Source organism: Cnephaeus nilssonii (genome assembly GCF_951640355.1).
Source record: "Cnephaeus nilssonii genome assembly, chromosome: 1".
In the NCBI taxonomy this organism is placed as follows: domain Eukaryota; kingdom Metazoa; phylum Chordata; class Mammalia; order Chiroptera; family Vespertilionidae; genus Cnephaeus; species Cnephaeus nilssonii.
Window position 1 is genome coordinate 84,296,887 of NC_137072.1, and position 72,089 is coordinate 84,368,975.

General features: G+C 39.7%; 3 protein-coding genes across 4 annotated transcripts in view; all 3 read right to left on the reverse strand.

Annotated features, from left to right (window-relative positions):
- Positions 1 to 3,528: 3,528 nt before the first annotated feature.
- On the reverse strand, positions 3,529 to 9,061 carry ARL9 (ARF like GTPase 9). Of its 2 annotated transcripts, XM_079774728.1 has the most exons (3): positions 8,923 to 9,061; positions 5,623 to 5,798; positions 3,529 to 3,758 (listed from the first exon to the last, which is right to left on the reverse strand). In XM_079774728.1, exons 1-3 carry the CDS (start codon positions 8,936 to 8,938, stop codon positions 3,579 to 3,581), a joined length of 372 nt encoding a protein of 123 aa, XP_079630854.1. In that variant the 5' UTR covers positions 8,939 to 9,061; the 3' UTR covers positions 3,529 to 3,578. The 2 variants fall into 2 exon arrangements, with proteins under 2 accessions (XP_079630854.1, XP_079630855.1); XM_079774729.1 differs by lacking the exon at positions 5,623 to 5,798.
- Positions 9,062 to 15,053: 5,992 nt separating this feature from the next.
- SRP72 (signal recognition particle 72) lies at positions 15,054 to 48,427 on the reverse strand. Its single transcript, XM_079774616.1, has 19 exons — positions 48,298 to 48,427; positions 45,944 to 46,064; positions 43,671 to 43,794; positions 42,219 to 42,362; positions 42,028 to 42,139; positions 38,356 to 38,387; positions 37,219 to 37,343; positions 37,074 to 37,131; positions 33,952 to 34,083; positions 33,004 to 33,132; positions 32,183 to 32,255; positions 30,548 to 30,612; positions 28,812 to 28,907; positions 26,829 to 26,932; positions 26,618 to 26,695; positions 24,953 to 25,090; positions 21,373 to 21,410; positions 18,994 to 19,153; positions 15,054 to 17,455 (listed from the first exon to the last, which is right to left on the reverse strand). The coding sequence occupies exons 1-19, from the start codon at positions 48,413 to 48,415 to the stop codon at positions 17,278 to 17,280; spliced, it is 2,025 nt and encodes a 674-aa protein (XP_079630742.1). The 5' UTR covers positions 48,416 to 48,427; the 3' UTR covers positions 15,054 to 17,277.
- An 11,208-nt stretch (positions 48,428 to 59,635) lies between these two features.
- The window catches only part of PAICS (phosphoribosylaminoimidazole carboxylase and phosphoribosylaminoimidazolesuccinocarboxamide synthase), a 19,949-nt gene continuing 7,495 nt past the window's right edge, over positions 59,636 to 72,089 (reverse strand). Inside the window, exons 3-9 of the mRNA XM_079774649.1 lie at positions 68,938 to 69,116; positions 67,689 to 67,868; positions 67,473 to 67,586; positions 66,277 to 66,360; positions 64,502 to 64,682; positions 62,570 to 62,728; positions 59,636 to 60,676 (exon numbers count right to left, since the gene is read on the reverse strand). Of these exons, the coding sequence (XP_079630775.1) occupies positions 60,510 to 60,676; positions 62,570 to 62,728; positions 64,502 to 64,682; positions 66,277 to 66,360; positions 67,473 to 67,586; positions 67,689 to 67,868; positions 68,938 to 69,116 (1,064 nt within the window). The 3' untranslated portion in view covers positions 59,636 to 60,509. The remainder of the gene's footprint in view (positions 60,677 to 62,569; positions 62,729 to 64,501; positions 64,683 to 66,276; positions 66,361 to 67,472; positions 67,587 to 67,688; positions 67,869 to 68,937; positions 69,117 to 72,089) is intronic.

Consider the following 72,089-nt stretch of genomic DNA (forward strand, 5'->3'; position numbering starts at 1 on the left):
GAAATTCCAAGCTTTGCACCATAAGGGGCCCCGTGGGTGATCTAGTCCTTGCCTCTCTCTCTCTCTCCAGTCTACTGTGGGCTGCTCTGCCCTTACTGGCTACATTCCAGCCTCCCTGTTCCTCTCTAACATGTCAAGCAATTTCCCATTTCAGCTTCTTCCTACACCTGGACCTTCACATTTGCCCAGTGCTGAATCCATAGAGAGAGTGGTGGCCTGGACTGTCAATCTCAGCATCCCCTCCGTGTCCTGGCAAAATGACCACAGGGGTTGGTTCGGGGATGAATATTTGACTCTGGCAGAGCCAATCAGTGCCCCTCCCTGAGATCTGCTGGATGGCTGCTTTAGGAGAGGGTCCATCTTATTCCGGGATCAGGAGCTATACTAGTATACGAATGTTGTAGGCGAATGTTCCTCGCCCAGGGAATCTGGAGAATGAAGCCAAGTAGAGATTAGCAGTGCCAAGTGATGGAGAGAATTTGGTTAACTTTGAATCTCTGAATCCACCCAGGGCCAAGTTTCCCAGTATGATGAGACTCCCAGATCCCCTTTTCTTGACATACATCAATGATTCTGTCTCATCATTGATGTTTCTATCTCTCTCTCCCTCTCCCTTTCTCTCTGAAATAAAAATATATTTAAAAAATAAAATAAAATAAAAATAAGTCCTGCTTGAAGGACTTCCCTTTACATTTCTTTTTTTTTTTTTGGGGGGGGGGGGGCAAGGGAGGGTTGGCATGTGCCCTGACATGGAATTCAACCAGCAACCTTTCAGTGCATGGATAATGCCCAACCAACTGAGGCACACCAGCCAGCTGCTTACTTTTTCTCATTGCACTACCCCAATATTTCTTTCCTTACCATGTCAAACTCATATACTTAAAGGAGAGACACCTGGATTTTTACTTAAAAAGAGAAAAATTTATTAAAATGTCAATAAAGGAGAAACCAAGATGGCGGCATAGGAACCACTGCTGCCTCGCACAACCACTTCAAAACTACAACTAAAAGACAAAACGGACACCATCCAGAACCACGGGAAGGCTGGCTGAGTGGAAATTCTACAACTAGAAGGAAAGAGAAAAGCACACTGAGACTCAGAGGAGGTGCAGAAGTAAAGTGCAGAGGTATGGAGGCACGTGCGCAAAAAAAAACTGGCAACTGAGGATGCGGTTGTCTTTTTCAATCAGGAGGGAGACACAAGCTCCTGACTGCTCTGAACTTCACTTCCCGGTGAGACTCAGGCCACCCAGACTCATACGGGGAAAAACTGGACTGTCTGGCTTCAGGCAGAACTCGAGGGCGGCTTTCTCTCAGAGGTGCTTTCAGCAATTACTGAGGGACACTGAGACCCAGGGGCCTCTTAAGGGCAGGGCTGAAAATCAGCCATAGCTGTTTGCTCTGCCCTGTTGTTTCCCTGAGACCCCGCCCCACCCAAGCTGTGCATAGAGGCTTTTGCATATGAATGGTATGGCCCTTTGCAATCTAAAATTACCTAACAATCTGCAGCTGGGTCAGAGCACCAGAACTTCCAAAAGAAATCCCAAGGCCCCACAGCAGCTTGCATTGCTTCACAGTTGGGCCTCATCTGGGCACCTCCAAACGCCAAACAAAGAAGAGGAATCTGCAGATCTCTCCATAGCTTCTGCTGGGTGGCCTCAGGCAGAGGCTAAATTTGTACCTCCTTGGAGATCCAAGAGCCAGTGTACCCAGTGGTCAGAGTTGGACCATACAGATTACAATTCCTCAGATCCATAGGGACACACTCAAGGGGCAGACTCAGTGAGCACCAAAGCACCACTGAAGCAAGTCTTGCTCCATAAGGGTGTCTGCAGCACAGAAGTTCGCCCATCGTAGACACAGATGATCCTCACAGCCAATTGACCTGGAGGTCAATTCCTCCCAGTGATACCAACAACAATCAAGGTTTAACTACAACAAGACTGTGCACACAACCCACAAAGGGGTGCACCAAGAGTGTCCACCTCAGGTAATTGGGGAGGCTGAGCCACTGGGCCCTATAGGACACCTAGCACACAAAGCCACTCTATCAACACAGGGAAGCAGCCAAAATGTGGAGACAAAGAAACAGGTCATAAATGATAGAAATGGAGGAAAGCAAACTACTGAATATAGAGTTCAAAACCACAGTTATAAGGTTTTTCAAGAATCTTCTAGAAAAGCCAATAAATTTAGTGAGACCCTCGAGGATATGAAAAAGGACCAACTAGAAATTAAACATACACTGACTGAAATAAAGACTAATATACAGAGATCCAACAGCAGACTAGAGGATCCCAAGAATCAAGTCAAAGATTTGAAATACAAAGAAGCAAAAAACACCAAAACGGAAAAGAAAAAAGAAAAAAGAATCCAAAAATATAAAGATAGTGTAAGGAGCCTCTGGGACAACTTCAAGCGTACCAACATTCGAATTATGGGGGTGCCAGAAGAAGAGAGAGAGCAAGATACTGAAAACCTATTTAAAGAAATAATGACTGAAAACTTTCCCCACCTGGTAAAGGAAATAGACTTACAACTCCAGGAAGCACAGAGAACCCCAAACAAAAGGAATCCAAAGAGGACCACACCAAGACACATCATAATTTAAATGCCAAGAGCAAAAGACAAAGTGAGAATATTAAAAGCAGCAAGAGAAAAACAGTTACCTACAAGGGAGTACCCATACGATTGTCAGCTGATTTCTCAACAGAAACTATGCAGGCCAGAAGGGAGTGGCAAGAAATATTCAAAGTGATGAATAGCAAGAACCTACAACCAAGATTACTCTACCCAGCAAAGCTATCATTCAGAATTGAAGGTCAGATAAAGAGCTTCACAGATAAGAAAAAGCTAAAGGAGTTCATCACCGCCAAATCAGTATTATATGAAATGCTGAAAAGTATTCTTTAAGAAGAGGAAGAAGAAAAAGGTAAAGATAAAAACTATGAACAACAAATACATATTTATCAACAGTGAATCTAAAAATCAAGTGAATAAAAAACCTGATGAACAGAATAAACTGGTGAATATAATAAAATCAGGGGCATAGAAAGGGAGTGGACTGACAATTCTTGGGGAAAAAGGGGTGTGGGGGGTACGGGAAGAAACTGGATAAAATTGTACACCTATGGATGAGGACAGTGGGGGTGGGGTAAGGGAAGAGGGTGGGGTGGGAACCGGGTGGAGGGGAGCTATGGGGGGAAAAAAGAGGAACAACTGTAATAATCCAAACAATAAAGATTTATTAAGAAAATAAAAATAATAAAATGTCAATATAAATCTCATGTCATTGAAAAACTACAAATGGGATATGTATTTGATAATGTTCATTTTAATTTTGTTGCTTAAAACTCCAAATTCCCCCAAATACATTGTGCTACTAATACTTTTAAGTTCAAAATCGAAATAAAGAGATGCTTTTAATCAATTAACATTATCTTTGTATATATGCCATGCATTGAGAAAATAGGAAATGGCTTATTTTTTATTTAAAAGTGGAAACCTTTGGCTTCAAGCCTGCCATGCAACACTCCCTGGTGACTTCTAGGACGTGAGCCACTGTGGGCCTCGCCTAGTCACTGCATATGTGCAGCCAGGTGTGCAATCAGGTCTTTGGCATCTTGCATGGTGGACGGTATCTCTGAGCCATTCTCAGTCACTTGGGTCCCAAACAAGAACATCGTCCTGTCATTTCCCACGTCAGATAATGCCAAAGCTTCATGGATGTCTGTAATGTGATAGGCTGTTTTAAGATCCTTCAAGAATGAAAGAAAGAAATGAAAAAATTTTGGTTATTTTCCATTTATTGCTCTCAATCACCCCACATTCATTTTAATATGGAGGATATTGTGACCCCATTATTATGACCCTATTGGTTGTTGAATATAAATATTTTCATAGAATTAAACCCATATTTATGAATTATCATCAAAAATATATTTTTAGAATAAAGTTAAACCAATATAACACCTTAATCAATTTTCTAAACAGTACAATCTGCTTCTAACTTTTTCTATTTTCCCAGAATTATATTTAATAGGATCAATTATTTTAAATTTAAAGAGATATTTCATTCATTAACTGTTTTTTGTCCATATCACGTTTTATTTTTTTATTTTTAAAAAATATATTTTATTTTTTACAGAGAGGAAGGGAGAGGAATAGAGAGTTAGAAACATCAATGAGAGAGAAACATCAATCAGCTGCCTCCTACATACTCCCTACTGGGGATGTACCCTGCAACCAAGGTACATGCCCTTGACCAGAATCGAGCCCAGGACCCTTCAGTCCACAGACCGACGCTCTATCCACTGAGCCAAATTGGTTAGGGCCATATCACGTTTTATTAATTATAGCACTTGCCGTTGTGAGTTTTCTTTTGTGACTATTATTTCTACTCAACCAAAAAAATTGGATCAAATTTTGCAGGGTGAAGGGAGACAGAGAAAGGAGCAGGGAGGGAATGGATTTAGAAAATGAAGTGATAGGAGAAGGAGGCCGAGAGAAGAGGACAGGTGGAAAGAAAGAGGATAAGATGGAAAGATGGGGAAGGCTTAAAGGAGGGAAACCCACAGGGAGAGGCATAAAGAGAAGAGATTAAAATGAGACAGAAAGCCAATACTTCTGCTGCATGGCATGGTCAAAACCTTCTTTAAAATCAAGACAAGACACTAGGTTAAAAGTTGCATTTGTAACTGGCTTTTGTTGTTTCATAGTGTTCTCCCTAAGGTTTAGGGGATCATTTAAAAATGTCTGGGAATGATTCAAAAGTGCGTTTTGGTGTGTTTTTTCTTGTACCAATATGAACCTATCAGATTCCATTACTGGGAATCCACGATGTGCTGTCTTTGGTATCTGGCTGGAGTTGATTACCTCTCTGGATATCGGTTGTCCCAACAGATTGCCTGTCTGACTCCTGAATTCATTTAGTCTTAGGGCCTGCAGTGACTTTTACAACAGTGTTAATGGATCCAGTGACATGTGAATGATGCCTCAAGTTAAGAAATTCACTGGTGGAATTGGAGAGGAAATAAATAGAAGGATGGTGTTGGATGGAAAGAGGGGCTCCTTGTAATGGTAAAAGCCCATCAGGGATAATTCTGATATGAACATGGGTGTGCAAAGATCTGTTTGAGTCCCTGCTTTCAATTTTTTTCATTTGCTGGATCATATGGGAATTATACATTTAATTTTTTCAGGAACCTGCCATACAATTTTCCACCAACAATACACAACATTCCATTTCCCCATGGATGCTTAATAATTTTAATGTATGTGTATGAAATAAATTCAGATCTAATTGATCTAAATTTCTTTTTACATGGTAGACACAAATATTTTGTTGAAATCAACCATCAGCAAATGTTTATTGAATTAAATTTAACACATATTTGTTAGATTCTACTATGCCAAGGCAGTATACAAAGTATTATAAGGGGCACAAAGATGAATACCAGTCTCTACATTCAAGGTGTTTATAATCCAGTAGACCTAGTAAGTATAAATTGAGCTGACTGTACAGCATATTGTTTAATATTTACTCGTTAAAAGTAGATATTTCTATTTCTTGTGTTAATGATAAAACTATTGAGTACAAATTATATGTGCACGATTTTTTACCTGTTTGTTTGCGAACACAACCAGAGGGATGATAGGGTTTATTTTAATTAGCCGATGGAGGCATTTCTTGGCTTCAGGTAACCTGTTGTGATCTGCTGAGTCCACCACAAAGATCAGCAGCATTCCCCTGGACACGTACATTTCCCAATAGGAGCGGAAAGGCTCACTACCACCAACTACAAAGAAGAGTAGGGAAAGAAGACACACAGAAAAAGTCACAGCCACGTTCGCCGAGGCGGGTAGGAAAGGCACGGTCAGATAACTTCTGAACACTGTGCAGGGGTCCTAATGCCACTGGGTTAGAGTGTACCACTTGAGAACCACCAGAGAGACATCACTGGGGAAGGAGTGGGTGGAGATTTTACCTCCACAAGTGACTTAGTCGTTCTGGAACATTTCAGCAGGAAATACTAAATACTACAGTGGATGCCTCCTGCTGCTATACATAGCAGCCACGGCAGTCCCTGCATGTCCATCAGTTATAGCTAAAAAAAATGGGAATAGGTACTAAAATAATTCAGGATGGTGGATTAAAACACATTTCTCTAGCCGAAACCGGTTTGACTCAATGGATAGAGCATTGGTCTGCGTACTGAAGGGTCCCAGGTTCGATTCCGGTCAAGGGCATGTATATTGGCTTGGCTGCGGGCACATCCTTGGTAGGGGGTGTGCAGGAGGCAGCTGGTCGATGATTCTCTCTCGTTGATGTTTCTAGCTCTCTATCCCTCTCCCTTCCTCTCTCTGTAAAAAATCAATAAAATATATTTTAAAAAAAACACACACAAAAAAACCCACATTTCTCTAAAATAATTTTTAGATGGACTGAATGCATTGGGTAGCCTCACCTGCACAATGTTTTCCTTTGTCAAAATCCCAGAACTAATTTCTCTTCTTGATTTTGCACTGAGAGTTAATATAATCCTGTGGGCATTCACTAACACTTGCCTCAGGAAAAAAAGTGCCTTTGGATTATTTCATTCTACCAACTCTTCTCAGAAGAAACTTTTTGGTTAATGACAATATTATATACACAATGAATTTAGTTTTTATTTTTCTCCTAGGACAGAGATTGGCAAACTATGGCCACAGTCTAAATCTGGCCCACTGTCTATTTTTGTACAGCCCACAAAGAAAGAATGGATTTTATAGTTTTATTTTTTTAATTTTAAAATATATTTTTATTAATTTCAGAGAGGAAGGGAGAGGGAGAGAGAGATAGAAACATCAATGATGAGAGAGAATCATTGATCGGATGCCTTCGGCACACCCACACTGGGGATCAAGCCTGCAACCCAGGCATGTACCCTGACGGGGAATCGAACTGCCACTTCCTGGTTCATAGGTTGACGCTCAACCACTGAGCCATGCCGGCTGGGCAATTTTACAGTTTTAAACATTTGAGAGAAAAAGAAAGAATACTATTTCACGACATATGGACATTATACCACATTTACATTTCAGTGTCTACAAATATAGCTTTTTTAGAACAGACATGTGGATTTGATTCCACATTGTCTGTGGCTGCTTTCCCACTAGAACCTCAGAGTTGAGTAGTGGCCACAGAGACCAGGTGGCCCACAAGGCCTAAACTATTCACTATTCAGCCTTTTATAGAAAAAGTTTGCAGACCACTGTTTTAGGAATCAATAAAAACATTTACCATACTAATGGGAAAGGGTCTTTATATTCCATTTTTTTCCTTTGTATTGAGTCAGTCTTTGAAGTATTTTGTGGTTTTAATATTTAAAGGATGTTGTATAATTTTCTAAGTTGTTCATAGGATTTAAATGTATTAGTTTAAACAAGAATGAATATTTGTGTTCATTTTTCCCCCCCAATACCTGACATTTTACCTATGTAGGGATTTTTATTTCCGTTATTAACTTCTAACTTAACTGCAGCGCAGAGAACATGCTTTGTATGATGCCTGTTCTTTGTTAAGACTTGCTGTACAGCCCAGTGAGTGGTCAATTTTGATAAAAGTTCCATGAGCATTTGAGAATGTGTATTTTAGCCTTTGTATGTAAGTAAAATAGACTAATTAGACAATTTTATATTGTCCAATAGATCGAACTTGTTGATCAAGTTCAAAGTTTGTGCATCTTTGCAGATTTTTCTCTCCTTAATCCTATGAAAAATTGACAAATACGTTCAAATCCCTCACTCCAATTATAGACCTGTCCATTGCTCCCCCTAGTTGGGTTCTTCCTTCCCTTCTTTATTCCTTCCTTCCTCCTTCCTTTTCATTTTTTATATTTTGAAACTATTTTTTTTAGCTATTTATTTGGTCAAAATAATTATTTCTTCTATAGCTTTGGGCAAGTTGAAACCTCTATTCCGAATACCATGCTTTTTTCTTAAAGATTTGCTTACAGGTTTATCGATTTCTCTGCTCATTTTCTCTTTGTATCTGGGTGATAGCAAAATAAAAAAGGTAACTGCAGTCATCTAAGTAGGAGATAATAGAGGTTCCAACTCAAATAAGGGTAGTGGGAAAGGCTGTAACTGATGAATGTGAGATTTGTTGTAAAGGTAGAAAAATTCAGTGTTTTACTGGAGGTGGGGTACAGAAGGAGCAAACAAGGGTGACTCCGGGTTTTCTGTCTTGAGCAACTTGATGGGTCCTGACCAGTGGATTATAAGGAAAGGAACAGATATGGAGATAACTCAAGCATTTTGTTTTGACGTTAGGTTTGAGAGGGCAATGAGACAGCCAGGTGAAATGTCAGGTGACATTTGAAGATGTTTGGGGTGGATAGATAAATCTGGGAGTCATCAGCATATAAATGGTACTTAATGCCAAGAGGATGGATGAAATCAACCAAGGAAAGGATGTAAAGAGAAGAGCACCTGATGAAACTTTGGGGAACAGCAGTATTTAGAGCGGTGGGGACTCCAGAATTACTATAGAGTAGGGGCTTCTGGGCTGCCATCTGTATACAAGAAGAGGTTTGGGGTTTGTCTGGAGTTGGGGTTGTAGAGAAGGAAGCACACTGTATTTACTTAGATTGCATGTTTACTTGGGGTATAAAGGGAGGAGGGAGGCTGCTATTGAAGGGGTATAAAGCCTTCCTCTCAACTGCCCTTGATCACCACCACTGTAAAAAGGAGGTAATAAAAAGAGCAGAAAGTGATTTCCCCTCATAGTGCACTCTAGTATTAAACTACAAATGCTTTCTAAATCTCTAGGAAAATCTGGCCCAGTATTACTTTTCACAAGGACCCAATGTTGATAATATTATATCCTGCTTACGGTATAACGAAGGAGCTATCCTGTAACTAATGAGAAAGAGGGCTTACTCTCCAGGAACTCCATCTGGCTGTGTTCAGTGCTGATGCACACTTCATGGAAACCTTGGGTGGGTGCCTCGCTGTGCTGGACTCTGTTTAAAGCTAGAGAGTAGAGAACACTGGTCTTTCCTGCTCCATCGAGGCCCAACACTAGGATATGATTATTTTTCTCCTGTGAAACAAAGGATAAATCAATAAACCTATGCTATCAGGGCCTTGTTTTCCTGGTCCCTGGCAGTGTGCCTGCCTGTAGTAGGACCCAGTAATACTTGTGGGATTGTAAACCAGAATGAAACTTAACAAAATATTTAATAACTGTACCAGTTTATATGTTATAATTAACCATTAGTTATGTGGTGTTAATTGCACATTCCCTCTCCATTCTCCAACTCCTGGCCAATCTATCAAATACATACTGTATACACTGAGTGGCCAGATTATTATGACCACCCCATCAGTATGTCGTTGGGCCACCTTTCGCCTTCAATACTGCGGCGATTCTTCTTGGCATTGACTCCACAAGATGTTGAAAGGTGATGCGAGGAATCTGACACCATGCCTGATGAATAGCACTGTGCAGTTCTGTGAGACCTGATGACTCTTTTAACTTCGTCCCACAAATGCTCAGTTGGATTGAGATCTGGTGATTGTGGGGGCCACCTAAGCAAGGTAAAGTCTCCCTCATGTTCTTGAAACCACTCCTGCACAATACGAGCACCGTGGCATGGCGCATTGTCTTGTTGGAAGAAGCCATCTCCATTGGGATACGCCATCAACATGATAGGATGAACTTGATCAGCAACGATACTTAGGTATGCTGTGCTATTCAGACGTTGTTCCACACGAATTAAAGGGCCCAAATCATGCCAGGAAAACATGCCACAAACCATAACACTGCCCCCACCAGCTTGAAGGGTTGTACTCATGCATGTGGGGTGCATGCTTTCATGCTGTTTCTGCCAAATTCTCACTCTGCCATCTGCATGATGCAACTGGAAACGTGATTCATCGGACCACATGACTTTTTTCCAAAGCTCGACTGTCCAATCCTTGTGTGCGAATTGGAGACATTTTATCTTGGTAACTGCAGACAGCAAAGGTGTTCGAACAGGCCTTCGGTTTCCATATCTCATACGATGCAGTGTACGGCTAATTTGCCGACAAACGTCAGGTGGTCATAACAATCTGGCCACTCAGTGTATATATAGTATTGCTGTTTGGGATATTGGTACCTCCATGGTGCCTCCAGTATTGACTGTGCCACCCAGCATATAAGCATCTAAGGTCTCATTGATCTGTCTTGTCCTTCCAATTGGATCATTAGATTAAAAGCTCTTAAGGCAAGGTTCCCCTCTAATACTTTTAAATATAAGCATCATGATTAAATGAAAAGGCTAGGATTATAGAAGTTGCTAAATCAGTTCCATTGACAAATGAGCATATATTTTAGAGCCTGATGTTAAAACCTCTTGAAATAGATGTTAACTTTAGAAACATTCCATCAACATACCAGCCTTAGAAATTTTTATGACAAATGATTGAGGGACAACAAGGGCAAGCTGGTATGAAGAAAGAAATAGAAAGGTCAGAGTGCTCAGAAAGGTGACTTTTAGGGTACACATTTCAATGTAAATAGTAATAAATGAGCAACAATTCAGCCAGACTGTTCACAGAAAATTAATTCTATTTCCCAAACAGCCTACTAAAGAAGTTTCTCATGCACAAAAAATAAACAAAAACCCCACCAGTAAATGTCTTCAATGCCACTGTTTTAAAAATAACAATAATCTTATACATTGAACACTAAATGTTGACATTAGATTTAGACTAAATTTCAAGTTAAAAAAAAAAAAAAGATCCCCAACAGCACTAGAATGTCTATCCCACCTCTTTTATTTTATTTTTTAATAAGATTCATGCGCAAGTAAGATGTTTTAAGGTCTGGTCTAATACAGACTTGTGTAGAAAGCATGCTTTGTGAAGACTATCTACCGAATAACAGAATTTGAAAAGGTGCATGTTTGTTTTTAGAGTAAATTCTTGATGGTTTTAAAACAAATGGTATTTCCATAGATGTTTCCTCTCTCCATCCCGATCTCCTTCCCCATTCCCTCCCATCTACATCTATTTTTTTAAATATATTTCTTTATTGATTTCAGAGAGGAAGGGAGGGAGAGAGAGAGAGATAGAAACATCAATGATAAAACAGAATCATTGATTGGCTGCCTCCCGCATGCCCCCCACTGGGGATCAAGCCCACAACCCAGGCATGTGCCCTTGGCCTGAATCGAACCTGGGACCCTTCAGTCCACAGGCCAATGCTCTATCCATTGAGCCAAACCGGCTAGGGCTACATCTATTTTTTTTTTATTGATTTCAGAGAGGAAGGGATAGGGAGATAGAAACATCAATGATGAAAATCATTGATTGGCTGTTTCCTGCCCACCCCCTACTGGGGATCCAGCTCAATGGTGACTTTCTGATTCATAGGTCCATGCTCAACCACTGAACCACACTGGCTGGGCTGCATCTAAAAGTTATAATGTCATTCTGGGAGTGACTGGTAATGAAGAGTGACTTGATGTACAAAGGAGACTTGATTGGATGGTTTAAAACTGCATCATTTAAAGCAATGGTGGCACCAAGAAATGGCTACAGGGTGTGGCTTGTGTCCCCCTCATTATCTCCACAATGGCTCTCTCAGAATACCTCAATATTTAATCAAATCTGAGATAAAATTTTTTCACATTTTAATATCTTTAAATGAGGACTTTATAATCCATGGTATGTCTTACTTTGGTTGGAAACATTTGTCTTTCTTTCTTAGTGGTACCTAAAATAATGGCCTCTTAGAGCCTGTGAAAAACCGTGAGAAAAAAGAGTTCCCTACTCCCTTTCCGACCACATCGCTGGCCCTGAGTTCATTCACCCTATCTAGAAATTCAGCAGGCACTTAGGCTTTACATTTTGCTTACTTTTCAGTCTAAACCACATGCTTCATTATGTTTATAATCTAAGGAACTCTGGGATTATTGTAAAGCAATAGTTCAGACACAAAAATGTGATTCTGGCCCTGGCTGGTTTGGCTCAGTGGATAGAGCGTCAGCCTGCGGACTGAAGGGTCCCAGGTTCGATTCCAGTGGGGGACATGTGCCTTGGTTGCCAGCACGTCCCCAGTGGGGGGTGTGCAGGAGGCAGCTGATCGATGTTTCTAACTCTCTATCCCTCTTCCTTCCTCTTTGTGAAAAATCAATAAAATATTTTTTTTTTAAAAAATGTGATTCCGAACACCTGTTTCTTGTCAGAAGTTATTCCTTTAATTACAGATGGATCTATGCAGTCTGTGTTTTACCAAAGATCAAATCTATATGAATAATTACACTGTTTAGAACTGGAAGCAGCTCTGAGTCCAGGAGCTCAGGAGCACAGAGCTCACTAAGCTGACCCAAATGATGTCTGGCTTTTCTTTCCTCTCCCCACCCCACCCCCAATCTTAAAACTGTGGTAAAATGCACATAACAAAATGCATCATCTTAACCAGCTCTAAGCGTACAGTTAAGTGCAGCCATCACCACCATCCATCTCCAGAACTCTTTTCATTTCGTGAAACAAACTCTGTTCTCATTAAATACTAACTCCCCGTTCTGCCTCCCGCAGGAGCCGGCAACCACCATTCTATTGTCTCTATGGTTTTAGGTCCCTCCTAAAAGTGAAATCATAGGTATTTATCTTTTAGCTTCTGAGATTTCTCAGTTACACCTTTGTGACCATCCCTTCTGGACGTCCGAAAACAATGGAAGCAGTAACCACAAGGCCCACGGAAAATGTCCAAACAATTCAAAAACCCGGCCGGCACGAACCAGGAACCCCGCACCTTCCGCCGAAGAACTTACTCCACGGCAAGGACTGGGAGAGAGCGAGCTCGCGTGCAGCGAGCGTTCAGGGCGGGGTTTCTGTGTTGGGGTTTCTGTGCTGGGGCGGGGGGTGGGGGGTCTGTGACCGGGTTCTGAGCAGCGGAAGAGGTGGGGCCGCAGAAGGACCTTTCCCTGCGCCTCCTCTTCTGTTGAGACGCAGGTCGGGGTGAGGGTGAGGGTGAGGGTGAGGGCGGGCAGAGGGAAGGGGCAGGAGGAGCTTGGCCCAGGTACCAAGCCCCGAAGCAGACCCAGTCCCCTCCCGCCCGGGGCGGGGCCTGGGACGTAACAGAGCTGGCGCTCCGGCCGAACAGCGGCCTCGGGGAGAGGGGCCGCGGCCTCGGTCTCTTACCGGCGGCTCCAGCAGGGGCTTTCCTAAGACTCTGTGGTCGTCCTCTTTTCCCTTACATGGTTCCTTCTCTTTCTCTATCTCCCTCTCTTTTTTCTTTTCCTCCTCTTTACTTCTACTTTTCTCCTCCTTCCCCTTTCCCTTCTCCTTTTCTTTGTCCTTAGTTTTCTCCTTCTCCGCCTCCTTCCTTTTCTCCTTTTCCTCCTTTCCTTTCTCCGGCTCCTTTCCCTTCTCTTTCTTCTTCACCTTCCCCCTCTCCATCGTCACAGGCCCCGTGTCCTTCCCTCCTGCGCGCCCGCACGCCGGAGCAGCGGTCCCGAGTCCCGGCAGGTGTGGCCCTTGTGGGGGCGGGGACGGGGGCGCAGGCAGAGTCGTAGACGCACGTAGATCCACGTGGCGCAGACCGCACCGCACTCACTGCGGCGTGCGGGCTGCCACCCACCCGGCATCTGGTACAGCGCTCCTCTCCCGGGGCTGCGTGCTGCAGATTCGCCAAACCTGAGGGCGGAAGGCGAAGGAGCTAGAGGGTCAGTACAGACAAAGGGATCCTGAAAGCCCTGCGTGGCAGGTTGGCGACGCAGGAAAAGGCGTCTCCAGGTGCCACTTCCTCGGGAGGGGCACTAGGGCGCGATTCCCTTGAGCTAGGCAGCGTGTCTCAAAAAGGCCTTTCCCACGCGGCCCGGATTGGAGCGTCTCACCTCTCCCGAGTCATCCCCACGCCCACCCAGCTCGCGGGTCTCGCATCAGAAGGACCCCCAGGGGTCCGAGTGCTGAGGGTCCCCAGAGGATTCCCCGCCTATCGCCTATCCCGTTAGTAAGCGCAAGCCTGGAACGTGAAGTCAGGTATCTCCCCGCCCTCCAGCCTGTGCCACCTTAACCAGCAGTATCTAGACATTGTCCAGGATGCTCAGGGGGAAACAGGAACGTGAATGGTCCCGATTTCAAATTCTCGTATTTCGCTTTTTAAAATTCTTGATCAAATTAAGTTCGCTTTTTAAAATTCTTGATCAAATTAAGTCTGCCAGGACCATAGCTACTAGGAATGCAGGGTATTAAAAAGAACAACTAGCCCTAGCCGGTTTTGCTCAGTGGATAGTGTGTCAGCCTGCTGATTAAAGAGTCCCAGGTTCGATTCTGGCCAAGGGCACATGCCCCAGTTTTGGGTCCAATCCCCACCCCCCAGCCCAGGGGGCATAAAGGAGGCAGCTAATCAATGATTCTCATTATTAATGTTTCTATCTCTCTCCCTTCCTCTCTGGAAAAAATAAAAAAATAAAAATAAATAAAGAAAAATCATCTTTTTGCTCCAAATGATCTAATATGCAACAAATTAGGAAATCCACAGGGCTTTTCAAAGGTTGTGTATTGTTTCTTAACTGAGTATATGGATGTTCTTTTATTTTGTTAAATTGGACCCTAGTATATTTCACAAACAAAATTATCTTACACAATAAACTGACTTTTCTTCATCAGATCTATGTTTCAATTAGGCTTGTAAGGAACAATGAATGAATGACAGGATCCAGAAGGCGTTAGTGATGTAAATGTGTTTAAGGTTAGCAGTGTCCAAGTAGTCTTGAAAATGCTGTGCTTAATAACTTAATAAAATGTTTGCTCCTCAATTTATTTATATACACTTATCAACATGATGGATTTTCAGTGAAAACTGGCGTCTCTCAACCCCATTAGATTCGTTTTGTGGCTTTACAGGAAGGGGTCGGAGAGAATTTTATTTTATTTTATATTTTTACTAGAGGCCCGATGCATGAAATTCGTGCAAGGACCTTGGCCCTGGCCCCGCCCACAGCCAGAGGCCTCTGCCACCTCTGCCACAGCCCCCGCCCGCTGCAGCTTTGTCCAGAAGGAAGGACATCTGGAAGGACGTCCAGTCTAATTAGCATATTATGCTTTTATTATTATAGACTGATTTCAAAGAGGAAGGGAGAGGGAGAGAGAGATTGAAACATCAATGATGAGAATCACTGATCACCCACAACCCAGGCATGTGCCCTTGACCAGAATTGAACCCAGGACCCTTCAGTCCACAGGCCAACACTCTGAGATTTTTAGATACTCAGTTTAAAAAATTCTCAGATGTACCAACCAGGAAGTCCTCCATAAAATGCCAACACCCAAAACATCTTAATCCATACTCACTGCTAGAATATTTTATTTTAAAATGTGCCACAGTGAATGATGTATCCATATTGGTTTTTATAAATGTAGAATATACAAAGTGTATATGTCACTGGTGAAAGACCTGTCCAAAAGATAAATAATTACCAGAAAGTTAATGTAGATGTTTACACTTAATTTGACAATAACTTCTTTGAACTGAGGTTTCAGTTGCTTAGTAATGACTGGTAATAGCAATGACTGGCTACAGAACCCGTAAGTTTCACTTTGTGTCTTGTGTCAAAATTTTCAATGATAGATAATTTTCACCAAAATTCGGTAGCTTAGTTAAACCTAAAAAGTGATTATCCTTCACCACAGAAATTTAATGGAATCCTAAATAACAAATTTACTAACAATTATTCTTGTAATGGAGCATATATTAAGAAGGAATGAATATCTGTCACTCTTACCAAAAGACTATTCTCTGAGAGCTCAAAAAGTATTATGCCATAATAAATCATTCATATATAAGCTGGTCTCTTGTTTAGATGCCACTGCAAATTCTGATTATGTTAAACAGAAAGGCAGCACCAAATTTCTTACTCTTGTAAAGGAGGAAAGCCTTTTAAAAAACTCTTTGAAGATGTTTCAGTATGTTCAGAGTCAAACACAGCAGCACTTTATTGACAAGGATGGAGGAATACGATCACAAGGAAATAAGTCTTAAATCTAAATTCAATACTATCTGGGGTAGCATAAAATGAATACTAGTCAGAGTGGACATCTGTCTCACAGCTGTTCAATGGGAAAGTGGCTTATAAGCAAGGAAAGACCAGAGCAATACCAACACCGCAGACCTGACTGTATAATACTCCATCACTCTGGGAAGGGTAATGTATAGTCACTTCTCTAACTAGAAAAAGGAGCCATCTGAGTATTTATTAATTGGGCCACACAGTAAAGTTTTAATACTGCCTGCTACTGAATTCTGCTACTGATTTCTTCTCTACACAGGAAGTCAATGTTCATGCTCTTGATAGGGGACATTAAATCTGACTGAGACCATCCAAACCCATTTGACCTAAGAACACTGGGTCTAAGGGTCAGCTTCTTACAACATTGATGTTTTCTTTGAGTTCTTTATAGTGCTAAGTAAGCACAATGTTATCATAATCTGAAAATGATACGGGGGCACAAAGGAGTCCTAATTTATATACATGTGTATATATGCATATACACATACATACTTTTTATTACTATATATGTATGTATGTATGTGTGTATATATATATATGTGTGTGTGTATATATATACATATGTATATATACATATGTGTATATATATATATACACACATACACACACATACATACATATATATAATATCCCATATTCCAGTATCACATAACAGAGAATTTATGATAAAAATTAATCAAGACATTTGGTTTTCTTATGGCCACTCATGTAACAAAGTGAAGAACACCCGTGTATTAATAAGGTCCCTTTTTATCACATGATATTTCTAAGTAGATATTTGGAATGCTCAGAAGATTCCACTTTCAGTCTCCCAAGACCTTCTAAGACATAATTTAAAGTGGGACTAGATAAGAACAAGTGTCTTTAGACTCTAGTTAAAACAGAAGTAACTTCTGTTTATAACCTAGGAAACCTTAGATAACATGCCTTGTTTGTGAAACTGAAAAAACTCCACCAGATCAGCACACAAAGAAACAGATATCAAGGTAGGTAAATCCCAATTATTTTGAGTCCTCATCATCTGTGAAAAGCTAGGTGGTACAAGTAGGCTGAGTCTGACTAGGCAGAGTTTGAGGAAGATGTTTTCCTTTTTGATGCACAAAAAAATAATCTGATGAAAATGTGGGGATGGGAGAGGGAGCAGCTCTGTGCTTCTTGCTGTGTTACCTTTATTAAGTTCCCAGTGTCACTAAGACTAGCTGAAAAATAGTCTGCAACAAGAATGTTCTAATCACCAGCCACCTTTTCCACCTTTCTTCTTTTTCTGTTGCTGTTTCTTTTTTGTTGCTGGAGCCCCTGCAGGTTTCTGGTGTCTTGGGGGTATGATATTACTTGTAGATGCAGATGCTGTTGCTGCACTGCCAGGTCTTGGGGAGGTGGGTGGGCTGCTCACAGTTTTACTGGCATCCCTGAAATCATCAGATCAGGAAAGTGTTGGTCATTCATACATTCAATAAAGAAAAAGGCTATAAAAACATACATACATGAATTTCACTTCCACCCCTAACAATCTCGCACACATTCTTTTTTTTTTTAAATATATTTTATTGATATTTTACAGAGAGGAAGAGAGAGGGATAGAGAGTTAGAAACATCGATGAGAGAGAAACATCGATGAGAGAGAAACATCGATCAGCTGCCTCCTGCACACCCCCTACTGGGGATGTGCCCACAACCAATGTACATGCCCTAGACCGGAATCGAACCTGGGACCCTTGAGTCCGCAGGCCGACGCTCTATCCACTGAGCCAAACTGGTTTCGGCTCGCACACATTCTAAAGTGGGTTCCCCAACTCTTTATCCATTTCCCTTTTGAATAAAGTATTTACTGCTTTATAATCAAAGGATAAGTACTATATGGTACATGCCAATTCTTAAAAGGCTTAGAAAATAAAGAAAAAATTTTAAATGACTAATATCCTACCATGTACAAATGAATTATTTAGTAACATTTTTTTTAAATCCTCACCCAAGGATATGTTTTTATTGATTTTAGAGAGAGAAGAAAGGAGAAGGGGGGTGGAGAAACAATGATTGGTTTCCTCTCATACATGCCCCAACTGGGGATCGAACCACTACCTAAGTATGTGCCCTGACTAGGAATCAAACCCACAATCTTTTGGTGTACTGGACGACGGTCCAACCAACTGAGCCAGGGCAGTAACTTTTTTTTAAAGAGAGAGTAGAAGAGGGGAATAGAGGATGAGAAAGAGAGAAAGAGGAGAGAGAAATATCGCCTGATTGGTTGCCTCATGCATATTTCCGATCGGGCCAGGGTTCAAGCCTACAACCCAGGTACATGCTCTTGACTGGGAATCAAACCCTCAGGGTTGTGGGCTGACATCTAACCACTGAACTACACCAGCTAGGGCTGTAACATTTTTTATATTTCTTTTTAGTCACATTATTTATATCTTTGTTTATCTAGATATTTAGTTTGTTGAATGACTCAGTTTATGTAGTTTACTTTTAAAGTTACTGGAATCCTATTATTTATGATACAATCTTACAATCAAAGTATTTAGAATACAATCCAACCAGAAATACCACATTTCTTTCCTTTACAATAGCGTATTGCAAAACATCAAAAGTATCTAACTGGCCGAAGCCGGTTTGGCTCAGTGGATAGAGCGTCGGTCTGCAGACTGAGGGGTCCCAGGTTCGATTCCGGTCAAGGGCATGTACATTGGTTGCGGGCACATCCCCAGTAGGGGGTGTGTAGGAGGCAGCTGGTCGATGTTTCTCTCTCATCAATGTTTCTAGCTCTCTATCCCTCTCCCTTCCTATCTGTAAAAAATCAATAAAATATATTAAAAAAATATATATATATATAACTGTACTTCTCATACTTAAAGTATCATTTAAAATTCACACTAATGACCCTGAGTCAATTTCAGAAAGATCAACCTATGCTCTGAGTGACCTCAATCGTGAAGCAATGACTTACAGTTCAGATGAAGCTCCTGCAGTTGCTCCCTGGGTCCCCTTTCCAATCTGATCCTTCTTCTTACCCTTCTTTCTTCCCCGGTAGTAAGACCGCTCACGCATTGGTAGCCATCTTTCTGGATCTGGAGTCACTTTTGGGTCATAATTCTTAGGCAGTTTTCCTGTGTAACAATTAATTGATGAAGAAATGAGGAATCTGTCCATAATATTTTCAAGGTAGTCATTTAAATATTATGTCCAAGACTTGGAATAAATAACATTAAAACTAAAATAAGTTTATTTGAGAAAGTTTTATTTATATGATTAGGGAAAAGGGCATTATTCCTAAGCATGACACAACATTCAGAAGATATAAAGGAAAAGATTTCAGATGTATCTATATAAAAAAATTAAATTTTCATTTGGTAAAAGATATATTGTAAGAGAAATAATTTTAAAAATGCATATTAAATAACAGAGCAGTTAACATTCTTAATATAGAATAAGTTCTTGATAATCAAGAGGCAAATCATACAAAGAAAAATGGGCATAGTTGTAATTAGAGTAAGCCAGGAGAAATAAGTCATTAATCATGTGAAAAGATACTCAACCTCACTAAAAGAAAAATCTACCAAACTAACAAATATTAAAAGCAGTAATAATACCAGGTGTTGGTGAGACAATGGGAAACACTCAAAAACCACTAGCAGAAGTGTTTACTGGTACAGCCTTTGTCAAGAGCAATTTATTGGCAGTACCAGTCAAAATTTATACTTCTAGAAATTTATCCTGTAGAAATCCATAAGAATATTCTCTGACAGTCTTTAAAATAGCAAACTAACTTAAATGTCCATCGGTAAAAGAATGATGAAATAGACTACAGTATACCCCTACTATAGCAAGCTATACAATGGGTTAAAAAGTGAAGTAAATCCAGATTTAATAACTTGGAAAAAGTCTGCACAATACAGTCTAAAATAGAAGATTAAAAGAAACTATCCTGATATGTTCATATCATCTTTGTAAAACCTCTTATTGACTGACCATGTAAATGTATATGTATGTTCTATATAAAAAAAAGTTAATTACTTCTTGGAGCATGAATTTGGAGTTGGGAATTTTTCTCTTTATGCAATTCTATTACAATAGATGTCTATTACTTTTGTTTATTTTTATTTTACTTTGTTTTTAGAATAATCACATATCAATTGTAAGTTTTAAAATATGCCCATCTGGAAACCACAAAATATAGAAAAAAGTCAAATTGCAGGTTATTGTTATCTGTAGTTAGCACTTGTTCCCTTAAAGTATTACTAATACATAAAACAACACAAAACAATTTCTAAGAACTATAAATAACTAGTAAGACTTGTAATTAAAGATAGTGGATTGAATGCAATCAGCTTCTGCACTATACCAAAACTCCACTAAAATAACAATAAACACGTTAAAAAGAACAATAGGAGAAAACATTATCAATTCAATTTTGGAAGCCGGAGAACAGATGGAGGAGTAGTAATAATCTTAGCAGACTTGGGAAAGCTGAATTCTTAGATGGCAATGGGCAAAATCGAGAAGCAACCTGATTTATACCACAGATTTCCCAAAGATAACCTCAGGAACAGATAACCTCGGATTAGGTGAAGCCAAGCATTGTAATTCTACCCACTCCTGCCACAGATTAAGACAGCTGAAGCCAATCAATGGATGGCACTCCCCTGGATAGTTCAGGGCTGGACATTGACCAATGGTAGCCCAATCAGATTAATGGGAAATATTTGCCAAATGCAAAGGGACCCTCTTTGTTCTGACAGATATGAATGACAAGTATGTGGCCCTATTTCCAAGAAACATCACAAGACTCTAATGGGATTCAGTTTTATGCAAGGCAGAAGAACAAAGAGATACAACTACTGGATCAACCAACTTTGATCTTGATGCTAACATCAATGACAGTTTCAAAAACAACAAATTTTCTTAGACCAGTTTGATGGACTTCTATGATACTTATAGCCAAAAGCACCCTAATGTATCAGGGTTTACTATGAGCCAGACAGTGTTCTAAGAGCTTTACATGCAGTATCTTATTTAATTCTATGAGATGTATACCAGCAACTTCCATTTTACAGATAAAAAACTCAAGCAGGAATGTTAGGTAATCTGTTCAACAGTCACAGCGAAAGAGCAATGTTACTCAAGCAATAATTTGAATTTAGGCAATCAAACTCCAGAGTTGTACTCTTTAATGTAATAAAATTAAATATTAGCTATAGTTAAGACACAACTCAAGTGTTCAAAGATACAAGAAAAGAGGACAATATATTTGAAGGATTTTGTATAGGGCTAAACTCAAGCTTTTATCTTGTAGAAAGAAATCTAAAGACTTTTTTAAAAGCCTTACCCTTCTTTTTTTTCTTCTTCTTTTTCAAATCTCCCTGTCTACAAAGAGAACAAAAATCATTACCATCAACATGATAAAATATAGAGGATTACACATGTGCAAAAGAGTAAGCTGAGTACTTTATTATAAAAGTGTTCAAGATTTGCTAAGTGAGGGCTCACCAAAGTTAATAAATAGACTAGTTGGGATGTTTATTTAGGTTAAATTTATTCAAGCTTCGTACAATGTAATTTATAGGACGGGGTTTAGAAAAGAGAGGTGACAATTGTTTTCAGAAAAGAGATACCATTTACATTGGCACATGCATATTAAACTTTATGTAAAAAGATAAGAAACTTGCACAAGCATCAAAATCTACAATAAGTTACCTCATGTTTGGCAAAATTCAAGAACAGATCATTAAACTCTTTGTGTACAAGTATAATACATGCAAAGAATATCTTTGGTAGGTTATGTAAGATAAGTAACATTGGTTTTGACCTTGGGAGAAGGGCAGAGAGTGATGGAAGGCATTTCATTCTGCAATTTTTTATTTTACAGTTTATATAGGGCTAAATTTGTGAGGTTATTGAATTTTTGTTGTTGTTAATTCTCACCTGAGGATATTTTTTTCATTGATTTTTAGAGAAAGTAGAAAGGAGGGAGGGAGGGAGGGGAGAAACGGGGGAGAAGAAGAGAGAGGGAGGGAGAGGGAGAGAGAGAGAAAAAGAAAGAGAGAGAAACATCAATGTGAGAGAGACACATTGATTGTGTGTGCCTCTGCACGTGCCCCGACCAGGGGTAGGGATTGAACCTGAAATCCAGGTACATTGCTTGACCAGGAATGGAACCCACAATCCTTCAGTGCTCGGGTCGATGCTCTAACAACTGAGCCACACCAGCCAGGGATACTGAATGTTTTAGGTAATAAAATCTTTATTCAAAGTACACTGGCCCCCCTTCCCAACTAAAGGGCACTAAAAAGAGCATAAGAAGTCAAGAAAACACTCAAAATAACTGCTAAGTACTCTGACAGCTACAGTGAAAAACAAAAACACAGTTGAGCCAGTGTGGCTCAGTGGTTGAGGGTCAACCTATGAACCAAGAGGTCAGTTTGATTCCAGGTCAGGGCACATGCCTGGGTTGTGGGCTCGATCCCCAGTAGGGGGCGTGCAGGAGAGAGCTAATCAATGATTCTCTCTCATCATTGATGTTTTCTCTCTCTCCCTCTTCCTTCCTCTGAAATCAATAAAAATATATCCTATATAATAAAAGGCTAATATGCAAATTGACCAAACAGTGGAACGACCAGTTGCTATGATGCGCACTGACCACCAGGGGGCAGACGCTCAACACAGGAGCTGGCCCACAGTGGTCAGTGCACTCCCATAGGGGAAGCACCACTTAGCCAGAAGCCGGGTTCACGGCTGGCGAACACAGTGGTGGTGGCAGAGCCTCTCCCGCCTCCATCGAAGCACTAAGGATGTCCAACTGACAGCTCCTGGACTGCGAGAGGGCACAGGCCAGGCTGAGGGACACCCCCCGCCCCCAGTGCATGAATTTCGTGCACCGGGCCTCTAATACTTTAATAAAAGGAACATATACAAAATATCTCTGGCCCTGACTGGGTGACTCAGTTGGTTGAAGCATCATCCTATACACCAAAAATTTGCAGGTGCAATTACCTGTCAGGACACACTTAGGTAATGGGTCAGGGTACCTACGGGAGGTAACCAATCAATGTTTCTCTCTCACATCAATGTTTCTCTTTCTCCCTCTCCCCCTTCCTCTCTCTCTCTCTAAAATCAATAAATATCTCAAGTGAGCAATTTTTAAAAAGTCATTTTATCAAGTTATTCATTGTGAGTTCTTTTAGGGTACCCTATAGTAAGACAGTGTCTTACGATAGAGCTTCATCTCTCCCTTAGACTATACATTGTCTTCCTACAAATCATACCTCCAATTTCCTAGAGGTTCTCTACCATTTCCTACTTCTTTGCTTTTGCTCACACTGCCTAACTCGTCTGTCTCATTTTCTTCAAGTCAACCCAATCACCTCCTCCATGAAGTGTTTTCTAACCTCCCAGTGTCCCCAGGAAGATCCATCCCCTCTAGTGTACTCCCGAATGCCCTGCACAATAGTAGCACATGCAATCTTTATTACAATTACTGTTTACATATATTTCCCTCTGCTATACTTAAGTTCTTATGAGAGCAAGGACCATGATTTATATCTTGTCAACAACATAGTGTATCTTGAAAAGTAACTAAATGTTTGTATCCAAAAGTTAGCATAAAATAAAAGACATTAATAATGTTTAATGAAAATACTGTGTAGAAACTTAAAAGCTTAAAAGCCCAGCCGGTGTGGCTCACTGGTTTGAGTGTCAACCTATGAACCAGGAGGTCACGGTTCAGTTCCCCGTCAGGGCACATGCCCAGGTTGTGGGCTCAATCCCCAGTAGGGGGTGTGCAAGAGGCAGCTGCCAATGATTCTCATCATCTCTCCCTCTCCCTTCCTCTCTGAAATCAATAAAAATATATATTTTTAAAAACCTCAATGTACATCTTAGTAATTGTACAGGATTAGAAATGAACTGTATGTTCTTACTAATTACCCAACCCTGTTTTGAAAGAGAGGAAAAAATACTGAAAATATTTAAATAGGCATTATTTAAAAATCCCCTTAAGATCTGGCTTAGATTTATTTCATTCTGGAGTTCTTTATAAGGCTTGAAATCAGAATCATATGATAAAATGGAACAATGTCATATCTCTGAGACAATTCCCTATTTAAGTTTTTAAATTCTATTACGATGATAATATTTTTTAATATCAAACACAGAGTTCATAATGAAGTCAATCATATAAAGTTGGTACTAATATTGTTTCAAAGTTACAAAAAAATTAGATTTTGAAAGGTTTTCAAAAAAGGAGAAAATAGTGAAAAATTAAGAAAGCCACAAAACTGAGAAAATGTTTTATCTCTTCAATTCTCTATTCATCCTGAGTCAAAAATAAAATCTTAAACATTTACCATAGGTCTCTGCTTTGAGATGGCAATGTAGAATAAAGAAAAAATTGAAATTTGACTTTATATAAGTTAATGAAGTTGGCTAACCTTTCCTCCAAATCAGCAAAATAAAGATCAGAACTGTGGTTTAGAATTACTAAATGATACACTAAATGTATATTAATAATAGGTTAATAAAGTAGGGCCCATCCAGCCAATGCATAAATAGCATATGTCTGCAAGACTTAGTAAATGAAAGAAAGCAAGTTCAAAAACACTAAGCACAATGGAACCCCACTTCTATAAAAAACAAAAATAATCCAATCTAAGGAAAATATTTCTAATTCACATCTGTGTGTAAATACAAAGAAAAAGATCTGGAAGGATACACACTAAGTTAATACCAGAAGTTAATTCTGGACCAGAGAGGAGGGAGGAAACGAGGACTAAGAGTTGGGCACAGAAAAAAGAAGGGAAAAGAAACAAAGGGGATTTAAACCTTATTCACATGTAATTTTTATAAGTGTATTTTTACTCCTTACATAATTTAAAATCAGCATTAGTAAATGTTAGAATGAAAAACATTACCCTTGCTCCTTTGGTTGACTATCTCCAGCAACTTTTCCACCCTTCTTCCGAATGTACGTAGCACCTGGAGAATTTTCAAGAGCCTCAATATCTACTTTCAGAGACATACTATCTGACGAGGGCAAGTGTTTACTAAGACTGGGATAGAACAGGAGTTCAGGAACACAATGTAAATATATATATACATATGCCTAACAATATATCTATGCCTATAGAGAAACACACTGTCTTTATTTGATGCCCTTTGTCAAAAGCAAAAAACATTCTTAAATCTTTTAGAAAACAACAAATCGGCAAGTCATAAAGTCAATTATCCTATCTAATAAAGAAGGAATATGCTAATTGACTGCCACGCCCTCAAAGATGGCAGCGCCTACAGCCACAAGATGGCGGCGCCCAGTCCCCTCAGCCCTGCCAGGGCGGCAGGCACAGGGCATGGCCAGGCCCGCACCCAGGCGGGTCTGGCCTCTCCGCACGCCTGCCTCTGGAGTCTCCCAGTCCCCTCAGCCCCCCAACCACCCCGAGGTGCAGGCAAGCCTTGGATGGCAGTTGCCCAGCTGCCCAGGGCCACCTGAGGCTCAGATAACCAGAGACGGCTGAGGTTTGTGCCGCCGGCAGTGGCAGCAGCAGAGGTGTGATGGGGGTGTCGCCTTCCCGATTGCCAGGTTGCCTCCCGCCCCTGAGGGCTCCAGGACTGTGAGAGGGGGCAGGCCGGGCTGAGGGACCCTTGCTCCAGTGCATGAATTTTCATGCACCGGGCCTCTAGTATATTATATATTGTGAAAGGAAAACTAAAAAAATGAGTTATCTTCTAATCATCTATTCCTTAACTCAGTGACATACTTCTAGGTCGTGGCCTAATAAAAACTCCATTCCCCAAAACAGCTATCAAGAGTATAAAACACAGACTTGCTCAATGCAAAGGTTTTGACTTATGGCTTCTTAAGATTCACCACCCCACCCACCTCAGTTTTGGGAACACACCCATATTGGAGTAGCACACATGATCCAAACTCAGCCAATCAGGGCACCATTCTCTTATTGTTTGAGATGGGCATGTGACATAAAATAGTTAAATCAAAATGACACTATAGAATCATGTACTAGTATCGAAAAAAAGTACATTTTTTGTGGTTTTGTTTGCTTTTTGTTTATTGTTTTTTTGTTTTGTTTTTTGCTGTTGAACTTGAACATGGAGATCTAAGCTATATGTTAAGAACTTCATTTTTGGTTGTGGATCAAGCTGTACCCCAAGTTGGATCTACCACTGTATTTTTTAGTCATACTGATGACTAAATTCTCATTTTTGTTTTTACTCGTTAGAAGGAGGTTTTGGCCCTAGCCAGTTTGACTCGGTGGATAGAGCATTGGCCTGTGGACTGAAAGGTCCTGCGCTCAATCCCCGTCAAGGGCACATGCCCAGGTTGTGGGCTCAATCCCTAGTGGGGGGCGTGCAGGAGGCAGGAGATCAGTAATTCTCTCATCATTGATGTTTCTATCTCTCTCTCCCTCTCCCTTCCTCTCTGATTAAAAAAATAATAATAATAATAAAAAGAAGGGGGGTTTGTTTGTTGAAATTTACAACAGAAAAAGTCCTAGTCAAACAGGTACTGGAAGAGATCTACTATGCAACTTGAGAGCTGCTTGGAACAATCAAAAGGATACGCTTTTGCTTTCTCAGGATCTACTAGTGAGTAAGCAGAAATAAGCTGTGCCAGGGTATGAATATCTTTTGGATTTTGTCTAAAAGAAGAAATAAAAAAGTTATTCAACAATTTATAAAACTGAAGAAAACATAAACAAGCAAAATAATTCACTCATATCAAATAACAGCAATAAAATCTGGATTTCTACATCTCCACCTTTCAGAGCTTACTTCCATAGCTGTTCTAGGTCACTAATTGCTTCCTTCTTCCGTCCATATTTGAGTTTGAAATTTGCAGCTTCTCTTATCAAGGACAAATGAGCAGGAGATTTGGGCTACAGTTTGAATAAAAGAGAAAGAAAAGTTTTAAGCTAAATATTTAGCAAGTTAAAGAAGTTATATTCATTAGACCTTTAAAATGTGCCTATCCATTAAATTCCTCATCTCAAGTTTTACAGAATGCATGAAAAATCATAAATTTTCACACACAAACAGGGAAAGGAGAAGACAAATTAGTACAGTGATGATTAATGAATTTGGAACACAACTCATCTCGATTTAGATCGTCCACAACTAGAAATAACCCCATAATCAAATATATGTCATCATAATTCTCAAACATTATTTTAATAGTTCCCAGAACACTGGTATCTCTCCACTGCTAACAATGCTAACAGTATAAATGTCACCTAAGTTCGGTATTGTCCATGCAGAAACCCATACTGGAAAAAATAAAGATGTCCCTAATAGATGGAGACATGATATACAATTATCCATGTATAGCTGTCCCTTGAATAACACAGGAGTTAGGGGCACTGACAGTTTAAAATTTGAGTATAACTTTTGACTCCTTAAAAAACTAAACTACTGCCCTGACTGGTTTGGTTCAGTGGATAGAGCATCAGCCTGCGGACTGAAGGGTCCCGGGTTCGATTCCAGTCAAGGGCATGTACCTTGGTTGCGGGCACATCCCCAGTAGGAGGTGTGCAGGAGGCAGCTGATCAATGTTTCTCTCTCATCGATGTTTCTAACTCTCTATCCCTCTCCCTTCCTCTCTGTAAAAAATCAATAAAATATATTTTAAAAAACAACAACAAAAAACACTAAACTACTAATAGCTTACTGCTGACTTGAAGCCTTACCAATAACAGTCTATCCAATATAATAAAAAGGTAATATGCAAATTAACCCTCACGCCATAATGCCGTCACAAGACGGTGGTGTGCACAGCAGGGGTAGGGCTGGCTGCTCCGTGTGCCTGCAGCCACAGTTCCCACGGCCCCACGGGGGTGGGGTGGGGGAGGGAGACCTGGCGGCTGCTCCGCGCGGCCTCCACTGGGGTGACCAGGCCAGCAGGGGAGGGCAGTTGGGGGCGATCGGGCCAGCAGGGGAGTGCAGTTGGGGGTGATCAGGCCGGCAAGGGAGCAGTTAGGTGTCAATCAGGCCAGCAGGGGAGCGGTTAGGGAGTAATCAGGCTGGCAGGCAGGCAGGCAGGTGAGCAGTTAGGAGCCAGCAGTCCCGGATTGTGAGTTGGACATCCCCCGAGAGGTCCCAGATTGGAGAGGGTGCAGGATGGGCTGAGGGACACCCCCCCTTCCCCCCCCTGCACGAATTTCGTGCACCGGGCCTCTAGTTAATACATATTTTGCACATTATATGTATTATATACAGTATTCTTTCAATAAAGCTAGAGAAAAGAAAATGTTAAGACAACCATAAGGAAGAGAATACATTTATAGTACTTATTGAAAAGAAATTCGTATATAAATGGACATGCGCAGTTAAAACCCATGTTGTTCAAGGGTCAACTATATCACTGTTCTACCAATTACTACCATCCATGGGCTCTCTAGCCACTAAATATGAGTTCTCTTATATACAATCATGTACTATTATTCTTATTTCTTGAGGTTACATAAACATAAACATAAACACACACACACACACACACACACACACACACACACACACAGAGGAAAGAGGTTCAGAAAACATAACTGAACAGTTTTTTTCCCATTTTGCAGCCATTTCTTACTTCTAATAACTTTATTTGGATCTGGTATACTTAAAAAATAGGTTGTAATAGTAATATCATTCCATCCTTTAAATAGTGACTTGTAATGTTTCAATTCTCCTAACTTTTTAGTTCAGTAGTGCAGCTTTTTATTTTTATGTAAAAACAAACCCTTATAACATTTTACTCCATTTACTTACCTGATGGTTTTGATACCACTGGATAGCTTGTGTGAAGACCTCAATGGCGCTATCAATATCTTCTTCATGGCTGTACATAGTCACTAATGCAGATACCTACCCAGCCAAAGATATAAATTAGTGAATAAAATTTCCCCTTCTCTCCCAGAATAAGCTTTTTCAAAATGAAAAACATTGAAGAAACAGCAGATAAAGGCTGCTAGGCTCTCTCCACCAGTATCTAATTCATCATAAAAATTACTATATTATGGGGTATAACTAGAAATACCATGAACAGCAGTGCTTTCCAAATACAAAGTTATCTATAAAATATACCTTTCCTCTAAAGCAGTGCCAGTTCACAAAGTTACCAGTCTGCAAGGTAAGTACAGAAGTGGAGAATAAGCACTTAGAAAGTTAGTTCATATAATAAGACACTGCTGGGACATCCAAGTACATGATCAGTAAGGTACACACACACACGTGGCTAAACTCCCATGAGGAGTCACATGAGGCCTGAGCTACATAAAGCCAGTGAAAAGCTTGCCTACTGTGTTCGAGGGATAGCAAGAAGGCCCATGCAGCTGGAGCGGAGTGCAAGGGGAAGAGCAATAGGAGATGAGGACAGGAAGGACAAACAAAAAGCTGAAATTTTGAGAAATATCAATAAAACGGATAAACCTCTGGTGATATTGATCAGAAAAAAAAAGAAAAATAAAGAGAAGATATGAATAACCAATTATCATAAACAAAAGGTTTCACAGATACTAACAGGGTAAACTGGGACAATTTGAACAACCTTTATGCCAATAAAGCCAATAACCTAAATAAAATGAATAAATTTCTTGAAAGATATCAGAAAGTCAGGTTTTAAATATTAGAAACATTTTTTCAACTATATATATTTGATTCTAACATAAAATAACTGTAGCCAAGGCATTAAAATATGAACCTTTAAATACTATTACACATTTTCTGAGTCCCAATTGTAAAAGCTGTGTGAGAGAATACAGGCATGAATAAAACAGTCCTAGTTTAATAAATGCACAGACCACTACTATATAATTAGTCTTTACTTCAAAACAGATGCTTTCACAACTATATTAGTGATCTAAATCTGTGATGCTGGGATAATCAGAGAACTAAAAACTAAATTTATTGGCCTCTATTCCTAAATTACTTTACCTCAAAGAAATCATACTGAGGACAAAATAATTTAGGCTAAGTAATTCCCTATAGGGATCTTCGGTTATTTAAGGTTAGCTCTCAGTGGTAATGTAAGGCCTACCTAAATAGTACCTGGCACATCTGACTAAATAACAGACCAGTGCAAAGCAGAGCACAAAATGAAATTAAATTTATACCAGAAAATTACTGTTACTATTTCTTAAAATATATTTTTATTGATTTCGGAGAGGAAGGAAGAGGGGAAATAGATAGAAACATCAATGATGAGAGAGAATCATTGATCAGCTGCCTCCTGCACGCCCCACCCTGGGGATCAAGCTCGCAACCCAGACATGTGCTCTGACCAGGAATCAAACCCTGACCTCCTGGTTCAGGAGTAGATGCTCAATCACTGAGCGTCTACTGTTATAATTTTAACTATTATGCCGGGCTACCATTATAATTTTAACTATTATGTATATAGAAAGAAACAGGCAGAAATTAATTGAATACAAAAAACATCAAACATACCAATGGACTACTAATTCCATTACTTTTTCAGTTGTATGAGATTTTAGTTATAAACTCACCATGCCTGGTTTATGCTTTAATTCCTCTATGCTTCTCAAGATTAGACATGCTTTGGAAATATTACCTTAAAAAATTAAATTAAAGACAAGATCAGCCATCACAATCAAGAAAGCATATAATGAGAAAAAAAAAAAGACAAGAAATTTAAGAGTCATGTTTTATAACATTTCTAAATACTCAAGCTTTGGAATCTTGAGAAGAATGTACTCTATTCATTTTACAAATAAAAAAATTGAGTCTTAGGCCTTGAAATATGTTACTATAGATATGAGTGCAATGGAAACTTTCCTACGGTGTTAAAATTCTGACTTTCTACTCACTACAAACCTAAATAATTAAAGTCTTTAAAAACAAAAACCACTGACAGGTACTCTCTCTCAGTACTTTTAGTATGTTAATCTTTGCAAAAATAAAACCACCCTGGGGGAGAGATCAACCAAAGGACTTGTATGCATGCATATAAGCATAACCAATGGACACAGACACCAGAGGGGGTGAGGGCATGAGCGGGGCGGGGGGGGGGGGGTGTATGTTGAGGGACAAGGGGAGTATAAAGACATATATGTAATACCTTAATCAATAAAGAAAATTTAAAAAAATAAAACCACCCTGAAAACTGAATGTGGAAAGAAGATAAAGAAGAAAGCAAGAAAAAGAGGTGGGAAAAGGGAAAAGAAACCAAAAGGTAAGCAAATCTGAGAATAAGGTAACAGGGAGACTAGCAGTGTTTCTCAACCTTGTTTTCATTAGTACCCCACTAAGGAGTCTTTTTACACATTTCCCCCCCTAATTGCCAACTAACTCCCTCACCCTCTACCCATAAAATTTTCACTTTAGCCATCATAAAATCCAATATCCAAACCAATTATCATCCCCACTGAGAATGCATACTGTACACCAGAGCTGTCTGATAAAATTTTCTGTGATGATGGAAACATCCCCTATATTATTCTGTCCAACTAGCCACATGTGGCTACAAAGCTTCTGAAATGTGGCTAGCACAACTGAGAAACTGAATTTTAAATTTCATTTAATTTTAACTTAAAAGAGCTACATGCATATAGGGGCAAGCAAATATGGTCAATACAGCTTAGCTTTAGATAATCACTCAAGGTTGGTTCAAAATTATGCACAAAAACACTAACAGTTTTCTGTAAGAACCAAAAATGTTTTCATTAAATTTACTTGCTTCTCTCCCCTAAAGATATGAGTTGTAAAGCATAAATAAAGGATAAAGGCCTAAGCTAAAAAATTCTGAGAACTAGGATGGCAAAGTAACCCTTATTTCATGCAAATACTACCAAGTGACAGATATAAGCATTTCTACACACCACATACCCATGAAATTTGAGTCAGATATGGTCTTTTGAAACAGAGAAATCCTTTGCTTCTATAGACTTTCAAGGCACAGACTGAGAATCACCCTGACAATTTAGTAATAACCCAAGAAAAGGCCAATTAACTCACTAAGTCTGTTGGAGCTCATACCATCTAGCTTCATGTTTGAAACAACAATAATTATGCTTCTCCATTATGCATAAATTTTAAACTCACAGTCAACTACTTCAGAATCATTCCAAACATTTATTTCCATTAAAACTATATTTTAGTCATCATGAAATCATCATTAATACCTTGGGAAATTTTCAGTTGTGCCATGGTCAGCTTAATTTCTGCTGCATTTTCTGGATGCTGATCTGAAAATTCCTAAACATTTTTTAATTGGGGGGAAAAATCACATTTTATTTATACAACTCATTCCAATTACTTATCTTAGCTACATAAAAATTTAAATCTAGTTTTAAAATATTAAACTTCTGGTTTAAAGTCCAAGTTTTATTTTGGAAAAATTTTACCCAACACCCACTGTGCTTTAAAATTATGCTCTGAAAATAAGAGCAATAATGTCAAGTTTCCAGAGAGTCACTAAAATAAATAATTAAGACTACTACATAATTTTTTTAAGATACTCAAATAAATGATACCTTCTTACTGGGTCCCTGGCTAGACAACTCTGCCCCTCAGGATGGTCCTAATTTCACCCTGTCCAACTTTCCAATGTATTCTACTACCCTCAGGAAATTCAAAAATAATCTAACAGCTGACTTAGGCTGATAAAAACTAAGTATCTCTGTAATTATTTGAGGTTAGATTGGGACTTACTGGAGAATACATTATTGAAAAAGAGTTTAAGTATGTTCTGGTATTATAAGCCTAAAACAAACCCATAACTAGTTAAATAGATCTAAAAATAAAAACATTCGTTAGGGTTTATGACAAACATATACTAATGCAAATTTATATAGAGCAAAGCTGTAGCCCAAGAATTAACTAAAGTGTCTAGAAGTATATCACTTATTAGTTTACCCATATTTACAAGCTTTTATACATAATGAAAATGAAACAAGGCTGCAACTATCCGATACCTCATTAAAAATTCAAGTATTTCCTTTACCTGAAGCAGCTCGATAGCTTTTATGTGCTGCTTTTCACGACAGAACTGTGCAGCTTGGATTAACACAGGCAGGAGACGCTCAGGGCTTTGGGACTGTAAACTGGAAGATATTTTTCGGCATTGTTCTGCCTAAAAAACAATATTTGCCCCCGCCCCCCAAATAAGCTGGTTAATGAAACTGAACATTAAGTGAGTGACTAAAGAGAAAAAAAGGATTTAGGAAGGGGAAAGGAAATCAGCTGAAATAAAACAGTAAGTAAAAAACTGCCTAGGGTGAGAAAAGTGGTTTATAGTATCTACTCTCAATTTTTTCCTATAAGGAAAAGATTTCACTTACTGAATTTAAACTATGAGTTTTAAAAGTAATTAGAAAAGGAAGAGTTATTAAACGTTCATTTGGATGCTTAAATTCCAGAATTTTGTTAAAAAAATACATCAAGTATAAGCCTTTGTTTCAAAACAACAAAATAAATACGTATTTCTTGCTAAAGTATTTTAGAATAATTTAACTCAGTTCTAAATAATAAAAATGTTACTGCTTCTCACTCTCCCACTGAAAACCTCTGCTCTAGAAAAGTATAAAATCATAACTGAATTAGAATTAATGCATGTTAGGGTTAGAACTGATATCCTTAACATTTATAACTTGATGTATTTTGTCTAATTATTTTACTTCAATTCAGAGAGATTAGAAATAGGTATTGACAAAATTATCTCATTTACAGGAATGAACATTATTTTCTTCCTCTTAAAAGCCACCAACAGCACACTTTTACAAAGAATTGGGCAAATTACTTGTTTAACCAATAAAATCTATTATATATGACATCCTGAAGAAGACATGGGTTTAAGACAACATATAAATAGATTGCACTGATATATATCCATCATGCCTAGTTACCATACTCTAAAAGGGTTAGCCAGGGGAACCAGAAATCTGTTACCTACCTGATTTGTGTACATAGCAAGTAAAGCTTTGTTAAATTCTATAGCTTGCAGCTGTTTCTTGGAAAGCTTAAACTCTACTCCTTCTGCATTGGTTAATTTCACCTTCTTCTTGGAGTCAAAGACATTTTGGTCCTGACAAAGAAAAGTTCATCCATCATTAATAGCAATCTCAGACTTCAACTCTTTTAAGGATCCAAGGCCTTATTCCACTTTCATTTAGTTATTTAATACTAGAGGCCAGGTGCACGAAATTCATGAATGGGTAAGGTCCCTAGGCCTGGCCAGCGATCAGGGCTGATTGGGCCTTCTAGCTGCCAGCCAGGGCCTTTCTTCATTCCGTCCCTCCCCCTGGTGGTCAGCGCACATCATAGCAAGCAATCAAACTCCCAGTCTCCCAGTCAAACTCCGAGGGGACACTTTGCATATCATGCTTTTATATATATATAGATAGATTGAAAACAAAAGAGAGCTTGGAATATAATACATCTGCCTGGTTGGGGTGCCTATGCTCCTAAGATACATGTAAATTTATTTTGGGTTCCTGGTTTTCTTTTGTTTTATATTTCCACTATTACATGCTTGTTTTGAGCTTTTTAAATTTTATTTTTTAATGTTTTTATTGATTTTTAGAGAAGGGAAAGGGAGAGATAGAAACATCAGTGAGAGAAAAACATCAACCACCTGCCTCCTGCATGCCCCCTACTGGGAATGGAGCCTGAAACCTGGGCATGTGCCCTGAGTGGAATCGAATCAGTGACCTCTTGGTGCATGGGCTGATGCTCAACCAGAGCCACACTGGCCGGGCTGTTTTGAGCTTTTTGAAGAAAAGTACACAGGGGTAGCACAAATCTTGCAGTGGAAATTAGGACTACAATGTTATCTAAATTTGCAAGTTCTACAAATTATGCCCTTTAGAATTTAGATGACAAATTATGAAAGTAATTCATTCCTCTTTGAAATACTGTCATTGTGTAAGCAAATCATTAAAATTCAGAAATATATTCACACCTCTCTTGAACCCATTTTAACAAAAAATACTAATGTAACATAGATACTGTTTTTTCTTAAAGTCCTCTCACCTGGGCAGAGGTACAAAGAAGCTGAATTTCTGTGTGAAGCACAGAAAGTCACATACTTTTCAAGGAAAGACGATAATTAAGACACACTCCATCCTAAGAAGGACAAGCTGAGCATCAGAGTGTCTACTATATGCACAGTATTCTAGTTTTGCTAAATGATACAGTTATTTGCAAATAACTGATACTGTGCTCTTTAAGCTAGGTCTTCTAGCAGTTTAAAGACTAAAAGCAAAGAAGAAATCTAAAATAAATTCTATTTTTTCTGAATGTGAAGCTCCAAACCAATGAAATTTTTTTAATGTACAGCAAGAAAATGGCTTTCATATAAATCAATCCTCAAAAACCATTATTTCTAGTTGGTCTTCCTCTATCACTATTTTAATACTTCATTATGTATACCACTGCCAGATTTCTCTTAACTTTGCTATCATGGCACTTATTAATCAAAATTTTAATTTTCAAGGCCTCCCACCTTGATACCATTCACTCTAACCTATTCTTTTTTACAAACTAGCCAGTATGTATACATGTATGTATATATGTATGTATACACATACATATATCCTCTTCTTCTGTTTTTTCATCCCCCCATAGACCATAAATATTTCTTCATAATTCATTTGTTTATGCTGTTGCTTAACCTTTAAACTATATCCCTCTTTCAAGGATAAACTCAAATTTGCCAACCCAGAGATATTTCTTTCACCAAATACTGTAGTTATGAAGTATAAAACAAGAAATTTAAACATGCACTTTTTCAATGCCAAAATGAAATTTTAAAACTGTAATGATTAAGACCATGTTTCATTATTACCTACTGCATCCAGCACTATTTTGAGTAAAAAGAAATAAATACCTTTAACTTAAGAAAGTTCAATATATAAGTAATAAGATTGAGATATTTAGTATTTCGCACACTCTCCTCCTCACAATTATAAAGCACATAAGAATTTATCCTTCAAATTATTCATAAACATAGGTAGGTACATACTGCTGCTATATTCAAACACCAGCGTCAATTTTTGGAAACCTAAACTATGCCAATGGCCTCCAACACCCTGTAACTACTACCCCCTCCCTTAATGCCATTATCACACTTCTGGGGATTCAGTGAATTTCTGCTATACAGGAGGAGAGAGGTACCATGAAGGGCTAGAAGGAGCAAGCATTGAAATCAGACTAGAATCTGAATCCAAGTTCAACCTCTTACTAGCTGTGATCTTATACAAATTATTTAACTCCTTTCAGCCTCAGATTATACTCCTATAGACTGGAAATACTTATTGCCACATAAAACAGTAATTGTGAGGATGAAATAAGATGGCACTAGAAAAAAAATCACACAGCATATCAAAACCCCCCACAAATGTTACTGTTATTTTCTATTAACCTGAATTTCAAATCTGAACATGAGAAAGAGAACCTGCCCACATCTCCCCTCCCCCAAAATAAAAGCCACTGGGAAGAAAAATATTCTCTACAGAAAACTTTGAGACTCACTAGATGAAAATATCATATAAAACATGCGCACACACACAGTGCAAAAGTCCATTTTACTTTTCTAACCAATAGATATTCTACATATTATTATAAACTAAGAAAATAGTAAGATTTTAGCTCTGACCGGTTTGGCTCAGTGGATAGAGCGTCGGCCTGCAGAATGAAAGGTCCCAGGTTCGATTCCGGTCAAGGGCATGTACCTGGGTTGCGGGCACATCCCCAGAAGGAGGTGTGCAGGAGGCAGCTGATTGATGTTTCTCTCTTATCGATGCTTCTAACTCTCTATCCCTTACCTTTCCTCTCTGTAAAAAAATCAATAAAATATATTTTAAAAAAAGAAAATAGTTAAGATTTTAAAGTCCAGGATCTGTAACTACAAAAAAGTTTTATTACTTGAATATACTTTGCATAATCATCATCATTATGAGTTAAGTAACTCACTATTGTGATTTGCTGTAATTTTGGACTCTGTCATAGAAAAAAAAACCAACCTACTTATCCTAGAACAAAATAAGTGGAGGGATAGGCATGCATATTTCCTACCTTGTTAATGGTAATGATGTTATTTGCAATCACAGCTAGCAATCCCACATCTGTTGGCCTGTGAACAATAAGCAGGTCAAAAAGGAACAAACCTTTAAAAAGAAACCTCCTCCCCTAGAAAAGACACTTCATTTTAATAACTCACTTCAGTTTTATTATCTGATTGTAAAGTTGCAGAGCCTCCTCTGTACGACCCTGAAGCTGCAGAATATAGGCCATCTGCCCGTGAATGATGGCCAGTTCTGCCTGTGGGTCTTCCTCAGTCCCATCCTAAGCAGAAGAAGAGACGTTTTCCCCTGTAAATTCTCCAGATTGCTCCACATATTTACCAAGTGACCCCAACATCCAAAAGGTACAAAACCCTAAGTAAGACATAGGAATTCTCCCTTGGATTCAGTTTGTTAGAATTTAGGAATTGCCACCAAGAGGAAAGTTTACAAAATCCTAACTAATTATCACCATACAAAGAACTTCAAAGCAGAAACTAATTCTGTATTTAAAGCAGCAGCTCTCTTAACTGACACTCCAGATCAATCCATATTCTCCATTCCTCTGGAAAGGTTGACTGATGATGCCTCCATAAAATGAATGCTCAAGGGTAGGGGGCTGTTCTCTTTTTACCACACCCAGCACTGCTGCTCTCACCTGGTGTATGTATGCTGACTAGTGGTCAGATGTGTTTGCTTCCAATCCCATTATGCCGGTTATGTTTGATAAGCAAGTAAAACTTAATTATCTTAAGAGGAGAACTATGAGTGTAAAAAGAGACTCGTTTCAATAAAAACTATGTTGAATGCTCAGAAGTATTTGATAAAGGTGGGTTCCTAAAGAAAATTATTGTCTAATTAGACATGAGCCAGAAAACGGTAAGATAGGTGAAAAAGTTAACATTTAAAAGGACTGTAATGAAACTATTTCACATTTGTCTTTACGTTAGTATTGCATTTAAAAAACAAAACTGGAAATGGAATCATGAATGCTGGATTATATAAGATATATGCACAAAATTCCTATGAATATACCCAGACTCAAAGACTTGAGCCCTGTATCTAAAATAGCAGAATTATTTTATATTTTTGTGAATTTAAAATAAAAACTCTTATATTGTCATTTCTCACCCTAAGAGGCCTTCAAATAACTGATCAAGAGGTTTTCTACTGTGATTCCTAGTCAATGAATCACCATCTATTCAAAAAAGTCAATAAATACTATAAAGAAGCCCCCTACAAATTTATGTTAGTCAGAAGTGTAAAATTTTGGTTTAAAACAGTGGAATACTTACAGAATCTTCTGATAATGAACGGCGGCAAAGATCTACAGGAAAAAATGGTTTTAAAATTAACAGTGTTGGGTAACTCCCGTTCCTTTCACCATTCCAAAGAGCAAGAAGATATCAATATAATTTTAATAACAAGTTAATTTGAAATTTATCATTAGCATCAACTATAACAGATATTAGTCCCTTATTATTCTAGCTCTTTGATACTTTTCATTCATTTGTAATTTCTATGTTTAAAAAATCATTTAAAGGGTATTTAAAATATTAATATTGATTACAAAAAAATCAATTTCAGAAAAGTATAAAAATAAAGACAATAGCCCTGACTTGTGTGGCTCAGTGGATAGAGCGTCGGCCTGCAGACTAAAGGGTCCCAGGTTCGATTCCAGTCAAGGGCATGTACCTTGGTTGCGGGCACATCCCCAGTAGGAGGTGTGCAGGAGGCAGCTGATCGATGTTTCTCTCTCATCGATGTTTCTAACTCTCTATCCCTTTCCTTTCCTCTCTGTAAAAAATCAATAAAATATATTTTTTTAAAAAGACAATAATTCCACCACCCGAAGGTAACAACTATTAGCATTTCAGTTATTGGATTTTTTTTAATGAAAACGTACAGCTGCGTTTTAAAATGAAAGTGGGACAGTCTACACAATATTTTGAAATCTTCCCCCATTTAATATACTATGGACATCTTTATGTTATAATAAATATAGGTTCACATTTTTATTATTTTTAATATTATAATTTTTAATGACTGCATGGTGATCTCTTTGGGTGTTATAGTAAGACCTAGCCAATCCTCTAATGGAACAGAAACCCAAGATGACTCTAAATCAGTGGTTCTCAAACTTTCTAATGCCGCGACCCTTTAATACAGTTCCTCATATTGTGGTGACCCCAACCATAAAATTATTTTCGTTGCTACTTCATAACTGTAATTTTGCTACTGTTATGAATCGTAATGTAAGTATCTGTGTTTTCCGATGGTCTTAGGCGACCCTGCTAGCGGTATTCAACTTACAGTTATGAAGTAGCAACAAAAATAATTTTATGGTTGGGGGTCACCACAACATGAGGAACTGTACTAAATGGTCGTGGCATTAGAAAGGTTAAGAACCACTGCTTTAAATTTTTTTCTTAGAATATCTCTTCAAATAGATACATATATGAACTTATCTAATTATTTCCTTAAGATAAATTTCTAGAAATAAAATTCTTAGATCAAAGGATATGCAAGTTTTAAAATTAACTGCCCATTGAAAAGTTTGTACTACTTTTACATTCTAATCTGCAATGTATGAAGAGATTAAGAAATTATATTACTCAAACATATTTTTCTTCTTATGATGCTCTAACCTTTGCTCTTATTTTAACCTTCAACTTTAAGAGTAAAACAAACCCTGTTTCACCTTTTTCCCCCTGTTCACCGTAGACTCTACATCACTTTTATAGCTTCTGGGAAAAATGGATACAGAAGAAAAGTCTAAATGTTCAGGAGTTAAGACCAAACGTAAGTTTTCTAATAAATTTTCTTTTTCTAATTAAAAGCTTCAATGAAACTAGACCACCTTCTTACACCATATACAAGAATAAACTTAAAATAGACTAAAGACTTAAAATGTTAAAGTTGAAACCATAAAAATCCTAGAAAAAAAAAAAACATAGGCAGTAAAATCTCGGACATTTTCATAGCAATATTTTTCCTGGTATATCTCCTTAGACAAGGGAAACAAAAGAAAAAATAAACAAATGGGACTACATCAAACCAAAGTTTTTGCACAGCAAAAGAAACCATCAACAAAATGAAAAGACAACCCACTGAATGGGAGAACATATTCACCAATGATACATCTGATAAGGGATTAAAATCCAAAATGTATAATGAACTTACAAAACTCAATGCCAAAAACTCCCAAACAATCCAATTAAAAAATGGGCAAAGGACCTGAATAGACACTTCTCCAAAGAGGACACAGACATATGAAAAGATGTTCAAAGTCACTAGTCATCAGAAAAATGCAAATTAACACCACAATGAAATATCACCTCACACCTGTCATAATAGCTATCATCAATAAATCAACAACCAAGTGTTGGCGAGGATGTGGAGAAAAGAGAACCTTCGTGCACTGCTGGTGGGAATGTAGATCAGTGCAGTCACTGTGGAAAGCAGTATGGAGTTACCTCAAAAAAATAAAAAATTCCACTCTGGGAGTATATCCAAAGAAATCCAAAACACTAATTTGAAAGAATACATGCACCCCTATACTCACTGCAGCCCTATTTACAATAGTCAAGATTTGAAAGCAGCCCAAGTGCCCATCAGTAGAAGAGTAGATAAAAAAGCTGTGGTACATTTACACAATGAAATACTACTCAGTCATAAAGAAAAGGAATCTTACCCTTTCAATAAACAAAATGAACTATCAAGCAACACAGAGACAGACCCATGGACAGAGAGCAGGCTAACAGCTATTGGGGGGGAGTGGGACTTTGGGGAAAGGTTGAGGGATTGAGAAAAAGAAGAAAAACTCATGGACATAGACAACAGTGTGGGGATTGCTGGGGAAAGGAGGATTGAAGAAGGGTATGGGGTGATAACTGGTGATAATAAAAGGAGACTTGACTTGGCGTGGTGAACACACAATACAGTGTAGAGAAGTCTGTGCACCTGAAACCTGTATAATTTTGTTAATCAGTGTCACTCCAATATTCAATAAAAAGGAAAACAAATAAATTTTAAAATGCATGGGATATTAAAAATAAAAATAATAAAGTGTGTGAACTTTAAAAAATATTTTTTAGAAAAAAGCTTAAACACGTAAATATTACATATGGAAACATACTAAATGGAGTGAAAATGTGCTTGAATAGTTTTATTAATGTATAAATATAGTGTGTGTGCATATATACACACATAAGGCACACCATATTATTATATACTTGAGTACCTGTTTAATAACAATAACTAATGCTGAATAATAACTAATAACAACAATAATTACTGAATGCTTATATTATACTAGAGGCCCGATGCACAAAATTCATGCACGTGGGGGGAGGTCCCTCAGCCTGGCCTGCATCCTCTTGCAGTCGAGGAGCCCTCGCAGGATGTCTAATACGCGAATAGACATCAGTCGGACATCCTTAGCACTGCTGTGGAGGCGGGAGAGGCTCCTGACACCACTCTGCACTCGCCAATTGTGAGCCCGGCTTCTGGCTGAGCAGCGCTCCCCCTGTGGGAGTGCACTGACCACCAAGGGGCAGCTCCTACATTGAGCGTCTGCCCCTAGTGGACAGTGCGCGTCATAGCGACCAGTCGTTCTGCCATTTGGTCTATTTGCCTATTAGCCTTTTATTATATAGGATGTCATGTACTAATGTAAATGCTTGACATTAATTAACTCAATTTACATTTAACATGCACAGTAACTTGTCCAAAAACCTCCTCCTCAAAATTCATATTTTAAGATCCAGCATGGTTGAAAATGAACAAGTAAAATGAATTAGACAGAAACAGAGAAGGGATATTGTCAAAAAACCAAGAGAAAAGGCTAGAAGAACTCTGAGAAATTCCCACCTTAAAAACATCAGAAAGTCAAATGCAGTTTTTGTAAATACTTTGCAAAGTTGTATGTGCATTACAATTATAAATGATTTTAATAAATTTCCAACCTTCAGCTTTTTGTAGGATTTTCATTGCCTGACTCAGCTGGCCTTGTCCTATCAGTGCACATGCAGCATTGTAGCATAGTTCATGTGTGCCTTCTGGGAGGCCCAAGTTCTCCTGTTATGAAACAAAATACCAATCAGACACTAGACAGGAATATCATTTCATGGCTGTGTGGGGACTCAGGGATACCTACTGGAACCACTTTTTCCCAATTGCTTTGAGCTGCAACAACTGCTGAAAGGTTTGTTTTTCTCTCCTCATCATAATCATCTTGGGAGTTTCGGACGAGATCTCTATACACAGCTAAGCATTCATCATAGCGTTCTAGCCGGTATAACTGAAGAGACAAATAACAAGTAAAAAATCAGAGGAGAAGAGAAATATAGTGTTATGTCTCTAACACTATACAAACCCTTTTTGAAACCACTAAGAAGGAAAACGAATTCAGCATAACATGGGCAATCAACCATTTTTCCTTTATAATTTTCCATTTAGTTCCACATGCTACTAGTTCTTCCAAAAAGTTACTTGTAATGTATTTCTACTACACTGCAGATTTGCAGGCATTATTCAGTTAGAAAAAGTCATTGTAGTTACCTCTTCTTGAGGTTCGGTAAATGCCTAAGTGGGGTGTGAAAGAAATCCTTTCTGTAATAGAAATCACCGTTACCTAAATCTGACTTACAATGAAAAAAATTTCCCACAACACAGAGGAACTACTAAACTCCAGTAAACAGGAACAAAATTAGATGTTAACAAAAGGACTTAATATTTCCAGTTAACTGTATTTAATCTTCATTTTCTCTTTCCCAGAAACCAGCAACCGTATAGGGTAATATTTAGTACACACAACATGATTCCTGCTTATTTCACTGACGTTGTCCTAAAAGACCATTACTGTGAGTCAGTTAGTCCACTATATAAGACAGAGACTGGTGCCCTTCATCAGTCTCAAAGTGCCAGAATTTACCTTACATTGATCCAGCTACCTTAAAAATTATTTTTACAATACATGAACTTGCCCAAATCTTTTTTCAATCCATTTATATTTTTAAACTCATATTACCTCTTGGGAACAATACAGTCAATACAGCATTATTTGTCCTAAATTGACATTTTAAAAACCTTTAAAGAGGGTTTTGCTAGTTCTTACATAACACTTCTATAATCTTATCATTAAAAGCCCTATTTTACAGTAGGCTTAATTATATGTCTCAAAACATGTAAAAATAAGGTATTTTAGAATACGGTATTTCATGAACCAGCTGAATTTATCTAAATTATCATGATTTTATTTTAAACTTAAAATAGTTAAAAACTAGAAAGAAATACAATTTTTAAACTGTTTAAGTATGTAAGCTCCTTTCTAACTAAAAAGTCCAAATTTAAACAAACAAGAAAAAGAAAAAAGTCCAAATTTCACAGGATAGGTCTTAACTTTACCCTGGGGAAATCATCTGTTCATAGAACATTATATATGCAACTTTTGCATGAAGATTAAAAAGAGGGAATATGTTTAAACCTTGAAAACTGGTTTGGTGGCAGGTTTTGTGGAGCATCAGGTTCCTCATCCGTGCTCTTTGCTACAGGTAGAATCATGCTCACTCAGGACGGCTGTCAACAGGTATTTAAAAACAGTAATTACCACTTGTCCATAAAGCTCCTTTAGCTTGTCTGTCTGCTGGTTGGCACTTTCTATTGTCTTCAAGGCATTCTCAATTCTGTTCAGCCTATACTCGCAATATGCCTTCTCAAAAGAGAGAGAGTTACTGAAAAGGAAAAAAACAACCTCTGGTTATTAGCTCACACAGCGGAGCACTCACTATATGCTAGATGCTGCTCTAAGCACTTGATGTATATTATTATTCAATTCCCATTAAAAAGAGACGAGGAAGCTGACAAAGGTTAGTGACTTATTTGGAAGTCAGACAGCTCATTAGTGGCAGAAAATATATCCATTTCCTTAACCTTTCTTGCTTTCATGGATATTCTTATTAGAATTACTGGCCTTCTGAAATAAACATTTAAGAATGAAATACTGCATCAGCTAAATAATTGTCTCAGGTACACAGACAATCTGAACACTATTTTAAATAAATTATTATAGAAGTTTCTTAAATCTACTTATCAAATAATAAGCCATAATGCTGCTTTTAACTTGTTCAAGAAGTACAGGATTAGTAAGAAAAAGTAACTGGAAATCTTAAAGGAGCATAGTATTTGTATCCAAACTAGTAAACACACAACAAATACACTACTTGGCATACATAGACCTAAAACTTCATCCACATTAATGTGACACCTGAAACTAGAGTGGACTATAGAGGATGAAATGCATTTTGAAATTTCATCCATAACCTATAAGGAAAAATATATATAAAAGCAATATCCTTTTATTTACTTGCCTAGCAAAAATTATTTCAAAATTTCTCAACCTCACAAAATGGTCAAAACTCAAAATACTGAATTTCAACATAAACATATTTACTAGAAGAAAGCAGTGCTTCTCTATTTCCCTTTTATTTTTAATAGTTTTAAAATAAGTTTTCAATCTGTAATACATGTATATGGCTCAAATAAAAAACAAAAAGGTATACACTAAGAGGTTTTACTCCCACTGCTTTACAAATCTACCCTGTTCTTCCTCGCCTCCTATAAGTGACTATTTTGTTTGGTTTGGTTTTTTGTTTGTTTATGGTTGTTAATCCCTGCCCGAAGATATTTTTTCCATTGATTTTTAAGGAGCATGGAAGAAAGAGGGAAAGACAGAGAAAAACATCAATGTGAGACCAGGGAGGAGCCTGCAAAAACAAGTACTTGCCCTTGATCGGAATCCTTTGGTCCACAGGCCTACACTCTACCCACTGAGCCAAATCGGCTAGGGCTACCAAGTGACTATTTTTACACATTGTTTCTTTAGCTAGTGTTTGTTTTGGCACATACAGAAAAATACACATATAAATTCTAATATCCTCCTTTTCTTATACAATAGGAAGTATACTATACACTGCTCTGCACTTTATAAACCAGAATCTTTAATTAAAGAAATATGCTTCGGCCCTGACCGGTTTGGCTCAGTGGATAGAGCGTTGGCCTGCGGACTGAAAGGTCCCAGGTTCAATTCCGGTCAAGGGCACGTACCTTTGTTGCGGGCACATCCCCAGTGAGGGGGTGTGCAGGAGGCAACTGATCAATGTTTCTCTCAATGATGTTTCTAGTTCTCTATTCCTCTCCCTTCCTCTCAGTAAAAAAATCAATAAAATATATACATTTTTTTAAATTAAGAAATATGCTTCAAACTTCATTTCAATACACATTCTTTTGGGTTTATACCCAACTGTTAAAAAAATCAAATTAGAGTAACAATTCAGAATATAAGTTCACATTTCATGAAAAGATAAATGAGATAAATAAGTGAAAAATATTCACAACAACGAAAATACTACCAGTCTCAAGACTGCTGACAGTGAAAGATCTTGGCCTACGATCAAACGCACCTAAACAATTCCCAAAGGAGGTAGGCACAGAAGTCCAGCTAAAACCATCCTAGATACCTCTACTTATACTGCCCTATCACACGTCTGCCCTCTCTGCCCCCCCCCTTTTTTAAATTAAATTTTCTGCTAAGTTGTTCTCCCTACGTCCTCTGAGAACTCTTGTTTTATTTGTGCTCCACATCCCTCCACAATTTACCTCCTTCTTAGTGGTTCAAAGGAAAGATGGGGTAAAGAAAAGACTCAGCAAGGCAGTAAAGAACAAAGTTACTATTACTCCATCCAGTTTCAAAGACACGACTGGGAATTAACAGGAAAAAAGAAACAGGTAAAAAAAAAAATCACTGAATAGTGGTGAAATAAATGAATGTAGCTATGGTAAAACTGTTTCTAAACTGTACAACCAACCAACTGATTCACTTACTTGGCTAACACTTTGGTATGAGAATTGATGATGTTCAAGGCTTCCTTAAAGCTTCCATTCTGGATGAGGCATACCACTTTACAGTGTAGGGCAGTTACATCATCCTTGTTGATCTGCAGTACTACGGAACAATTTAGGAAAAGAATTTTTAAATCTATTCCCTTTTTACATTTTTACTAAATTTTCCCACTCCCTGCCTCAGGAAATTACATTTCCAATTGTATCGCAGCAAAAATGATTTGTCAAACATTTTTTTAAAAAGAGGGATCTTCATTTTTAACTTATGAAGAAGTGATAAAAGGAGAGTTACAAAGAAGCAAGAAAAAAGCTGTTTTGTACAATTTTTTCATCTTGGGATGCATGCTACATATTTCATTACTTTACAGGGAAAGAAGAAAGTTCATGTAGAATTGGAAACAAATTTAGTTTTGAGTACAAGATTGTCATTAGATACCTTGAGGTCTTGGGCAAGTCATCTAACTACAAATCTTAATCTTTTGATCTGCAAGACGAGTATGAAAGCATTACCTATTTTACAAGGTTATCAAGAAGATGAAATGAGAACATTTTGGCGATATTTATAAGCTGTAAAGTATACAAATGCAATTTATCTTGCTGGCAATCGTTTCAAAAAAACATTCAGAATTCCCCTTTCCACCTAAAATGACCAAGGAGAAGTACAAGGACGGAGTCAGGTAGCCACGTTTCAATGCTAAACACCTGTTCAGTGGCAAAATGACTAGGATCACTGCCTTTGCTTCTGTGCAACTACAAGAACCCAATTCTAAGAGTCAAAGGCTTCTGCCATTGAAGAAAATATATACTGTACTGGATAACAAAATGAGAGCTGCTGGTTAGTTCCTATAACTTACTACATTGTGACTGAGTAGTATTGGCTGCAGGCCTAGCCAAAAGCTAACCCTAATTCAAAACAAGTTTAGGAATCAAATAATTCTAATTGGAAACTGGGTCTCAGAACTGTTGGACATTGAAATTGGGACTCAAACATTTTTTGTTATTATATGTTTATTTCTAGTCTGCAGTTGCAAGATTTTTTAAAGAAAAGAAGTGGGGGGAAAAATAGATATAGAAGTAAAGAACCATTGAACAGACTGTCAAACTACAGCGGGAAGGCAGGAGAGGTTGGAGAGGGGAGCTGTAAGAGATCAACTGAAGGACTTGGATGCATGCATATAAACATAACCAATGGATATAAGACACGGGGGGGGGGGGCAGGTGAAGGCATATGCTGGGGGGTAGGGGAGGCTGGGTGGAGGTCAAGAGGGGAAAAAAGGACACATATGTACTATTATTTGTAATACTTCAAACAATAAAAAAAAGATACAGAAGAGGAAAAAATAATAATTCTAATTGGCATCTATTTTCCTCAATGCCTGAAATCACCAACAACTGTATTATGAGCACAAATCACTTCTTTTCACATTAAGCCAACAGGTTGGTGAAAATTATTTCTACAACCTTGTATTGTGCTTACATACCTTGTATGTTATTACTGCTTTAAATAGCAAACTCTGTCCTGTTCATTTCATTTCCAAACCTACCAAATATAGGCGGCATCTTCAATAAAGAATTCAGCGCGACAGAGAGCATTAAAAAGCATAGCCATATTGTAGCTAAGTAATAAAGGATAAAAGAACATAACGAATAAACTTCATACTGAAGGCAGTTTATCGGAAATGATCAGTTCTGGGACAAAAAAAGCAGGCCGAATTTTTCTCCCGACGTGATTTCAAATGTCAGTGCTTTCCCAGACACATTTTCTGGTCTAGTAACTCTGGAGAGGTTGGTTCTCTGTGCGGGGGTGCAGGCCGGGCATACGTATCCAGCCCTTCCCTCCCTCCCAGTCCCTACAGCTTCGACCTGGTCAGCGCCAGCGTCTACGTTACGTGTCCCAGGCAGGTTCCTCCCCCTGCGGAGGCCCAAGGGACCCAGCTCCCTCAGCAACAGCACCGTCTCGACCGCTCCGGGAAATGGAAGAAGAGAAGGTAACGGGGAATATTTGCGAAATCAGGCGTGGACACAGAGGAGTCACCTGAGAGAGCAGTTTGGACGGGGCGCTGGCAGCAGCGGTCCCTTTAAATCCCTCCCTCGCTTCCCGAGGGGTGTAAAGGGGGAAGTACACGTGGCTCTATACACCCCAAAACCCAGGGCTCGTTTCTGGCAGCCGGAGCCGCGACCCAACCCCACCGCGGCCGCCAGCGTGTCGCGCCCGGGACTGGCGGCTGGGTCTCCCTCCCCCGCGTCAGCTCAGAGAGAGGTGGTCGCGCGCGCCGGAAGGAGACCGCATCCTTCCGCCGGCCCGGGCCCGCCCCAGCGCCCGCCCTGACACTTACTTTTGTTGACGGTCTTGAGAGCGCGCGTGAAGTCACCATTCTGGCCGTAACGGTTCACTTCGCTCCAGAGCGCAGGCACCGAAACCCCCCCAGCGCCGCCGCCGCCGCCGCTCGCCATCTTGGAGGAATCGCGGGGCAGGACGGGATGACCTCTGCCCCGGAAAAGGATCTCGGAGGTGGCCAGCGGGGGAGGAAGCCAGTGGTTGCTAAGCGTTCAGAGTCGGAAGCTCCTGTATCCGAGTCAGCGTCAGAGACCATATGTTACTGTGTAGTTGCTCGAAATTCGTGGATAGAGTGGGTACACCTTTCCTGAATGAGGCACGAGGTGTGGGACCCCAGGAGCGGGTTGAGAATGGGTCACCAAAGTTTCGGCTCAAAGCCTCGTGCATTTCGGCGCTGGGCAACGCTCTATGGAAGATAAATAAAAGGTCTATGGGGGTGGTAACGTACGTATCAAGCAGAAACCGTAAAGAGTCGTTTGAAGAAGAGGAGAGAGAAGGTTTCTTGCTGCTTGAGAGTGTTTCATAGGGGAATTGACATTTGAATGGGGTTTTGAAAGATAATAGGAAAACCTGGGGTTGGTTCTGAATAAAGTTCCAGCAGAGAAGGGAATATGGGCAAAGGCACAAAAGAAAAGAACCTCAAAGTGCTAAGCAGATTTGGTGAAACCCTCTGGCTGCCCTTAGGGTTCCAGTTTAGGAGCAGTCGGAAGTAAGGCAGGAAAGGTAAAGTGTTTTCAGGTGAGAATGTCCGGGTTAGATCCTGGCTCTAAGACTCACTAGAGAAAGTATGTTAAACTAAAAGGCTGTCACGGGCCAGATAAACAAGGTTTAAGTTTATGTGGGCCACAAAAGAACAAAAGCTTCAATTTTCATTGAAACGTAGGTTTATTTCAATAGAGACATGCTGAATACAAAGGGCTGAAATAAATGAGTAATCATTAACATAAAATAATAAAACACTTAATAAAGCCTTAGCCAGTTTGGCTCAGTGGCTAGAGCGTCGGCCTGCGGACTGAAGGGTCCCAGGTTTGATTCTGGCTAAGGGCATATGCCCAGGCTGGGAGCTTGATCCCCAGTAGGGGGTGTGCAGGAGGCAGCCGATCTATAATTCTCTCTTATCATTGATGTTTCTATCTTTCCCTCTCCCTTCTTTGAAATCAATAAAGATATATTTTTTTAAAAATTTAATAAAAATCAATGTTTTTTCTTGAACATTAACTTACCACACACTGAATAACTGCACAAATTAGTAAGCGTAACGCAAATAAACCTATTTTTCTTGTTCTCCAAAAGCAAAATATTTCCTGTTGTGCACATCAAACAAGTCAGTCTAAGACTAATGACGTGGCAATCGCTAAAATATTCGCTGCTAGTATTAGTGGAGAGAAATGGTGCGCCTGTACATAAGGTGCATAAGGAAAATGAATGCAACACGATTATAGTAATCATTAGTGAACGTTGTAGTTCATTATTAATAATTATGTGTAACAGGATATTGTAAAAGTTATGAAATTTTTATTAAAACGTTTCTTACAGCCCTAGCCGGCTTGGCTCAGTGGATAGAGCGTCCGCCTGCGGACTGAAGGGTCCCAGGTTTGATTCAGGACAAGGGCACATGCCTGGGTTTTGGGCTCAATCCTCAGTAGGGGGCGTGCAGGAGGCAGCTGATCAATGATTCTCTCTCATCATTGATGTTTCTATCTCCTCCCTTCCTCTCTGAAATCAATAAAGAAATATATTTAAAAACAAAACAAAAAAACATTTCTTATATACCACCGTTATATTGGCTGGCCCACAAAAATATTCGTTATGGGCCCTGCACTAGAGACTATGAACACGTTACTTAATTTACCAGAGGCCCAATTTTCCCGACTGCAAAATAGGGATAATATATAACTCTTCTGGGGAGAAAAGATAATTCATGCATCCTGGTATAGTCAGCACTCAAGCAACACAGAGACAAGGTTTAGGGGTTTTGTAAGATATTAAATATCAAGATGTGTTTAAAGCCGAAACCGGTTTGGCTCAGTGGGTAGAGTGTCAGCCTGTGGACTGAAAGGTCCCAGGTTCGATTCCGGTCAAGGGCATGTACCTTGGTTGTGGGCACATCCCCAGTGGGGGGTGTGCAAGAGGCCGCAGATCGATGTTTCTCTCTCATTGATGTTTCTAACTCTCTATCCCTCTCTCTTCCTCTCTGTAAAATATCAATAAAATATATATATATTTTTTAAAAAAAAAGATGTGTTTAAATGTCAGAACAGAGTATCTATTGAGTACTTGATGAAATGACAATTCATTTTATTGAACTACTCTTTAGACTCCTATCTTGTCAGGATCCTGCCAAATCCTGCCTCTTCCCCTCTCCTCCCTATACAGCAACCTAGCAAACTACTTTTCATCCTTCAATATTTCTGCATCCTGGTCCCAGGTTTAAACTTACTTCTTTGACCTTCATAGAGCTCTCTGTTTTTGAGCATTGATCAATGTTTAAGGCCCATCTCTCTACATTGACTATAACTTCCATAAGAGCGGACCATATTTACTCACTTGAAGCAGTCTTGCTAGGATCTTTGTAGCACATTGGCTGGTGTATAATTGGTCCTCAAATGTTTTGTTTGTTCCTGGTACTCAACGTTTTAACTGAATGAGTTTTTTGCTTCTTATTCTCCCCTAATCTGTGTGTTCCTTGGGCAGAAACCATCTCTGGCTCATGGTTTTTTCCTATGATACCTGGAACATTTCACGTCTGGTCAATATAGTACAATGCAAAAACAGCACAAATGGTAGAATGAACTCTAGCTCAGGAGGATATAATCTCTGTGAATTAGTAAAAGTCATGGGAAGAGAAGTGGAACTGTCACAGGTTTCAAGCCAATTAGGCATAGATTTTAGGGGAGTTAAGGGAGTTCTAGATAATATTTGGTATACCCATATACTGTGTGAATTTTCTGAGAAAAGATTATGTAGCTCCCATGGGATTTCCCAAAGGTGTTTATACCAACCCCACTCCCCCAGGTTAAGAGTCTGTGCCTTAGTAGTGCTTTTCTAACTTTTCAGGTCTTTATTTTAGAAATATATATTTTATTGATTTCAGAGAGGAAGGGAGAGGGATAGAGATAGAAACATCAATGATGATAGAGAATCATTGGTCAGCTGCCTGTTGGTGGTCGTGACCCAGCATCTAGAAGGGTTCAGAAATCTGGAGAAGGCGCTATGCATAAATTAATCAAGAGTCCAGAGACAAAACATAATTTTGAAAGGCATTATGGGGGCCAGGAGAGCTTGGCTAAAGAAACCAAGTTCTCCTCGTCTCAGGACCCCTTGCTTTTTATTAACACAATTCGTCCTAAGGCGCCCTGGCTGGTTTGGTTCAGTGGATAGAGCGTCAGCCTGCAGACTCAAGGGTCCCAGGTTCGATTCTGGTCAAGGGCATGTATCTTGGTTGCGGACACATACCCAATAGGGAGTGTGCAGGAGGCAGCTGATCGATGTTTCTCTCTGATTGATATTTCTGTCTATCCCTCTCCTTTCCTCTCTGTAAAAAATAAATAAATAAATAAAATAATATTTAAAAAACAAAACAATTTGTCCTAAGGCAAGGTGGAGATATACACATCAAAGGGTACAGAAACCATTGTCAGATTGGAAGAATTTGCCTACGGCTGTTCAGGTGTTTGGCCAGTAGGAGGCAATAACATGTAGATTAAAATGCCCTGAGCTGTCTGGCAGCAAGCAATCATTTTTGCATCCTTTTCAGGTTTGGGGAAATGCCTTTAGCCATTCCCAGATGATTCAGCCCTTCTGACATTCTGGAATTGGCTTCCGGCAGCTGCCTCCCCCACACCCTCTGCTGGGGACAGAGCCGCAACCTGGGCATGTGCCCTTGACCGGAATTGATCCCCAGAGCCTTCAGTCCACGGACGGAGGATCTATCCACTGAGGCAAACCATCTAGGTAGGACCAGGCCATTAACTTTATATGAGGATGTACAATTTTGGTTTCTGTTATCAGTCTGATCCCATATACTTCATAGCTTCTATAAGTTCCTCAGAATTCCTCTACCACAGATTCCTGTGTCCATTTCTTCTGTCATTTTAAAGGGTTTTCTGGCAAATAGGATATAAATGTGTAGAGTTAATCTGCCATTTTTAAAACAGGAATCTTCCAAACCAGAGTAATCTTTTAAAGCATATATCTAATGCCACTCATACCCTCAGGATAAAATCCAAACTACAAAGCCTAGCAATGTCAAGTCCTTTATGATCTGGCCTATGCTTGCCAGATGACATAGGTCTTTTGTTACTCACCCTCCTCCCCTTTCGAGATACAGTCCTCTAATATGTGTATAGTCCCATGTTGCCATACTCTTGAGAATTTGCATTTACTCATTTGACAAATATTTGAACTCTTCATATATGCTGGTGTCAGGCATTATACTAGTTGCTAGGTATACAATTAACAAAAAGACAACCTGGTGCACTCATAATTTTTCTTTTTTTTTTTAAAATATATATTTTATTGATTTTTTACAGAGAGGAAGGGAGAGGGATAGAGAGTTAGAAACATCGATGAGAGAGAAACATCGATCAGCTGCCTCTTGCACACCCCCTACTGGGGATGTGCCCACAACCAAGGTGCATGCCCTTGACCGGAATCAAACCAGGGACCCTTGAGTCCGCAAGCCGACGCTCTATCCACTGAGCCAAACCGGTCAGGGCATAATTTATTTTCTAATTGGGAGAGGCAATGAAAAAACATATACTATATTTGGTGGTAATAAATTCTATGAAGGAAATTAAGGGAAGGTAAAAGGGATTGAGAATAGAGTGCAACGAGTTACGAGTCCCTCATTTTCCCCACAGTATACACCTAGATCCTCTCCTCTGTGTATTCAGAATATGCGATCCCTTACTTCACATTATGACAATTGTTTTGAAATTGTTTGCACTGGAGGATTCCCAAGACTCAGTAAGGACAGAAATTGGATCTTTTTTGTTGTTGCATCCCCAGGGCCTTGCACATAGTAGGTACTCAAAAACTTATTTTTGCATTAAGTGGGTTTAGCAATTTATGGTTTCTGAGCTTTCATATACAGTATCTCATCATTTTATCCAGAGGCAGACAGAAATGTTTTGTCCACTTGACAAATGAGATTTGAAGCTCAAAGAGTAATGTACCCGAGAGAATCTTTTTATTCCCATTCCACTGCTATTTTCACTGTCCCACAACGCTGGATAACAACTGCACTGCAATCACCATTAAAAGTAATAAATTTTCATTGGCTTTCCAAGCACTGCTGGACTGAAGATAGTGGTGAGAAATTGGATGTTCCATAGCACATTATGCTTATAAAGCACTCTGTTGACTGTCCCTTTCCCCTAATTTTAAAAATATTTTTATTGATTTCAGAAAGGAAGGGAGAGAGACAGAAACATCAATGATGAGAGAGAACCATTGATTGGCTGCCTCCCACAAGCCCCACACTTGGGATCAAGCCTGCAACCCCGAGCATGTGCCCTTGACCAGAATCGAACCCGGGACCCTTCAGTCCGCAGGTCGCCGCTTTATCCACTGAGCCAAACCAGCTAGGGCTCCCCTATTTTTAAATTGTGTGTGTATGTGTGTTTAAATTGACTTTGCGGGGGGGGGGGGGGGAGAAGAAACATAGATGTGAGAGATCAGTTGCCTCCTGAACACATCCCTATCGGGAATTGAGCCCACAACCTAGGCGTGTGCCCTGACCAGCAATCAAATTGGTGGCAACCTTTCAGTGCATTGGATGACGCCCAACCAACTGAGCCATATCAGCCAGGGCATCCCCTATTTTTAGAAATCAGCAGAAGGGCCTGTCAAATCCAAGATAATTCTCATGATGAATAAATTCCACTCAGTCCATTCTCTACAGTCTGCCAAGTGTATAGTACATAATGCATTCATGTGTCTGAGTATACTTTTACATATATTGACTCACTTAATTCTCTTAACTGCATGAGGTAGTAGAATTAGTCCTAGTTTAAGCATGAGAAAATTGAGGTGTAAAAAACTTAAACTCATTAAAGGTCACATTGTTCCTTACCCAAACAACAGCCTTTTAACCAATTTCCTTGCTTCTGCTCTTGTTCACACAATAGCCAGAGAGAATTTTAAAAATGTGTTAAATAGGCCGAAACCTGTTTGGCTCAGTGGATAGAGCGTCAGCCTGTGGACTGAAGGGTCCCAGGTTCAATTCCGGTCGAGGGAATGTACCTTGGTTGCGGGCACATCCCCAGTAGGGGGTGTGCAGGAGGCAGCTGATTGATGTTTCTCTCTCATCGATGTTTCAAACTCTCTCTCTCTCTCCCTTCCTCTCTAAAAAATCAATAAAATATATATATTTTTAAAAAGTGTTAAATAGGTAATGTCATGCCCTTGCTCCAACTTTCTAATGTATAAGTAGTCTCTTTTACCGCGTCCAGCACGGCTAGAGAGCAGTCCACGAATCCTGAGTAGGGGCAGCTAGGGATTGAGAAAATTGAGAGACACAGGGACAGAAGGGAAAAGCTGGGGCTGGGTGGGACAGCTGGCCCTCTGATGGAGAGACAATGACCCAGAGCTGGCACAGCACACTTATTTTATACAATATGATACCAGAAAGTTTTACCAAAGTTTAAGATAAAGGAAATTATGTGAAATCATGGTTAAAGATCAAGCTGTAATTCTTCATTCTTGTGGCTTCTTGTAATTGCCCCTTCTGGCTGGGCCCGGATAATTGCATCCATTCCTGGTGCCTGGCTTAACGTAGATAATGAAACCCACCCCCTGGCACCTGAGCCAAAGGTCAGGCTGACAACACACCTGCCTTTGGCAAGGTATCCTTCCAGGGCATGGCTCTGCCAGACCCCACTGCATTCAGATGACAATCAGCTCAAGAGCTTTTCCCAGGTGCTCTCTACACTAATGGTTTTTCCTTTCACAATTCAATGTGGCCTATAGGCTTAAGTGATCTAGTCTTTGTTTACATCCACATTGTCTCTCCTTCCACTATTTCTCTTGCTCACAGACCTCCAGCAATACCAATGTTTGCAGTCCCTCAAAAAGACAAAGCTGCCCTACCCAGTTTGGCTCAGTGGATAGAGCGTCAACCTGGGGACTTAAGCGTCCTGGGTTCTATTCCGGTCAAGGGCACATGCCTGGGTTGCGCTCTTGGTCCCCAGTGGGGGGTGTGCAGGAGGCAACCGATCAATGATTCTCTCTCATCATTGATGTTTCTATCTCTCTCTCCCTTTCTCTCTCTGAAATCAATAAAAAATATATATTTGTTAACGTAAAAAAACCATTGAAACCTGTAAAGAATTTTGTGAGTTTATTTGAGCCAAACTGTCGACTTATGCCAGGAAGCAGAACCTCAACAAATTGAGATAATGCTCTGGAGAATGGCGGGTGACATTTGTATTTATACATTGCAATCAAAGGAGGGACATAGGTGGGTTACATGAAATTCATTGGTGATAGATTAAGGAGGTGGGATAAAGCAAAGTGGTGGGAAAACCCTGGGATTGGATAAAAAGTAAAATGATGGACATATACTTAGGTGGGTGCAAGAACAATTAACATGATAATGAAGGAATTTGTGGTATCTGTCTTGGTGCCCACCACATTTGGTTGTGCCCCAGGGGCTCCAGAAAAAGGGAAGTTACAAGTTACTCAGACATTTCAAGGGTATGTTATCATAGATGCAAAAACACAGATAGGCTCAGTTAAGGTAAAGGTTGACCTTGTCAGTGAAGATACTGGCCTAGGATGTAACTGCCCACCATAACTGCTTTTAGTTAAAGTTTAATTTCAGATCATCATTTGTGGTTACTTTAGGTCTCTGAATTTGCAAGACTGCTATGCAGGCCTCCCCTGAGCTTGTCAGGTCAGCATGTGGCCCCTTTCCTCCACATATTAAAAAAAAAAAAAAAAGCCCTAACCAGTTTGGCTTAGTGGATAGAGCGTCAGCCTGCGGACTGAAAGGTCCCAGGTTCGATTCCGGTCAAGGGCAGGTACCTTGGTTGCAGGCACATCCCCAGTAGGAGGTGTGCAGGAGGCAGCTGGTCAATGTTTCTCTCTCATAGATGTTTCTGACTGTGTCCCTCTCCCTTCCTCTCCGTAAAAAAATCAATAAAATGCATTAAAAAAAAAAGACAAAGCTGTTTGCACAGGCTAGGTGGCTCAGTTGGTTGGAGCAGCATCCCATACATCAAAAAGTTGTGGATTTGATGGAGAAACCAAGATGGCGGCATAGGTAACACCTAAACTGCTGCCTCACACAATTTCAAAACTACAACTAAAAGGCAAAACGGACATCATCTAGAACCACAGGAAGGCTGGCTGAGTGGAAATTCTACAACTAGAAGGAAAGAGAAACACACATTGAGACTCACAGGAGCTGAGAAGGCAGAGGTACGGAGGCCCACGCGCGCAGAGAGGGCTGGCAACTGAGTACGCAGCTGGCTTTCTCAATCAGGAGGAAGACAAAAGCTCCCGACTGCTCTGAACTCCAGTTCCAGGCGAGACTCTGGGGACCCAGACTTATTTGGGGAGAAAATGGACTGTCTGGCAGCGGGTGAAACTTGAGGGCAGCTTTCTCTCAGAGGTGCTTGCAGTGATTACTGCGGGACACTGAGACGCAGGGGCCTCTTAGGGCAGGGCTGACGGGAAGCCATCGCTGTTGGCTCCGCCCCAAGACTACGCCCCGTCCAAGCTGAGCACAGAGGCTTTTGCAAGTCTTGTCTTATAAGGGTGTCTCCAGCACAGAAGTTCTCCCAGCGTAGACACAGCTGATCCTCACAGCCAATTGGCGTGGAGGTCAATTCCTCCCAGTGATACCAACAACAATCAAGGCTTAACTACAATAAGGCTGATTTGGGGTCTGCAAACCGGCTCACTTCCTGCATTGGCTCTGAGACGTGGCTCTGCCCCTGTGCTGTCTTGTCCAAGTCCCTCATGCCACCCCACCTTGCTGGGCAGCATCTCTCATCCCCTGGAGCCCCATTCAGAGCACAGCACCCTCAGCACTCCCCTGCAGTTCCAGGGACCAGCTAAGCCCATGCCCCAGCCTGTCACTGCAGCCCCAGGGTCATCAAACCAGCCTGGGAGGGGCTGGTGGGTTGACCCCTTAGATAGAGGGGTACAGACACCAGGTGGGCACTCTGCTCACTACCCCTGCCCCTGTCCCTGAGCACCATCTCCACCCCCCAAGACCCTGAGCACCCAGTCTGTGCTGATGTCCAGCTCCTGGACGGCTTGGCCTGTGCAGTGTGGCCACAAGGGGACCTGTCTGCACAATGGCAGGCGGAACAGGCCTCCCAGGGCATCTGGCTGCCCACCTGGTTCCAAAGCCATCCTTCAGCTTCCCCCTTCCCCCTTCGGAAGGGGAACCAGGTGTGGTTTCCGCCCAGCCCAGCAGCCTGCCTTGGGAGGCGGCGGAGGCTGTCGCCATCTGTGGGCCCATTCCTGCAGAAGGTAAGAGTCATCCCTGCCGCCCAGCCAGTGCCCACCTGGAGCCAGCCCAGCCCATCCTTCCCATTTCACAGGTCAGAACCAGGCCTCGGCGCTTCCCTCAGTTGGGATGGAGCAGAGCTGGATTGGGAGTCAGGATGGTCTCTGCAGCTGATGTATGTGGTCCCCATTTTCACGAACCCAGGAGGCTCCAGGGCCCTCTGTGCATTTGTAACTGTGGCTATGTCGCTGCATTACCCTGCAGAGAGGCTGAGAGTAATCGCCCCAGAGATCTCAAACTACAATCTTTTTAATGGTTCCTGAATAGAATATTAAGAGTACATAATTCCACCATCTCAGGTAGCTAAGCATAGCATATCAGATTATGAGGCAGTTTGAGGGAAATGAAGTGTAAAATTGTATTTTCTCCTTTGAAGTTTACAATCCAACAGAGAAAGAACTACTTGTAGCTATTGGAGCTAGCGGTCATTAAGGAACTTTTTGTAGAGATAGTAAAAATAAAAGTTCTATTAACTAATGAATAGCTTTAATGACAGAAATGAGGCCATTCTAAGAAATAAAGGTACCAAAAGGAGATAGTAAAATAATTGAGAGCAAGTTCCCTACTTAATCCACAGTCCTTGTGTAGGCTTCAAGAGAACTGCACAATCAGTGGGATCGGTTGGTAACTTTAGTGTGCATACTTTTCTGGAGAGGGTAAAAAACATTCATATTTTCAAAGGAGTCAATGTTGCAAAAGAGATTTCTTAAAGTATGTTGTAAGTCCTTGGACAAACTTCAAAAAGGTTGAGTTGAGAATTCACATTATGTGTAGAATTTGACCCGTTCTTGAGGCTTTTGTACAGAGAAGGGGTAAACAGGGTAAGTCCAATATTTGGTGATGAGTTAGATGTGAAAAGTTAAGAAAAACATTGAGGATGAAATCAAGCTTCTCATTTGGGAGAATGAGTGTAGCCAGTTACAGGGTTGGTGGAAGATGAATTAAGTTTGGAGCATTCAGACACAGAGAGATGGACAGTTGAATATACAAGTTTACAGACATATCTGGAAGTCAATAATGCTAGTATTAGCTGAAGCATTCGACCATTATTTGTAAACAATGGAAAGTCTCAATAGTAGGAAACATCAATATTTAAGAGGAAAGAGTAATAGAGAAATGATCAAGAGATGTTGGAATATATTGTTGTCTACCCCAGGAAAGGAGTGGGTAAATCAAACACACTCCACCAGAGATTAGGTGAAAGTAGGGTAAGAAATGCCAGCTTGTTAATGTTTGAGAGGTAAAAAAAGTATAGACTGTGTAGGTGATTGGTAAGAGTCATACCAAGTTTAAGGGGTTTCATGGACACTCAGATAAAAGTTAGTGACCTATAAAATCCTCATGGCTGCATAACATAAAAGACTCTCAATCTAGATGGTTTATAGACTGATGGTGAACTATAATACCTCTCAGTAACAAATTACTGGGTACACTGCTCAGATTTATATTGTTACTAGACGCCCGGTGCATGAAATCCATGCACGGGGGGTGGGGGGGTGGGGGAGGAGGTCCCCTCAGCCCAGCCTGCACCCTCTCCAATCCGGGACCCTTTGGGGGATGTCAGACGGCCGCTTTCACCCCGATCCTTACCCTCTCACAATCCAACTGCTCCCCCCTGCCAGCCTGGTTGCCCCTCACTGGCCCCTCTGCCAGCCTGGTCACCCTTCACTGCCCCCCCGCCGGCCTGGTCACCCCTCGCAGGCTGTTGGTCAGTCATTTGGTTGTCCCTCCCTAAACCCCCTGCCGGCCTGGTCGCCCCACGGAGCCTGCTGGTCAGTTGTTTGGTCGTCCCTCCCTAACCCCCCTGCTGGCCTGGTCGCCCTACGCAGCCTGCTGTACCCTTTTATTAGTAACTAGTTTATTAGTAACTAGTTTATTAGATAAGAAATAAACTAGTTATGGTTATCACCTAGGAGATTCCAATTTCTGAAAATGATAGTACACTGGGGATTATTAGTGTGGCTAAAATATGTATTATCAGAATTAAAAGAATGTTGTGACCCACATAGACTCCCACCATAGCCAAGTAAGATTCACTAAGTCTTTCATTTAGAAGGCAAAGGTGGCTGTACTTTTTTCCCATGGCAAATTGCTCTGACACCCATCAGAAGTTCTCAGAAAAGTCCCCTTTCCATGGCTTTCACATTGCCTCTTCATCTTATTTTGTGTCTTCCCTCCTCTCCCCACTTTTCTTGAGAAAAAAAAAAAAAATCAAAATGAAAACAAAACATGTCTATCAATAGCTAAAGATACACACCATTTTCTGAGATACTGACTGCAAATAAAAAACCATGTCCTTAGAATTTTCTAAAGATCAAATTGAGGAACGAGAACTTTATTGCTCTTTATCAGCTGTTCTTAGATAAAATCACTTTAACTTTCTAGAACTCATGGGTTGAGATATAAGTAGTAACTTCAGAGCTCTATAATAGGACATGATTAGCATTTAAGAAATATATTTGATTGTTACCCACCTAGCAATGACCATATAGTGGGAGAGGTTAATTTTAAAATGTTCTTAAATATGTACATATATTCTACTAATCCATGAATCTAGAAAAGCAATTATTCACTAAGTTTTGTTTTCTCTGATTTAAAATCTTTTCATCTTGACTGATTTTTTTTTTACAGCTAAACTAGAAAATTATAGTTTTTCTCCTAAAAAAAAATGCTATGATGTTCTTTTCTTATAAATTGCCCTCTCGTATTTTCTTGTCAGCCTGCTTCAAGGAAATCCACGTATTCAATATACTTGCTCGCAGTTTGGCCCACACCAAATGGTTGTTTAATCCAAATATCTGAGCAGCAGACTGAGCTGATCCTTCTGGAGAAAGTATGGTTGAACAGCCAAGACCTATTGGTTCAGAAAGGAAAAGACAGAAAATTGAGCTGTCAATTAGTACTGAAAATACTACTTAAGCAAACTATTTTGTACTCAGAGAAGTCCTATTAACCATGTATACTAATAATAGCCTAGGGCCATCACAACCAGACAGATGACCACTCACCAGGAAGTGCATGGAGCACCTCTGGGTCCTGCCCCCGTGGCCCACAGGCTCCTATCACAGCAAGGCTGGCGGCCCAGTGGGCAGGGCAAGGCAGGCGCAGAGAGCAGGGCCTGACTGCCAGGCACCGGGGCAAAAAAGCAAGCATGCAGGCCCACAGATAGACAGCAGGGCCTGGTTGCCAGGTGCTGTGGCCCACAGACAGACAGCAGGGCCTGGCTGCCAGGCGCCAATGCCTGCAGACAGACAGCAGGGTCTGCCAGCCTCAGCATGCCGGCAGTCCCGCCTCCGTGCATGAGCTGCAGAGGAAACACCTTTTCTGACCACTCACTGGCTATGCTCCCTATACACCATTCACAGAGTTCTTGGTAACTTGGGTAATAAGAATCCAAGACGGTGATCTAGGGTTTTTACACCTCAATCCTGGCGAAAAAAAACAACGAAGGTACGCTGCTGGAGGGGCTAAGAAATGTCATATCCTGCCCTAGCCAGTTTGGCTCAGTGGATAGAGCCTTGGCCTGCCGACCACAGGGTCCGGGTTCGATTCTGGTCAAGGGCATGTAATTAGGTTGCAGGCTCCTCCCTGGCCGTCACCCAGGTCAGGGCTCATGTAGGAGGCAACCAATCGAAGTGTCCCTCTCACATTGATGTTTCTCTCTGTCTCTTCCACACTCTCTAAAAATCAATGGAAAAATATCCTCAGGTGAGGATAAAAAAAAAGAAAAAAAGAAAGAAAAAGAAATGTCATATCCTATGAAGGAGACATCTTGAAAATGCCTAAAGTTGTCATTTTTTTGTGGTGAAGGGACTGGAGTCTGTGTTGATGAAAACACCTTGGTGGCTACGGTGGCCGGCAGTGGCAGGAGCAGCAGGGTAATGGGGGTGGTGCCTTCCCCTGATCAGCCCGGTCACCTCCTGCAGAGGGAGGCCAGACTGTGGCTTAGGCCCGATCGGGCTTAAGCTGTCAGTAGGACATCCCCTGAGGGCTCCGATTGGAGAGGGTGCAGGCTGGGCTGAGGGCCCCCCTCCCGTGCACGAATTCGTTCTCTGGGCCTCTAGTAAATAATAGAAACTACTATATTATTGTTATCTCAAGTATTTCTGTAGAACAGTGGTTCTCAACCTTTCTAATGCCGTGACCCTTTAATACAGTTCCTCATGTTGTAGTGACCCCCAACCATAAAATTATTTTCATTGCTACTTCATAACTAATTTTGCTACTGTTATGAATCGTAATGTAAATATCTGTGTTTTCTGATTGTCTTAGGTGACCCTGCTAGCAGTTCTCAACCTGTGGGTTGAAACCTGGGCAGCTATTGACTCCTCACACTTCATCCAAATTTGGTTCTGATTGGTTGGTTTCTATGCCAATCAGCATCTCTGGGCATATCAATGGGCCTGATTAGAGAGGCGGGGCTGATCAGCAGCCCCAGTGGAGGCCCTAGAGAAAGAGAGGCGCGGCTGCTGACCAGACCCAGAGGGAAAGAGAGAGGCAAGTGCTGATCAACAGCTGCCATGGAGGCTACGGATCAGACCCTACTTCTCTGTCCAGGCCTCTCTTCGGGCCTGATCCGCAGCCCCCTCAGCAGTCAGTGCTGGGTCGCCATGGCAACCCAGCACTGACTTCTGGTCGTCGTTTTGCATGTTACGGACCCTGGGTTTTTATATATTAGGATTCTCTATACTATTGTGCATGTTTAAATTTTTTAATAAAGAATTTTAAAAAATTCAATGTATCTTACCACTGGGTAGTCGAAGAGAAGACCACACATCCTGAGCGCCCCAGTCTGCAGTGAGGGGAGGACAGCTGATAACTGGGTATGCAGTGTTACCAGACATCACTGGTCCTAAACCATTGCTTCTGCCTGCCACTGCCACAAAGACTGTAGGAATGCCATCCCCTAGGGAAATCACAAGTTTATCATTATGCTAAAAAGATATTTAAAGATAGGTTGAAAATAAGGGCCCATGTGTCTTAAGTCCTTCAGTTCATCAGTCTCCAGCAAAAGCATAAATAAGACATTACATATTCATATATTATTATATTCTAAATATAAGGTTCACTCTGCCACTTATTATACATTAAGCAGTGAAGTATATAGCAAGAATAGGTTTGGCCATCTTTGAGATCTATAGGGTAAAGGAGAGGAGCGGGTTCCAACGTTTAAAGGGAATGGCTCAAAGCCACTTCAATTATTGCCGCTTAGACTCAAGGAAACAGAACACTACCACCAGACTACTTGTCCTTCAACAGAGTAATAGAGGCTAGAGCTTTAGGTTTAAAAAAAAGTTGAAGGCAAATTAAATATAGTACTCAAATATTTAAAACCTTTCAATATATTTTCTAATATTTCTCTAAAACATTTCATTCTTTGATAAAATTAAAAATTGCTCCTTTGCATTTTTTTGGAAAAAGAGGTCTGGCTTTTATTACTTTATTCAAAGGATTCTGAAACCTTTCCCTCCTCTCTAAAAAAAACTTAATTTCAGTCCTGTAGCAATGACCTTTGAAAAGAATATTCAAAAACATTTTTTTTCCAGTTGAAAAACATTGGGTTGTGTCTCTAGGGCTCCATTATTTAATTTATTTATTTCATTTTATTTTTTAAAATATATTTTATTGAATTTTTACAGAGAGGAAGGGAGAGGGATAGAGTTAGAAACATCATTGAGAGAGAAACATCGATCAGCTGCCTCCTGCACACCCCCTACTGGGGATGTGCCTGCAACCAAGGTACATGCCCTTGACCGGAATCAAACCTGGGACCCTTCAGTCCGCAGGCTGACGCTCTATCCACTAAGCCAAACCGGTTAGGGCAGGATCCATTATTTTAGATCACTGCTATTTCATCAAGAGATTTCTTTTATATATTCAATTCTGAAATGATTACTTAATTTCATGTTTGCCTCCCAGGAAAACCTGGTCATTAACCTTTTGCACTCGGATGTCGAGTGTGACTCGACACGGTTAGCATCGGTAGCAGCTCGTATGTCGAATTGTATTGAATGTATCAATAATTTGAAATATAAAAAAATCCAAATAAATAAGTTTGTATGAAAAGAAACTCCAGTTTTTTATTCTACTGCCACGCTTTGTAAAATCTGGGGCATTTAAAAAATTAAATCCCGAGTAGAATAAAGGAATCGAGAAAAAAGCAAGCGAGTGCAAAGGGTTAAAGATACTTGAGAGGATCTGCTGCTTCAACCTTAGGCTTTCCGTAATTGACATGGGCCCTATTTTCTGTTGGAGGATTTAAGAAATAGTGTTTGAGAGGCTTCTTATTAGGTAAAGACAGCCTGGCCTGTATAGCTCAGTGGTTGAGCGTCGAGCAAGGAACCACGAGGCCACTGGTTCAATTTCCGGTCATAGCACATGCCCAGGTTGCAGACTCAATTCCCTGCAGGGGGTATGCAGGAGGCAGACAATCGATGATGTTCCTCTCTCATCATGGATGTTTCTATCTCTTTATCCCTCTCCCTTCCTCTCTCTCCAAAAAATCAATAAAATATATTTTTTCAAAAAAAGACTAATTGTAGTCTTTATCTTCCTTCCCTGCTTGAATTGTCAAATCATTCTCTTTAATCCACTCTTTTATAAGCATTACTAGCCTAAACATAAAATTCTCTGGCAAAATCTGGAGAACGTCCTGAAATGCTCGTTATCTAATGTTTACCTTCGTACTCAGCTTTAATCCTCAGCGTTTCATCTGGGCCTTTATGGGCAGAGGTGACCCGAAGTTCACATGGAATGCCAAAATATCCACAAGCCTTCTTGATTTTTTCACAGTGACCAAGATCAGAAGTTGAGCCCATTAATACTACGACCCTGCACTGACTTTCTGATTTCAGAAGCAACTGGAAGAGAAAAACATGCATATGCAAAAGAAGATAAAGACAAAAATGGATAAATATTGGAATGAGTTAATTTACAGAGCTACAGTTTATACTAAAATTACATATGGACAGAATATTTTCTCTTTTAATAGACCAAATTTAAGATAAACAGAACAAAATATAAGAGAATTTATTTTTCAAAGTAACTTCTATAAAGAGTTCTTCATAATTAAAACCAAAAGAGTATGATTTTTAAAAATATATATTTTATTGATTTTTTACAGAGAGGAAGGGAGAGGGATAGAGAATTAGAAACATCGATGAGAGAGAAACATCGATCAGCTGCCTCCTGCACATCTACTGGGGATGTGCCCGCAAACAAGGTACATACTGGAATCAAACCTGGGACCCTTGGGTCTGCAGGCTGATGCTCTATCCACTGAGCTAAACCGGTAGGGCGAGTATCATTTTTTAACCAGATAAACTGTTTATTATAATAAGCAAGGGATAGATATTCACCTTCTAACTAATAATAAGGATACTATAAATATATTTTATCCTAAGATTTTTAGTATATTGTTTTATTTATTTATTTATTTTTTTATTGATTTCAGAGAGGAAGGGAGAGAAGAGATAGAAACATCAAAGATGAGAGAGAATCATTGATTGGCTGCCTCCTGCATGCCCCCTTCTGGAGACCGAGCCTGCAACCCAGGCTTGTGCCCTTGACCGGAATCGAACCTGGGACCCATTCAGTCCACAGGCAAACACTCTATCCACTGAGCCAAACCCGCTAGGGCAGTACATTCTGCTTAATGTAGGTTTTAAGGCATAGTCAGCCAAAATACAGAGGTTGTTTTATAAATCTCTAAGTTAGTCACATGGAATCCAAATGCATATTCCCATGGAAATGATGATCTGAAAGATAGCTATGACCATTGGATAACCACCCAGCCTATTCAATTCCCATAGCATCACAGTAACCATAATACCATAACTGTTAAAGTGACATTTTAATGTCACATGGAACTCCAATTCTGAACTCTGATTATGAAACCCAGGCTAATGGAACTCTGAGTAAGTTGGTAAGAAATGCAAGACTTCTCTTGCAGGGGCCGGAGGAAACAAGGATTCTCGGTTTCCTCAATTGGATTTGGGAGAAGAGTAATGGAAGCTTAATAGCAGGGGATCCAAGGATCCAGCTAAGGAGGATAGTTCAGCTGGTACATTTCCTAAAGATGCTCCTTTATTTTAAATCACTGGAAAAAGAAAAGCACCGCACTGTCTCTTTTGTTTTCCTTTTTTTAAAAAAAAAATTTTATTTAATTGATTTTAGAGATGAAGAGAGAGAGAGAGGGAAGGAGAAGGGGAAAGAGAGAGAGGGCAGGAGGAAAGAAGGGAGGCAGGGAGAGAAAGAAACATCAATATGAGAGAAACATCAATCAGTTGCCTCCCATGCACATCCCCATCAGGAATGGAACATGAGACCTTTCAGTGCACAGGATGACATTTCAATCAACTGAGCCACACCAGCCAAAGCTGTTTTCCTTTTTGAAGTAAGAATTTCTTAGAGAAAAAAACATAATCTAGCGTGGATTTACAACAAAAGGTTTACCTCTACTCTTTCAGCAACCCACTCAAAATTTTTCTTAACCATCTGGAGCCCTTCAGGAGTTACTTCCTTGAGGTCACGATATGACTAGAAAATAAAGACAGAATGTTGAGGCTGCAAGTATTCTAATTAGTAATATTCTTGCTATCTGAAATTATTTGGTTTCTGAGTTTTCGGTACAGATTATGAAGAGTTTGCCTAGCAAAGGGTATATCTGAAAATGTATCTGAGTTTATGAATTCATTTCCTGAATTAGACTAAAAATGCCATCAACAACAAAGGTTCAAATCATAATCCTATATAATAAAGAGCTAATATGCAAATGGTCGTTGCACCCTCGCACTGGGGCCGGGGGACCTGAGGCCAGGTCAGGAGACCTGAAGCCGAGCTCCTCGCCCCGGGGCCAGGCCGGAGGACCTGCGGTTGTACCAAGGGACCTGAGGCTGCACCCCCCGCTTGGCGGGGCTTGACAGGCATGGAGCTAGCTGGGTTTGGGTCTCACTCGATTTTGAGGCACGCCCGTGGGTGGGAGGGGATTTGACTCTGGGTCCCACGGAGCGCCTCAAACTCTGACAGGAGGGAGATTTTCATATACATTTTACTAATTTTCTTTCATCTCTGACACTTCTATTATAGACAAAGGGCAAATACCAATATTAAAATATTACCTCTAATTAATGCCCTTTTAATGTGCATGAATTTCGTGCACCAGGTCACTAGTCTATAATAATAAAAGCATAATATGCTAATTAGATGGGACAGCCAAACATCTTCCCGGACGTCATTCTGGATGTCCTTCCCGACGAAGCCGTAGTGGTGGGGGCTGAGGCAGAGGTGGTTAGGGGCAATGAGGCAGGCAGGCAAGTGGATAGGGGTGATCAGGTAGGCAGGTGAGTGGTTAGGGGTGATGAGGCAGACAGGCAGAGTTGTTAGGGGCGATCAGGCAGGCCAGCGGTTAGGAGCCAGTGGTCCTGGATTGCAAGAGGGATCCCTGCAGAATCGGGCCTAAACCGGCAGTCAGACATCCCCTGAGCAGTCCCGGATTACAAGAGGGTGTAGGACAGGCTGAGGGACAACCCCCGCTCACTATGCCTCTAGTAAATAATAATTGCCTTTCTTTCCTCCCACTTTTCCTTTCTCCTCTACCGAAGCCTGATCTTGCAATGAATAAAAAATAACAACCCTGAAGTATCACTTACCTGTTTGTCTTTCTGTTGGCTTCGATCTCCAGATGGCCAGAGTCTCCAGGAATCATTATCAATAACATCAGCAAGAACAATTTCTTTGGTGGTGACATCAACACCAAATTCAATCTAGAAACAGCAGATCACCGAAGAAAAGTTTTTCAAAACTACACTACTAAAGACATTTCTCAGTTGTAATTTTTTACTTTCAAATCTCCATTTTATTTGTACCTTCATATCAACCAGTGTACAGTCCTGAGGCAACCAGGATTTCTCCAGTATTTCAAAAATAGCCTGTGTAGCATGATTCATGATATCCACTTCAGTCTGGCCTATAACAAGTCCAGCAAAGCAAAATTTTGCAGCAATGAGTTGTTCCTCAGACCACTGTGGATCATTATTGGCATCATCCTGAAAATAAAGTATAGGGTTACAATTAATCTATAATAATAAAAAGATAATATGCTAATTAAACCAGACATCATTCCGCACGTCATTCCTGACAAAGCCGGGTCCTGGGTGCCTGCGGGTAGCCCAAGGGAAGCCAGCCTAGGTCCCGGAGGGAAGCTGGTGCTGGCAGCTGGGGAAGGAAGGCCTACTCTTGAACGAATTTTCATGCATCGGGCCTCTAGTTTAAATATAAGATGTTTGAACTTTTCTAATAATAATCTAAAGACCTTTTTTCCTTGAGCATGAATCCTCAAATATTTCTCTAAAAAATTTCCTCTAAAGATTGAATTTTATTAAAAATACTCTTTAATTCACAGCAAATATATTCAGTTGATATACTTTCAATAGTTTCTTTAAAACTTAAAATATTTGGTAATATTTTAATTATAAAGTATTGAAAGAATTTGGCCTATCTCTAGAAACTAATTTAAACACAAATATGGGAAGAGAAAAGCGGTTTCAATAAAGAAAACCAATACAAATTCATAACCAATGACTCCTTCTTCCTTTATTGTATGTTCTTGCTTATAAGAGACATTGATAATAGTTTTTCTGTATCTATAATAATAAAAGCGTAATATGCTAATTAGACCGGACAAAGCAAGGACCAAGCCCCTTGCACGAATTTTGTGCATCAGGCCTCCAGTTAGAATATAAAAGACCCCTCATAGTAGCCTTTACTTCAAACTCTTCGACAGTACATTAAAATTTTTTTGAATTGTTACTTTTCTTCCTAGTAATTGCTAATGTTATTTTTGTTAGTCACCTTGGTAGAAAGTAAGATAGATTTTCAAAGGTGTTTCCTTTTCAAAGCTGAATTATGATTGCTAATGGAAGTATACATTATTTACATGTTTCTGGAGTGACAACTGTAATGCAAAAGTTTTTTTAATTGTTTTTTTGTTTGAGAGGGAATGGGATAGAGAGATGAAAACATCAATGAGAGAGAAACATCATCGATTTAATGTTTAAATGTTTGACTTGGTTTTAAGTTTATAGTTATGTTATAGTAAGACAGATGCATAAATACCTTAAAAAACATCTCCACTTTAGGAGGGTAAAATTTGTACCCTTCTTTGACACCAGGATTTCTTTTGAGAAAAGAACCAGTTGCTATTCTTCTACAAACCCATTCAATTGGAATCATTTCACACTTAGGTGCAATGAAAGCAGTTTCCCCACATTTTCTGGTGAAAGCAGTTTTGATACCTATATATGAATAACAAAAAGTAAAAAACAAACAAACAAAACACCATTAAAATTGTGTTTTAGAAAGTAGATCTGAGGCATAATAAAACTCTATCCTTACAAAAAACAAAATCCTATCTAGCTAATTACATTTCCCTTAAATGACACTATCAAAAATAAATGTAATTTTTAAAAAGTAGAAATAGGAAAAATTAATGTCTTACTATTACTTATCAAAATACTCAGGCCTATTTCATTTTCATGTCACATGGCAAAATATACCCTGGATCAGAAGATCTGAGTCCCAGTGTCTTTATCACTCATTAATTTTTTCATTCAAAAAATACTTATTGAGAACATCTGCCAATGAGTACTTGACTTTGCACAAGGCACATAACTTATCTAAGTGGCACTAAATCATTAGATTTGGTTGCAGGATTCTCATGTTCTATCGTCCATTATTATACAGGCCTTGTAAAATATTGATCTACTTAGCACAATCAGCTATAATCTTAAATTTTGGATAGCATTTTTCTCTTAATATTAGAAGTAAATTATCCTTAAAAAACCACCCAATAAGTAGCAGCAGGGACATAATGGCCAATTTGGCCAAGAGCAAATAAAATAGTTGGTCCTTTCTCTCCCTTCTCTCTTATTCAAACTATTATTGGGAAACTAAAATAAAGAGCTGACTTGTGATGTTTAAAATGGGAACTATTTTATGTGGTAGCCTTGGAAAATAACCTCTTTAAAAACAGTTACAATGTTTATCACAAACCATATCAGCATTCTATTTCTAGGATTTCTAGGTACTAACATTACAGCCTGAACATGAACGTTATGTTAAACTCATGTAGGAGATACTTTAATTCCCATTAATGCTACATTATTACTTTATAGAGTGATGTAATAACACTTCTACGAAAGGCTATACTGAAAAGAACTGAAAGTAGGTACTCAAACAGGTATTCATACACCAATGTTCACAACAGCATACTAGTAATTCCTAATAGCCAAAAGGGAGAAACAGCCCAAGTGTCCATCAACAGATGAATGGGTAGACAAATGTAGTATATACATTCAATCATGAAAATGAATGAAATTCTAATACATGCTACAACATGCATTAAACTTGAAAACATGCTAAGTGAAATAAAGAATGAATATAATTCATTCCACATATATAAGGTACCTAAAATAGGCAAATTCATAGATAAATGTAAAACAGAAGATACCAGAAGCTAGGGAGAAGGGGGAATAGAGAACTACTATTTAATGGGTCAGGATTTCTGTCTGGGACAATGAAAGTTATGGAAATAGATTGTGGTGATGGTTGCATAGCATAGACAAGAACTGTACATTTAAACATGGTTAAAACGGTAAATTTTATGTATGTATATTTTGCCACAAAGTAACTTTTAAAAGTATCAAGACCTAATTTGTCAGGCATTGCTAATTTATTTTCTTTTTGTTTAACCCTAATAACACCTGATAAGGTAGATAGTATGATTACCCAATAAAACAGATAAGGACACTGAGGCACAGTAGTTATCTCAGCTAGTAGGTATAGGAGGGTTTCCAACCCATACTGAACTCTATGGGCTGCCCACTTAACCACTATACTATACTATACTGTACTGTACTGTACTGTACTGTACTGTATTGTACTGTACTATACTGCCTGTCCCCAAAGTGTTATTATATCCCAATACAAAGTAATACTAGAGCATTAATGCGAATGAACGAACCCGCATGGGCTTAATATAATAATATTCATCTCAAGGCTGCAATGTTAGTACCTCCATTGCCAATCTAATCCTCTAAGACAAAAGTTTTCTTAGGAAAGGATTGGAGATCTTTGATCATACGTATGTATCCATACATGAAAGGAATCTACATTTACGAAAAACTCTGCACTGTTCTGAGTGTTTCATGCATTATCTTATTTAACCAAACATAAAATTTTTGAGGTAGGTATTATAATTTACATTTTACAGGGAAAGAAGCAGAGACTCAAAGAAATGAAGTGGAAACTCTAGGGTATGCTGCCAGTGAGTAATGGTGCCTGGACTTGGAAGTGCACTGTACAGTTTCAAAACCTATGCTAATTTCTCTGCATTTCCTCTGGGTTTGACCAGTAAAATTAAATGCAAACAGGGTAAATAAATTGTGGTATGCTGCATAAACAGAAAATGACTGGGCTCATGGGCAGGTGATTGACATGAATCCTTAAGTCAAGGTGATTAACTACGTGCCTCACTGCCTGGCTTCAAGAGCTCTTCTTTTTCAGACCTGTTAATCATTAGTCATATTGCTTATTTGTCCAAATCTATTGCTTAAACATAAACAAGTTACTTTTACCCCAAGAAACTCCTCCCAGCCCCCACCCTGTGAAATGAACACATCTAAGGGAACCAAAAGCACAGAACCAACTTATGGTAATAAACTTGTACAGAAAAAAAAAAGCTTCTAAAAAAGACTGATCCAGTTAAACAATATGATTCCTTTTAATAACATGCTAACCATTAAAGCAAATTTCATGACTACACACGATGAGAAAAAGAACTCCCCCCATTTGTCTGTTGTCTACAAAATTCAAAGCCATCAAGATTACTAAGAAAATGTAAATATGTTACTTCATACTCTGAATTACAGTGGCCATGTATGACAGCTAAACAGCCCACATATTCCTGGGGCCATCCATGTATTAAGGCTGCCCAGCTTTCCATCTGTGGTTTGGAAACTGTAGGATTGTTATTCATATCACTACTCTCACACCTAAATGTAATTTCAGTGCATTTTTGTGGGAGAGCTGAAACTTAAAGGTTAAATTTTGATTTTTAAACACTGAGACCAAATCCACAAATCTTATAACTCAGGTACAGCATGTAATATAATTTCCAGGGAAAAACAGTATTACTTATACCTATTATTTGCTCAGTGTTTTATAGTTTGTTCATGGGTGATGAGAAAACTAGAATCCTGATTTATTGA

Excerpts from the sequence above, each read along its gene's own strand:
- SRP72 (XM_079774616.1), bottom strand. The coding sequence starts at position 48,415 with ATGGCGAGCGGCGGCGGCGGCGGCGCTGGGGGGGTTTCGGTGCCTGCG. Across the intron at positions 25,091-26,617 it reads GATCCTGAGAAAGCAAAAGC|TCTTAGTAAACACTTGCCCT; the intron begins GTATCCTTTTGA and ends GTTCTATCCCAG. Across the intron at positions 19,154-21,372 it reads GAAGAAGAAAAAAAAGAAGG|GAAAACTGCCTAAGAATTAT; the intron begins GTAAGGCTTTTA and ends ATTGTTACACAG.
- ARL9 (XM_079774728.1), bottom strand. Across the intron at positions 3,759-5,622 it reads TTGTGTTCGCAAACAAACAG|GATCTTAAAACAGCCTATCA; the intron begins GTAAAAAATCGT and ends TCATTCTTGAAG.